Genomic DNA, 72,089 nt, shown 5'->3' on the forward strand with positions numbered 1-72,089 from the left:
CAGTAACTCTAACGGTTATGTAATATACAAGATGGATAAAAAAGTTTATTGGAAAGTATATGTATTCTCTGTTTACTGCAGTAGATATACACCTTCCTAAAGGCAAAATATTTTTTTAAATGCAGTTCTGTACATTCTGTCTTGTGAAATGCACATCTAAAATAGAAGTGCTTAACAGTATGTGATACAATTCACAAAGCAATTTATTTTGAATATGAAATGCCATGTGCAATTATCCAAAGACTGTGCTTCTAATTAATTCATTTTTTTATCGTGATCATAGCAAAATCAGGTGAAGAGTAAAGGTAGGAGAAGGGAATATTCACTTTGTCAATTTTAGACACTTAGAAGCATAGGAAATTAGGAACCTGCCTTCCGTAAACAGTCAATGGGGAGTGACAGGACGTCTGACGTTAGGCAGCGTTGGACAGTTGGACTGTTCATGCCCTGGAGACTCTCAATGTCCTTTGTGAACTTCTAAGGAGCAGTTGTTCCCAAGTTTGTGAAACATTAAATGGAAGTGCTTATACAGCCTTACTTTGCTTATGCACTTTGGTGAAACATGAAGACTATATTTCAACTGTGCACTGCTTCCACAGACACTAGAAACAAAAAAGTAAATTAGTATTTTTCTTTAAGAATCTCTAGACCTTTTTGATCAAGATAGACAGCATAATGGCTGAGTGATCTTTAATTTGTCCCTTCCCAGCACCCCGAGAGCTTGATTCACGTTGTCATATAGAATTACTTGGTGTTCCGTATGAAACACAATTTCTTGCTTGTTTTTTTTTTTTTTTTTCCACACAACCATACACTGGGAAATTATTGTCAGAGTCTTAAAATCATTTCTTAATGATTGCTTGTTAGGAAAATGAAATTTCTTTCTTGGTCTGTTTCTTCTTCTTCTCTCTTTTTTGGGGATGGATGAATCCTTATATTCATAACATCAGCTATGCATGCCATAACATAGTGAGCATATATTGTATAGATGATTTTCTCTCTCTCAGGACCAGTAGTGGCATCATCTAGTAGGGAATAACTGAGTTTATTTCAGGAATGGAGTGGGGTAGAATAAGAGCTTTGTAACCAAAATAGTCACTTGAGGAAACGAGTATGTGGAAGAAAGATCTGGCTGCACAAATGGGCAGTGGAGGAGACAAATAAAATGAAGGGAGGAGAAAGATAAAAGATAAAAGAGAGAATGGAAATAAAGAAGAATCAGGACAGAAAATTAAGACTAAAAGGACTGTTAAAGATATAATGTGAAATAATTTGGAAGAAGGTACTGAGGTTTTATTGTTTCCCCTCCCATATTACTTTCTTTTTTTAGTATTAAGAGACACGAAATATTCTGTTTAGTGATAATTTCTAAGGTCTCCTTTCATTGGGGATGAGCCAAAGTCAAGATACCACATTAAAATAAAAGCCCTGATTGCAAAAATGTTCAGTGTAATTCATCTGGCCTACCCACACGAATCAGTATATTGGATACTGTAATTTCATAACCCGATGGAATTTTCAAATTTGCTTTAGGCTTTGGCAATCTCATCAAGTTTTCATTATATCTTTAAGTACCGAAGTATTACAGAAAAAGTAATCACTACTTTTCCCTTTGCCAGCTACATGTTTCCAACCAAGTTTCTTGTTCTGTTGGTGTAACTGTTGCTGAGTCAATTCTCCTTTTCAAACTAAATTGACACCACCAATGTTTCTCGCAGACAACAGATCGCTCTTCAGCCTCTTGAGAGTAAGCTATTCCATTTACCAGTAATTGACACAATGACTTAACAAATAAAATGAAATAAATAAAAGTTCCACCATGATATTCCAGAGAATTGTCTTGATTTTAAATCCCTCACACCAGAACTTTAGCTGACAGAATCTGGCTGGGGACTCCAGTGGAGATGCACTGATTTCTGCTACCTCAGGAAGCAAGGAGGTGATGTTTAGATGTTTAAACCTACACAACGGCATTATTACAACAAAACCTAGCTTTGACTTGTCTGTAAGGTTCAGTGAATTACAAAAAATTATCAGTTTCAGCAGTTATTAAAGCATGTATGCAAAGTTATTTATATTAAACTAATATATCAAATATATCTATATTCAAACATAAAGGCATGCTAGACAAACACACAGACACATGCAAACACACACATATATATATAAAAATCACAAAAATCTCTTCTGAAAATAATACATCTCCATATACTATATATACACATATAGTATTTTATCTCTGGATTAATTATTATTTAGAAAACTGATCTATTTGAGCTATTGCATAAAATTTCTCTTATTCCTGATGACATGGCCTGTTAAATGGCTTCTAGATAAGTGAGAGAGACATATGTCAAAAAGAAATGCTTTTGATCCATGTTTTTCACTCGTGTGTTGCGAGATTCACACTAAGTTAAGTATGTTTTAAATAGTTTGCCTTAAGCACTGGCATGTGAGCTAGCATGAAAGATTACTGTCCAAAAGGCAAATTCATTTATTACTAGCCCTGGTAGTATTTGTCACTTTATTCACTTGGGTAGAAAATATGTCACCCAGACTTTCATGGGGAATTAAACCATTTTGCAACCTGACAATAACAAGAATATTTTTAGCAACTCTGGCAGATATCAGGTATTTCTGTGTCTACACATCCTTAGTCACAATTCCCTTAACAGGTGCTTTCAAAATAATCCCTCGGTAACACCTCTATCAGACCTTCTTGCTGCTTGATGGACAAACAGTTCTACACAGTGAGAGTTACACACCTCTCCACTGTCCCTGTTATGCTACAGTAGCATTATAGCAAATTGCTACCACAAATTGTTGTAATAACTTGCCATAAAGAAGAGCACTCCACAGTAATCTACTCGTAGAGTCACAAACTCATGTGTGGTTCATCCATATCTGAAAGAAAATGTTGCAACTCTTGGTCATATGTAAGTGATGGAAAAGGTTCCTCTGTCATCATGATGACAGAGGACCTATAGATTCAATAACTGCTTAATTTTAGAATCAAGGAGTAGAAATGAAGGGAAGATTTGCAAGTGATATTTTCTTCTGCATTTCTTTTTCCCAGACTACTACTTTGTTTTTCTCAGGGTTAGCAGTCCAAACAAATGAACTTTCAGTGTTTGTGAGGTAAAAAAAAAAAAGCAAACAAAAGACAAAAACAAAACCAACAAAAACAAACCCAACCTCTTTTAACATTTTAAAAACTGGACCAAGTAAAGCTAGAAACATTATTTAAGTTAAAATTGAAAACTATTTTATTTTATTTTATTTCCATGGAAAAATACGTAAAAATTAATTTACACTGAAACATTTTTACAGATGCAACTTTCATCAAGGCAATTTCTCAACATTTTTTTTTCTTAAATATCTGATGAGATTTCCATAATTCATTCCTCACTATAAGCATTGATTTTACTGGCTGCTGTATAAGCCATCACCTTCAGATAATATGAGGTGAAATTTATCATTTACTTCTCCTATCCACCTGCTGGAGTATCCTCATGTTTTGAATGGGACTCTAAAGAGGGATACCCCTAGTTCACCTCGTGCTTTGGGACACACATGCATGCCACAGACACAGTATTCACAGCAGCTTCCACCTATTTCTTTGTCAATGTCATCTGACAAGTGATGAGAGGGCAGGACAGCCCAAAATACATCTTAGAATAGCTTCTACATATCCTGAATTAAGGGCAAAATGACTAGAATTCGAGACGCCTACAAAGAAAATGTGTAGTTTCAGGTCTTCTGAGAACTGAGGGTTCCCAGAATCCCAATGAACAATTCATTTGATAGTGCAGCAGCTTGAAACAGTCCCAAGTAAATGTGTAAGTATTGATAAAGACCCAAAATAATACATCAATCATAGACTAGAGACAGAGCTGCCATTGGAGAAAGGAAGGGGGCAAACATCTTTAGCAGTCTTTAGCAGTGGAACTAGCTGTTCCCTGGGCACCCAGCCTCATGAGCTAGGAGAGAGGGACGGGAAGCTGAACGAGGTCATCACAATGAAAGAGGAAGTGATCAGTGACCTGCTTGGATGCATACAAGTCTATGGGACCGGATGGGTTACATCCAAGAGTGCTGAAAGAGTTGGCAGACGTGCTCGCCAAGCCACTTTCCATTATCTACCTGAAGTCATGGCTAACTGGGGAGGCCCCTCTGGACTGGAGGGTCACAAATGTAGCACCCATCTACAAGAAAGGCAGAAAGGAGGATCCAGGAAACTATAGACCTGTCAGTCTGACCTCGGTACCAGGGAAGGTCATGGAGCAGATCATCTTGAGTGCCATTACAAGTCATATAATGGACAAGCAGGGGATCAGGCCTAGTCAGCATGGGTTTATGAAAGGCAGGTCCTGCCTGACAAACCTGATCTCCTTGTATGACAAGACAACTCGATTATTGGACAAGGGAAAGGCTGTGGATATTATCTACCTAGACTTTCAAAAAGCATTTGACACCGTTCCCCATAAAATTCTCATGGAAAAACTGGCTACTCATGGCCTGGATGAGCACACTATCTGCTGGATCAAGCACTGGCTGGATGGGCGGTCCCAAAGAGTGGTGGTCAATGGAGTTAAATCCAGCTGGCGGCCGGTCACAAGTGGTGTCCCTCAGGGCTCAGTGTTGGGACCATTTCTGTTTAACATCTTTATTGACGACCTTGATAAGGACATAGAGCCTATCATCAGCAAGTTTGCAGATGACACGAAGCTAAGCAGGAGTGTTGGTCTGCATGAGGATAGGGAAGCCCTACAGAGAGACTTGGATAGATTGGATCGATGGGCCACTGCTAATGGAATAATCTTCAACAAGGCCAAGTGCCGCGTCCTGCACTTGGGCCACAACAACCCCATGCATCGCTACAGGCCTGGGGAAGTGTGGCTGGAGAGCTGCCTGGCAGAAAAGGACCTGGGGCTTCTAATTGACAAGCGGCTGAACATGAGCCAGCAGTGTGCCCAGGTGGCCAAGAAAGCCAATGGCATCCTGGCTTGTATTAGAAACAGTGTGACCAGCAGAAGTAGGGAGGTGATTGTCCCCCTGTACTCAGCACTGGTGAGGCCACACCTTGAGTATTGTGTCCAGTTCTGGGCACCTCAATACGACAGAGATATGGAGGTGCTGGAGCGAGTGCAGAGGAGGGCAACGAAGCTGGTGAAGGGCCTGGAGAATAAATCTTATGAGGAGTGACTGAAGGAGCTGGGACTGTTTGGTTTGAGGAAGAGGAGTCTGAGGGGAGACCTCATCACTCTCTACAACTACTTGAAAGGACACTGTAGAGAGGTTGGTGCTGGTCTCTTCTCACAGGTAATTAGTGATAGAACAAGAGGGAATGGGTTCAAGCTGCAGCAGGGTAGGTTTAGGCTGGACATTAGGAAAAAATTCTTCACGGAAAGAGTGGTCAGACACTGGAATAGGCTGCCCAGGGGGGTGGTGGAGTCATCATCCCTGAATATGTTTAAGAGTCATTTAGATGTGGTGCTGGGGGATATGGCATAGGGGAGAACTTTGTAGAGTGGGGTTGATGGTTGGACTCGATGATCCCAAGGGTCTTTTCCAACATAAATGATTCTATGATTCTATGATCACAGGAACCTCCCAGCCGGGACTTACTGAAAAAATATCCCAGTGTCCTCAAGAGAAAAAAAGAACTGAGCTAGTGTTAAAGGTCTCTAATTTTAGTAATATCCTGAGGCTAGAAGTGTCAATGTCAGCTAATGATCCAGAAACATTGACATGGATACGTGAGTGTTATCTTTCACAGAGGATCAGAGCAATTAGTGCAGTGCCCACATCAAATTCAGAACAGTGGAAAATCAAAGATGCCTCTGGACTTCAGGCAATTTTAAAACTGCATTAAAGATCTCTTCTATATGACCTTCTATCCGAAGGAATACTACAGCCTTTGAGGTCTTTGAGACCCTGGGTGTCAATCGATGCACATAGATTTGCATACCCTACAAAGCTAGGCCTTTGAAAAAAATCAGTGCTTCTCTTCTGTCATGGTTCTGTAGCACTTTGCTTGAACTGATCTATTAAATAGCACAAAAATCATAAAAAAGAGTAGGGACACACTACCTTTGGTTTGTCTTCCCAGGATGGGAAAGTTTTTGCTAACATCTAATATTTACCCCTCCTTTGCGGGAGGTTTTTGGAGCCCACAGTAAGTTCTGGGCTGCTGCCAACACACTGCTGCTAGTAAAATGAGAAAGTTACACCAATATGATCTGTACCTGCACCTTTGTCTGTGCTGCAGGCATACCACTGGACTCTTAGACTGAAAACCTGTCCTCAGTAATGTCAGTAGACTTTTTTTCTTCGGATTTCAATTTTGATTTGGATTGAGATTGCACCATCAGCATCCAAATCTCACTGACTTCACGCAACTTAAGTTCCTATGGGTGGTTCTTAGCTTTTGATGTCTAGAAGTTCATCTTCATAACCTCAGCCAGTCACTTCAGTCAATAAGACACCTCCAGAGAGCAGCTTGTCCTATCTGTCTCCTAGAGTGAGAGTAATTTCCCTCTGCATATGTCTGGTTTTTGGCCAAAAAAGGGATCCTAGGGTTATCAGTCTAGGCTTACACAACTAAAAGGTCAATTTAAATAGTCAAGTTGAGTAAAATTAATTCTGACCTGCATGTATAGGTGCCTAAAATGGATGTAAGGCACATATGTCTGACACATAGGCACCAGTGGACTGCTTAAACCACTGACTCAACTGAGAAGTACCGACTGTAACAAAGGGATTACATGTCAACAAGTTTGTATGTTTCTGTTACTGGAAATGGCCATAGCTCTGCACACCACACACACAGGCATTTTTGGGACAAGAATGAGAGACACCTGAGAAGAAAGCAATGCCTGAGGGAAGTCAGGCTATTCAGCCTGCACTGATGAAGGAGAGGCAAAGGCCTCATGGTCTCATGTTACCTGGAATCCCCACCTTAACCTCAGCAGGTTTCACAAACTGGGCTGGCCAAGGCAATTCTCTCCAGAAGTTGCCTTTTCAGTGCACAAAAAGTTGTGAAAACCAGCTTAGGCACTTACGTCTTCCTGCACCTTATAGAGCACTATGGTTTGAATAAGAACGTACACATCAGCAAAGCTTTTCAATTCATAAAGTTTCTGTTGCATATTTTGATTTTCACACCTCAACCACTTTTGAACATGGATATTAACTCATGAGTAACATTGATGCTTTAGAAATCCAGATGTTTTTAAAGACTGTACTTAGAATGAGAAGGAAGTACAAATACTGTAGACTAGATACTGTGAGGAATTCAATATCTTCTGTACTCATGAGTATTATAAACTCTATTCTACCAAGAACTGATGAAGCATATAATGAAAAAACCCCATGCTTGCAAGATAAAGATGACTGCTAAAGAACTTCTAGATTTTCGGACATTTTCTAAACTAATCTACTGTAATAAACTAGTGTTTCCAGAACTTATAAAATTACTCCAAAATGGAGAAAATGGGCATCTCCTCTCAAGCTACTGGCCTTATTCAGAGGTTTATGTGCTCTGCTTGTGACTACACTGTGGTAAGCAGGTGTAAAGCCATCAGAAAATTAGAACTTGACATTCTCCTTCAAAGTCAACCTGACTGTTTCCTCTGATGGATTTGTATCTAAGTGCTCAGTATATTGCTGAATCGTGCCCAGCCTGGACTTTCATTTTGAGTGAGGGTATGAATAACTATTATTAATTCTCTCCTGCCCCATATAATAACTTTTTGGACATTGGGTTTTTTGGACATTGGATTTTTTTCTGGTATGCTGACAAAGTTGGCCCAGCAATCAAGCCATTTTCTAGTGTATGCAGTCTTTCTCCATTTTGTCTCACTTCCATTTGGCAAAGGTCAGAGGTGACAATGTTAAGATGCTTTTCTATCTACAACTGCTCTTAAACTATAGGCAGAGGCTTGATTTAATTTGCAGCTAGTGCTGCTTCGTAGATCCATAAATGTTAAAATCTGGTCGTATTTTTCATTGTAAACACAGGCAGTATATTGACACACAAACAGGCAGCTTTGAATGAACTTTTCACAATGTTTAGTTGCCTTTTAAAACTCTGAAGATATATTATCCTTTTGGAAAATATTAGAAAACTAACATAGCACAGGGCCTTTAGAAAGAAAACCAAACAAGCAACAACCTCAAAATGGAATTGACAAGCAAAAAATTCCTAATATACTTGCCTTTTTCAGGGACCACTTCCTTACTTCATGATTTAGCAGGGAACAGAAATGTGGCACAATGAGATAACAACAACAAAAAAAAATGAAAAAAAACCAAACCCAAACATAAGCCTGTAACAACAAAATTCAGATTGTCTTATTGAGAAAGCATTGCCAAAAGGCTATGGTGCACCTTTCCACTGTTTCTCAGTGTGTAATCACATGGCACACATTGAAAATTCCTTCACTAAATGAAAGATCTTCTCACAGGTGAGCGAAGACAGAGCTGTAATACAGAAACAAGAACACAGTGTTCACTAACATAATGCAAAGACCAGAAAATTATCAGTAAAAAAGAGTAATAAAATACCAGCAGCCAAATAAACTACAAATGCCAGCTCTATGAGAAACAGTCAGGTGCAATGCTTTCACTTTGCAAGTGTTAAAAGACGCAGCCTACATTTTTTCCCTAAGTGCTTCAAGAAAGGCAAAATACCTTTTTTTCTCTCACCCATCATCCCTTGAAATCAGAAGAGCCCTGACCTAAAACACAAAATAAAATGTTTTCAGACTAATTCGCCATTCCAACTAGGCATGTTTCACAACTCCTTAATTCGCTAGTACATTTCTGGAGTGATTTGGCACATCCTTTCATGTATCAGTCTTTTTAAAGCAGTCATTAAGGCTTAAAATTGGCACCTAGGGCCAGCTACAATGTGTTCAAGCAAGACTTGGTTAAAAGGAGTTTATTCAGAAAGTAAGAGGAAACAGCAATTGAACTGGTAGGTACTGAACAGTAGGCAGATTGCCAAACGTCAGGATATACTGGGGTCCTCCCCTTCTCCCCAGCTAAGGACAGACAAATGTAGTTAGATGGGCCATAGTGATTGGTTGGAAAAGACACTAAAAAATATTAATGTGCTACTTTTCCCACTGGTAATATGTTTGCCCAAAAGTCGGGACAGGCAGCTAAAGTCCGTTTGACTAATGACAAGGAGGAAAAGGGTTGTTTTGTTGCAAGTTTGAACAGTTTAGCCCAACCCTAGATGAGACAGAAGGCAATTTTCACCTCTCAAAGAAGGTCAATTGCAATTGCGAAGGCACAGCAGATCATAGATAGGACTTTAATTGTTGTGCAGTGTGACCTTCCCTCAGAACAGGAGAGAATCATGCTGTTTAAGGAAATCTACAAAGACCAGAGAAAAAATACATTGTCTTTCAAACAAATCTTTGGCTGAAAAACTGTATTTTCAAGATTAATATTTTGCTAAATGCCATAGCATAGAGTCACTCTAGAAACACGTCTGAAAAATTCCAGGCTTGTGCAGCCTAGGGACTACAGGAGATCCCTACCACATCCAGTAGTCCAAACCAGCAATCCCATGGTTTTCTTCATTCAACAGGTGCACTTTTTCTCATCATTCAGGTAGCAAAAAGGAGGAGTAAATTTAGTAGAAAACACTTTGGAGAAACACCTCTGCCTGAAAAAAACAGAGCTGCTGTATCAGGTTCACTTTACCCCTCATAATGCAAGGAGGAGGAATTTGCCAGGAAAAGAAAGAAGTTTGGCCAGAAGCCTCTGAACTATTTGGAGGCTCTAGCTATTGTTAGCTGTGCAATGAACCCCCAGCAGGGCTGTTGCAACTGTCTTAAAGGAAAGCAATTGATGTCTGGTGTACTAGTCTTTATCAGAACTGAAAATGTAGAAAATGAGGAAATAACTTTAAGGGATCCTCTTATTTTTACCCTGTAAATATTGCCATTTTCTATACCAAGATTGGGCACCGGAGGTGGAAAGTTGCTCTATATTTTAAACAACACATTTTAATTTCTTGCACTCAATTTTATTTGTGTATTTCTACTCATTTGTTTAAAACTCCACAACAAAGAAGAAAGTTTCTTTTACCGGGAGGAAGGCACTTTATAAAACAAAGTTAATAAAACTTTCCCTTATTCTTCAATAAAACCAGCTTGCTATAGGAGGGCATATATTCCCCATTGTACACAAGGAAAGACATAGCTGACTTAATCCATTGAGCTCTGTATCTCCTTAGTGCTATTTGTAGAGACATGCCCTCATTACACATGGAATTCTTCATTAAATGGAGCCACCACTTTATTATCAACCAGATTTAAAAGTGAGTTTGGGCTACTATGGCTACATTTTCCCTGAGGTGTTAGAAACTGTCAGTTTGTGATATTAATCCAATATCTGTTCACTTCACCCCAGATCCCCAAACTAATGTTTTGTTCAATAGAAACAAATTGAAGCCTTAGAGATGGGGATACTTCAGCTGAGAAATTGCAAAACTGTGACCTCAAAAACCTGCAGCTCCAAGGGACAGCCTAGAATCAATGGTAAATCTTATGTCAATAGCTGGGAACTGAAGGTCACCTAAGGACACAGACAACCAAGTCCTAATAAAAATTGAAACCCCTTCAGTACGAGGTACGAAAGGGGTTCAAGATATGAGGGGGGAGGCATAGAGGTCACAATACAGAAAAAAGCCCACCAGATCAAGGAGACACAAGGAAGTAAATAAATAAAAAACAGAACAAAACCACAGATGACTGTGGGAAGCCTGCTGATGGCACTGCTGACATTATGAGTAGGAAGCAGTGAAGGAAATGATGGTGGGTGATGAAAGGTTGGAAGAGAAAAGACGGAAACACAAAAAGGAGATTTCCTGACCTAAATTTTGAGGAAATATTTAGAGCTAGCAACGGGATGCTTTGTCACAAAGCAGGAGTATCGCTCAAAACGGGGGAACATGAAATATAAACTCTGTCTAGCACAGGTGCTCGTAACTAATGAGCTGCTCTTGCTTGTTAGCATCATGAAAATGTGCTGCAGTAAAAGTTCCTAACAGGACTTTTTAACGTTAAACTTTATCCATACACCACAGTTATTTTTGCACAGCTAGACTGTTACACTTCTTTTTCCTCCTCCTCTGTGCTGCCTCCCAGCTTCATTTTTTTCTCACAAGCATCTCACGGTCCTTTTATGCAATGAGGCTTATGACGCCTGCTATTCACAAAGCAGAGACATCAGTCCTGTCACGTACAATGCAGCTCAGCACTATCTTCAGCTTCTGCCTACTCCTCATGTCTTTCTGTTGCATCTTTGCTGCCTGTTATGTAAGTTATGCAGTCAGTTCTTTAAAACAACCGTTTTACTTATGGAGGGAAAAAGGTGAAAGAGTCCTATACTGGAAAAGAAGTATTTTGACCCAAGAGCCATTATAGACAAACAAGTAACTCGGTGCAGCACAGGCAACTTAAGTCAAGAAGTGCTTTTGGACCTTTGGTTCCTCACGCTGGAAACTACCTAATGGAAGTCAAATGTTGCTGAGGAGGAAAGTAGCCAGGTGTAGCTGCTGTCATGGACAGAGAGGTACAAGGTCAACAGAGGGCTTACAGAAACCTTAGGTGTCATCCTTTTACTGGGTCTGCCAGCCAAAGAGAAGGTGCCTAAGGAAAAGCCTTATTCTTGCTGATTTAAGTTTTCAGGTTTGTTCTAATTTAGTGGTAACCTACAGCACTAATAGTGCATGGTGTATCTATGTTAAAAAGATTTTCTCTGTGAGCCTTTGGCCATTGCTGTTTCCCTTTTTTCTCTATCAAGTGATAGTTTCCATTTCTTCAAGCTCACCCAAACGTAAAATTAAGCCAGTACATATAATTTTACATGTATGTGTAGCATGCCTGAACTCAGTAAAAGGACATGTAGGTCAGTTTTAGCTTTAGTATCAAATATATGCTAATTGATACAAATTTGAGGATGACAATCCATTTTTCAGTTTTTACTTCTGGCCTTCTTTTTCCTTCAGACCCACAGCCTGAGAGTCTCTAACCCAGGAGTGAAGATCGTGCAACACGCGACACAGTCATCATGATATTTATGCAAATAATAAAGGTATGAGGTGCCAGAAAGAAGTATGAGGAGACATGAAGAGACAAGGAAAGAGCGAAGGCTCACTCTGTTTCAGCTTATGCTCATTCCATATACCAGAAATCTTTTGTTTTCTGCTTTTGAGATTTCTCTCAATGTGAATATATACTGGTGAACAAGAAAGCAATTAATACTATTAAATATTAATAAACAATAGCAGGGCAGAAGATTATGAATATTAGCTATATTTTAGTTCTCTAAGAAACGACTTCAGAAATAGAACAGGGTAAGTCCATCACTTGTTTCCATGTGGGAAACTTGCCAGCCACCATGTCCATGACTAAAACTTATCTTTTTTAGTGCACCATAATGTTAGTGTGATGCGTTACCAGAGAGGCAGAAAAAATAAATCTACTTTTGGTTTATTTAGTTAAAGGCCATATTCAGTGTACCTGTCTCTCTAGTGATAACTTCCTTTGTCTAATACAGATACCTTATTTTTATTATCTTCTTCGAGTGCTAGGATAAGCACCAGAATGTCCGCTGACTAAAACTGACCACATGAACTGTCAACTTCTGTATTTCTCAATTAATTTTGCTGCTGGTAAAATGTACTGTAATCCCTCTCTTTCCTCAGCCAGCAGTTCCTCATTTTCTCCATACCCATTGGTGGTTCTTCTGTGGTTTCTTTTTTCATGGGAAGTAAACAAAAAGTCATTGATTTCTGGAGGAGAGGATACAATAGTTTTTGTATGCACTAGTGGCAGCTACTTAACACGTACAGCTCCTGCTTTTTTAATACCTAAATTATCTCTTTTAACATCTTAGATGTCAGAAAAAACATGAGCTATTATTTTATTTCTGAATATTTGTGAGGCACTCACACGCTACAGCGCTGAGATCTATTAAACTTCTACCAAGGCATAGAGATGATCCCATCAGCCTCTTCAGCAATTCAAGCCTCTCCCCCACTGGCGAATAATGACACCAGTACAGTACAGTACATGAAAATAAGATTTATTCCTTTTTCTATGTTCATGATTAAAGTAGTAGGATTTTTTTCCTAAGACCATTAGTTGTATCCTTTTGCCTGCAAGCCACTTCTCTAAGGCAATTACTTATTGACATATAAGCCTAAATCCTAAATATACCTTCTGTTCACAGCCTCTGTGACCCTCCACATAGCCTGCAGACTGCTGCTGTGTATTAAGAGACTCTGAGTCTGAACAGAGGAAATAAGTAAGTTCCTCTATCCTTTATCCGCGGTACAACTATGTTTTTCTCTCTGTTGAAAAGCTTCTGTTACAGCTCAAAGGTGCATGCCTCATCCATCTCAAAAGGATTCCTTTTTCTTTAAGAAGGTTGATCAAATACCTAGGTGACTTTATTTTTCAAAATTTTTTGCAATTTATTTTTAAATAAAACGCTTATGTACAGGTATGTTATTTATTTTTCAGGAAAATAAATTACAAAGGACCACAAAGTATATGGAAGAAAGAAAGGTACAAACCAAAGAGGTTTCAAAGATATGACCTAGCATCCCACTTAAGTGAAAAAAATGTCTCAAGGGAACTGCTGATGTTTTCATGACCAGATAAAAACTGAGGTTGTTTAAGAAAGAAAGGCTCTGAAATACTGCAGAAACTACTCATCTTCTCTAGATCTTCTCTTGATCTTCTGTATGGTAACCGCTGGTATTTTGTCACAGTTTGGAACAGGATCCAAAGGGTGGTATTCATCTGAGGGAGATGGCACAGCACCATTTCTACAGAAAAACTGGAATTAGTGGCTCAAAAGTTGCTAACTCTCACATGAATTAAAAAAAAACAAACAAACAAAAAAACCCAATAAAATGTTCCCAGTAGCATTTTAGACAAAATATTCAAGAGGAATGAATATACACAACGTTTTGGAGGAAAAGGCTGAGCAAGCAAACACTAGCATACACTGCCTCACAGTAAATGGGTTCCAGAGACTGACGTGTTTTTTGCATTCATTTAGTGACAGATCAGTCTAGGAGAATGGGAGCATCTGGATGAGGGCAGATGGCTAAACTGTCAAATAATGACATTTTACAAAATTTCAGCAGTCTAAGCGCAATATGGTTCCAATCCCAAAGGCAGACAGGTAAACAATGGTGCAGAAGTTATATCACTAGCATATAAGATTATTGATTATAATTATTCTAGGGGAAAGAATTCTTCTCAGAAGATTAGGCTGACAGGAAGATTGAGAGCTCTCTCAAAAAAAAAATTAGGTGACTGCTCTCTGGTTTTGTTTAGGCATATATTTTGCCACATTTTCACCTCAGAGAAGCTTGATGTGACAAGCTAAGATAAAATGAAATTTCTTAGGGTAAATATGTTCGAAGCCACCATTTCTCTGCAATTAATCTTTCACTGCAAAAATTTGCATTGGGTTCCAGAAATTCACCACTGAGTCAGGGATAGCTGCTAAGAGAAGTCCTTACAACACGAATGAACTTGGAAGCCAAGCAAATCTTACCACCTCCATAGATCGGAGGAGGAAATGCATTTGTGAAGAGATCAGAAAACAGTAGTTGATTCTGTGAACTTACGTGGAGACAAAATCTACAGTTTTGAATAGTCACTCCTAAATCTACATAAAGTCATGCTTCTGTAACGAATAAGGAGAAAGCTTTTTTTTGTGGTAACTGGCATGTGTTTTGGAAGAGAAGTCACAAAACAGACAAGTTAAGAGAGACTACTTCCTCTTTAACTAAGAATTTCTAGTCCTCTTGTAGAGCAGGCGCAGCAAGGTACCTTAGCGACCAAAAGTGAACCATGACCTACAGTTCATACTGTCATTCTTGAAGAGAAGGTGGAGAGTCTTAGCTGAAATTTTTTACACCTGTCAACAACCACCGATACCATCATCTATGTAGTTACTTGAGTGAATGTGGGGCCTTACAGAAGTGACTGAAGGATTCTTCTTTCTCTTTGGTCCCTGCCCCTGGTGTTAATGTGCAGTTTTTCCCCAACCCTGCATATACCGGTACACACAGCTTTGCAGATTGTCAGTCTGTCACTTGCCCTGTTAAACTTATAGCTACCATGCTTGTATAAGCACCTTCCCAGAGAATGGGCAGATAGATCTGTGAAAGGCAGATAGGCAGACAGGCAGACAGACAGACAGGCCTATCAAAGCAGAAAAGAAGAAAAAAAAAAAAAACACCAAGAGCTATTCTGCTGGAAATATTAATAATTATAAAAATATAAAGTTTTCATCTGCTTTTCATTAAACTCAAAGATATAAAATTCTGTGCTTTACAGTGCCTGACAAATGTGATAAAATTACATGGACAGTGTGAATTAGCTGAAGTTCATTCTAAATAAAACCAAAGTAATACTGATTGGCAAGGGGAAGACTTTAAAAGAGTAAGTGAAGGAGTACGGGAACCTGTTTTTTAAAATTGTATATTATTGCTGGTATAGCTCTTAATGTGCATTTCATATCAGATTCACATTTTTTTCTGAGTTCATACTTGGCAACAGTAACTCAGAAGCTATTACTATTCCTCTCAGATACTTCTTTTACCATTTTTATTGACACAGTGATAATATTGAGGATATCTTTAAGACAGATCATTCTGCTTGTATATTTCACAGCAATATCCACAGCTTCACCACCTGCAGAAAAGAATAATCTAACCTTGGTGTGTGTTGACCACTACAGCTGAATGATGTCAATGCATGTATCAATGCATATGCTATTAATTATGTAATGGTTTAGAGCCAGAGTGCTAGCTGTGAATTAAGTGACATTAAACAGTGCAGAATCTTTTTTTTTCTCCACACTTGTATTCTCACTCTTGACACATGGAATACATCTTTCAATGTTAGAGTCAAAGTTTTCTCCAGAAAACCTTATTCCTTTGGAATTTTGCTTTCCCAGTAGAATCATTATTGTCTAAAATGGGACTTGAACTTTCCGGTTCACTTTGATAGCAGGGATTACCAGAGGGCAGATGCTTAGGTGGTATAACTCTACCTCAGCTGTGTACAGTGGAGTGAATTCACAGATTGTCTCTTGCAAAAGAATCACCGCCAACTTCCAGGTACACAAATTCAGATTTAGCTATCTGTAAATGATTGAGTTGACTGTTTTTACAAAAGAAAGAGGGTGAGATTCTACAGAATATATCCAGCTAATTTTACTCATACTAACAAGAAGTCATTTGATGTACATAGTATTTATGGTATAGAGTACATGTGGGTCTTAACTGTAATAGTAAGGACAGCAGAATCTGGCTTATACAGTGTCACGGATTTTGAGAAGAGTTGTATTGGCTACTCATGGAAAAGGCATTGAATACTGTTGTTGGACATAGTGTGCTTGTTCTCACAAAGAATTTTGTTATTGATTACAGAATCTTCTTCTCTCTTGTAGTCAGTGCTAAAATTTTAAAACCATCATCCCAAGCCCAAGTTCAGAAGTAATATTGGTCATGTTTTATATGCTCTGGGTGTAATCACACTCATAAGGTAAAGTTACAGCTTGTTACACCTTGTACTGATCTTCTTAGTTGAAAATCTCTATATTTTGTTTCTTATTTCTAAATTAATTGGCAACCTCCACTTAGGGAATAAATTAGCTATTTCTTCCACATAGGCTGAAAGAAAATAAGACTGGAAAAGATACTGAAGAGTGATTTAATCCATCTTCTTGCCAAAAAGAGAGTAAACTGTAGCTGAAGTACTCCACACAAACATTTGTCTAACCTTTTGTTAAAGCCTTGCATGATAGAAATTCCACAACCTGCCTTAGGTAATATATTTCTACAATCAACTACCTTTACTGCTTTTACCTGTCCTAAATGTCACTAGATGCAATTTAAGCCCTCATGGACCTCATACTTCAATTAGGAGTGGGATTCAACTATCTTTACAAGTAGACCTCAGTTTCCTAAACTTCTAGATTCAGGTTTAAAATCCCTTGCAGACTACAAAAAAATTAAAAATAAAAATGTACACATACAATGGCTTCATAGGGCAAGCATGGGACAAGCACTGTGGAAGGCAATAGCGAAGTAACTTAGTTTCTATGTTACTGTTCCTAAAATAGAAAAAGATTAAGATGGAAGTGTATAAGTATTTAGGTAAATAATCTGTCATCAACCCAGCAATCAAACTGAGAAAATGTGAGGGTGGGATGAATCCAAAACTACATAGGCATAAGCTACTTCATATTCATAATCTAAAACTTTTCACTTTCAAAGAGATTCTGAAGATATAAATACCCCAGAGGAAAGAAAAAGTAATATATCCTCAATACGGACAATAGTCTGCAACATCAGAGAAAGTAACTAGCTAACGGGAGCATATATTTTGGGGTATTTCAAGAAGTAACTAAGCAAAGTTAGTTATACATGGTAATAAATAATGATATGCCCACATTTGGATAATTTAATCATCAAAAAATACAGAAAACTTCTCATAAGATCTAGTTTCTGAGTATCATGCTGACTACACAAAGGATTCAAATCCAAGTAGTGGTTGCATCTTCAAATTTGAAAACTCTCCTAGCAAAAGAGAACTTGCTGCCGTGCCTCACTGTGTTAGCTCAGGGTGTGAACTTACAGCTTCTCCCTTCAAGTCTAGTAAAAGTCATGGTAGGGATTGTCAGGGAGATCTGATGCATTAAAATGGTATTAGAGATTTGTCTAGGTTAACAAATTTCACTTGAGGTGTCTACTTCAGAGCAAGCTGAATTGCACTCTGAGTTTCAGTGACCAAACTGGTTACCTCTCCATTGACTATAAAGATGGTTCAGGTATCTGTGATCACATGCAGACCACTGTGTATAAATACCTAACTGTAGGTGCCTTAATCTGAAGCTGAACATCTCCACAAAGTAGGACTCAGTTGCCTAAAAAGCCATATAGTGCCATTTCACATATCACGATGTACCTCACCCAGCTGCCAGATGCTACTCCAAAAGATCAAGAGTACTCTGTAAGTCATTTCTGACAGCTCCATAAAGGTGTCAGATACATAACAACATTTGAAAGGCCATTAGAAGCCTGTTTAGATTACTAAATCTTTCTAGAGATGTCCAAAGATTAGTAGTCTAAGACTAAGCTAGTCCTTCTTGACTCCTATATTCCATGAGGAAGAACAGTTAACAAACAACAGGTAATTTCTTTAAACAAGATAAAAACTGGCTTCTGGACATGCTTATATTTCTCTGGTGACTATAAAGGGAATTAAGACTGTGTCACTTAGAATAAAGAAAATTCATTTTTAGATGCCTAAACTATGACCTAAAGAGTCATCACAAAGAATCATGTAGTCAGTTCACTTTTTTGGTGAAGTTCAGTTACTTATGCATCAGTCCCTGGAGTCGTGTTAGAGAATGTAGTGTGTCATACCTCATTTCCAGGACACAAGTCTCCTGTTTCACAAGCCTCCCACCTATGCAGGTATCATCAATAGCAAGAGATGCCTCTGTTTAGGCACCTGAATCCTGCTTTATGGGTTTACGCATATGGATGTAGAGGTAGAGAGATATGTATGAATAGAGATGGTAAGAATCTGTCATGTTCATTTGAGCACCAAGAGGTTCTAACTGTCCTGACCTACCTGTCACCATTTTTCTCCATAGTCATGTTCTGGTCCAGATTTGTTGTACTCCAGCTTGCTGACCCACACCTGCTGGAAGGTGGAGAAGTAAGCCAGGATGACTCCTGCAATCCAGACAGAGTATCAGCACTCATGCCATTGATGATCTTGATTTTCGTTGTGCTTAGGGCTAGGACTGTGATCTGCTTCTGCACCCTGTCAGCAATGTCAGGGTACACTGTGCTGAGAACAGACCACATCACATCAGTGATATATAGATATATAGGTCCTTATAGATATCCACATTGTGCTTCAGACTGGAGATGAAGATATTTTTGTGGATAACACAGGAAGTCATAGGAGAAGAGACTTTGTAAAGAAAGATCCAAAACAAAAGCTGCTTACATGCTGGTCAGGACGATTCAGGCCTGGTGGTGCACTGAGGCCCCTGGGCAAGTCAGGGTGCTTTAGTTTGTTAAGGACTGTAACAGAGAGAGCTACCCAAGATGTGCAGGAGAATTATAGGTACAGTTCATCCTCACTTGTTTTTCTTACCCCGCAGCATATCAAGAAAAGGCTATCAATCATTTAAACTAATAGCCAGTAAATATGGAAGCAGTAAAGCAAACATAAAATAAAAATATTTCATATATTTCAGAATCAACTGCCGAAATCTACTGACACAGAAAATCATCACCAAATACAGTCTTTGGAGTCTTAAAAGGGCTGAATAATTTTACAAGCAGTTGTAGCATTTGTTGTTATAAAAAGCTAAGATAAGAGTGCATCTAGACCTCATGCCTCAGGGCACAGGAGTGGATTACCTGCCATCAGGATAGGCTTTTTCCCACAATGTATATCACTATGAGCTTAGTGGAGTACGACATGGTAAATTTTACTTTCTCCTAATGCATCACTTAATAGACAATTACCAGAGGCATGAGGCTGGTTTGGAAGGAACAATGGTCCATTCTAAAACAGCTCTAATGAAAAAAGGGGGAAAAGTCCATTAAAAAAATCAAGTAAAGAACTATTTGTTTATCAACTATATTGTATGAGACAAAACAAATAGAACTTATGTTCATGATCAGAAAACCCTAACAGCAAACCTAATTCCTTCAATTAACTTACTGAATGAGTACTACTAAAGCCTGGATCACTAAAGAAGTCTGAATTGTTAAGGAAGGAGACAAGAAGTTACTAATTTAACCTAAGCACTGTGTAGAACCTATATGAAGACGTAAATCAAGCACCATTCTTCAATAGTAAACATTGTTTACATCTTTGTAAGAATGAGAAGCAAAAGAACTTATGCATTTCAGTAGTATCTGCCTTGACACATGGTGAGTTTATAAAAATAATTAAGCATGTTAAAAGAATTTAAAGGGAAGTAAAAATGTTAAATACTTCACGTGGGTGGGGATTGGCTAAAGCCAATAGGTTGATGTTTAGAGTATGTGTATACTGCTTATTAAAAAAAAATATTTTTAGAAGAGGATAAAAACCCTGATATAAAAAAGATCATCAAAGGAGATAGTAGAATTATAAAGATGACTTTAAAAAAAAAAAAAAAGAGACACGTCTAAATGAGGAAAATAGAAAAAAAGGAGCATAAAATTTGGCAAGTTAGATGTAAAACCATCACATAAGAGTCAAGAAAAAATCACGGGAAACTCCTGGTAGAGGCATAAAACTAATAACAAATGTTTTTTTTAAACACATTTAAATCAGAAAGCCTGTCAGCAAGAAGACAGATGTGGTCAAGGTGCAAAATGAATCCCCAAGGAAGATAAAGCTATAGCAGAAATACTAAATAAAATCTTAGTACTCGTCTTCATCTTGGAAGTAACCTATATTTTGGGGGGATACTATATTAAACTAAAATGTCAATAGGAGAAATTTTAGATAAGAGTAGTAAAACAAACAGTAACAAATCTTCCAGGCCTAGCAGTATTAACTTAAGTTCTAAAAGAATACTATATTGGTGAATATAAACCATGCTTTCAATTTAAAATTAAAACTGACTTGCTACCAAAGGAATAAAAAATACTGTAAGGGTGAATGTGGGAATCTTCATACCAGTTTTAATCCTTTAGTTAACAAATTTGTTGAAATTAATGTGAAGAGTAAAAGGAGTAGCCGTATGGATAAATGTGATATAGTTGGGAATTGGGAGCACATCTCCTGTAGCAGGAAGCCATGCCTCACAAATCTATCAGACAACATGAACAATCACATGGAGAAAGATGTCCCAATAGTTCAGGAGCGCGTTGCCAAAGTTCTAACCCTAAGCCAGACAAACCTGAGTAAATAACTCAGCTCAGCAGTGGGCAGAGATATGAAGTTGCCTTTCAGAAGTACAAACTAGCCCAAGTGCAGAGCCGTGCTGACGCACCCATAGGGCCTCATAATCTGGCAAGAGGCTACTCAGCAAAAGCTTGAGGTGCTCAGCACCGGATTTTATTGCCAATTGTAAACAAGATATCTGTGACATCAGAAAGACTGAAAGGATATACCTCTTGTTCGGGGACTTATGCACAGACAATCTAGTGTGCATACTTAGAGGGAACTGGGGTTGTTTAGCCTGGAGAAAAGGAGGCTGAGGGGAGACCTTGTCGCTCTCTACAACTGCCTGAAAGGAGGTTGTAGAGAGATGGGGGTCAGTCTCTTATCCCAAGTAACAAGTAATAGGACAAGAGGAAACGGCCTCAAGTTGTGCCAGGGGAGGTTTAGGATGGATATTGGGAAAGATTTCTTCACAGAAAGGGTTATCAAACATTGGAACAGGCTTTCCAGGGAAGCAGTTCAATCACCACCCCTGGAGGTATGACGTGGTGCTTAGGGACATGGTTTAGTGGTGGTTTTGGCAGTGTTAGCTTAATGGTTGGACTTGATAAACTTGGTGATGGCAAAATTTTCAAGAGATTCTTGCAAGAAACACACTAACATTATAGTCAAGTTTATTATGGGCTACACCTATAATACCCGGCTGAGCTAAAATAAGAAATCTAAGAAGTCAGAAGATTATCACAATACAAAGCCTTTAGAATAACAACAGAGAGCAAGGGGAAGCCCAGTGTCTCTGCTCCCCATCGATAATAAATCAGTTCATTTTTCCAATGGTCAAAATGATTTTCCACATCCATCATCAACAAAGACCTACCACACAGCCCCAAAATCTCCATGGACCACTCTTTAATCAGGTCTAGAGGAGGTTTTAGAAAGTCGCTTTGTCTGGTGAATAAACAGCTCAGAGCAAATGGAAAGATACCTGCCCCATCAAAAAAAGAGCTACTAGGCTTCAGTTATGTTTGTTTGCTGAGTTTCTGCCATCCTTCACCCATGTAGTGTTTGGTAAACCTCTGTCTATTAAGTTGGCAAAGCAGAGAAAAATTGTGATAATACACCAGTGGCCAACAAGCCAGCCTTTAAAGAAAAACACTGCTGATAAGATAAACAGCTTGGGATGTACTTAATTACAATATTTCATACTCATTTAGCCATCTCCACATCACAGCACTAACAAAGTGGATTTCAAACAGGAAATAAGACTCCTTCCCACAAGCCCAGAGGGCTAATTATAAAATAGCAACCTACTTTTTTTTTTTTTTTTTGGTACCGAGCATATTTTTTTTCCAGTAGAATTTATTGAGCTCATTACCAAGCTGCTTATGAAGTGATTTGAAATGAGGCAACATTAAAGCATTCTGAAAATCCCTTGTACTTAGTCATCTTGACACTTTGTTTGAACTTGAAGCATTAATATAAAATAACTGCAGCAGTCCCATATTTCTGATTCTATTGTTTGACAGCACATTTAAAAGCTAAAAGATGACATGATCAAGGATTTTTAATCAGCACAGTAATTTGTAGGAGTGTCTCAAGTATTCATAACTTTGAAAAGACCAAAGGGACATGCCTGTGAGACACAAGACAGGTACAGTACATGTCAGCCTAGAATAACACGGCAATGTGAAACAGGGAGTACAAGCACTGCTGGAACTGAGGGGGGTTTTATTGCTTTTTAGAGGCAAGACTGAAAATTGAAAGATACACATCAAAGCCACTAAAGAACTCCACGCACCATACCTTATTAGCCTGGTTTTACCTTCTGTAATCACATTATATAATATGCATCACCAGATTAACCTGCTTGGGGTCAGGAGAGAGGCCACCATAAATATATTTGAAGTGAAGCCTGTGAAGGTTTTCAAAGTGGAAAAAAAAAATCTATAGAGAAGGGTAGTAAAATCCATGGAAATCTATAGCGTATTAAAGTGAAATCTGTGAATAGCTTTGCTTTTCATCGTTCCTCCCACACACACCCGTGTGTTAGTGTTTGAACTAATAATTAGAGCCAATGGAAATGCTTCTGTTGAAAGAAAGGGTTTAACATCATCCTTCACTCTAACTGCATTCTAATGTTCTGCCTACCTTATTACAAAGCCTTTAAAGGAAAAGGGAAATCATTTGTAAGAGAACAAATGGGCACTAGTAGTGCAAACACTGAATGTATCACAAGGTGGCCTCTCCCTGAAAAGGGCAAGCATCCCCAAATGTGGTTTACAACAAAGACGGGGCAGATTCCAGCCAAATGTGTGCACTGAGGGTCCAAGAAGGTCCCTCCTCCCTCCAGTACTTTCAGGTGTTGGAGAGAGAGCAATTTGGACCCTTCATGGGGTGCGCTCTTAAACGAATCTCCATCAGAACAGCTTGGAACCTGTGGTCCTCTGCAGTCCTCTTAGTATGCTTGATGGCCTCTTATGCACAGACGTAAACTAATAAGGAAACATCGAGATAGATGTGTTGGGCTGTAATCTGGAAAGTATCCATTAGCTAAGCAGAATCTATCCAAGTCATTACTTAGGAGCGCCCCCCCAGGGAATTCCCGTGCAGTTTAGAGAAGCAGTATCAGGCTCCTGTTTTCCGAACCTGCACAGTTCTGTTAATAAAACCTGATTGATGCCTAAAAAAAAGCCAATATATTGCGACGAAGCAAGATGAACAAAGCAGAGGGGAAAGGAAAAGGGAACAACTAAATGCAATGGCTGGCCAGCTGCAGCATTTGCATCTCTCCACCTGTTTAGCTGCTACATGGCTGGAGAATTTAGCACTTGACTGGAAGGTGATTTGAGAAAGGATTTCAAGAATAATGAGGTGTTGCTTTTTCCATCATAATTCAGAGCTTCAAAGATGTTTTCACCATCTAGAAGAGCAGCTTCCCCCTCTAGATTTCTTGCAGTAATGGCACACTATAAAGTAGATCAATTTACAATGGCATTTGCTGTCTTAATGAGGATTTCAATGAAACTCTGAAACATTGAAGGGATGTCAGAGTGTGGTCTACATTTTTTGTTTCCTGCTTTCTTGAGAGAAGAAATGAGACATTTCCGTGTTGTGTTAAAGAACCAGGCATATAGAAAAAATATATAAACTAGAAGATTTCATGAATATGTGTGTTTTATATTGCGTGTTAATTCTTTGTAAGAGTGGACAGAATATTGATCATAAATCCATACCTTTTCACTACTTTTCCCTTAATTTGAATCCACGTGAACTGAAAGCGATTAAAAGATGTGACCATTTTTAGTTCAGTATCTGGAATGCAAAGAGGTTTGCCAGGCTTCTTCTCATATCAGTCACAAAATGGTGGGGCTTGTGTTGTCAATTCAGCTTTGTATATTCTTCTAAGCAGTATTTAAAGATACAGATTTTTATTTCATCATTCAGGAAAAAAGTTACCTTAACTTCGGGCAATATTATACTGCTTTTGCCCTCAAAGTAAATATTGAGGAGAGGGTGTCACCCTCTATGTCAACAACCAGCTGGAGTGCATGGAGCTCCGTCTGGGGATGGATGAGGAGCTGACTGAGAGTTTATGGGTCAGGATTAAAGGGAGGGCAAGAACAGGTGACATTACAGTGGGGGCCTGCTACAGGCCACCTGACCAGGAAGACTGAGCGGATGAGGCCCTCTATAGACAGATGGAAGCAGCCTCACGTTCACAAGCCCTGGTCCTCATGGGGGATTTCAACCACCCCGATATCTGTTGGAGGAACAACACAGCAGAACATAAGCAATCCAGGAGGTTCCTGGAATGCATTGATGACAACTTCCTTCTCCAAGTGATAGAGTAGACAACAAAGAGAGGTGCTATGCTGGACCTCGCTCTCACCAATAAGGAAGGGCTGGTGAGGAATATGAAACTCAAGGGCAGCCTTGGCTGCAGTGACCATGAAACGATGGAGTTCAAGATCCTTAGGGCAGCAAGGAGGGCGCACAGCAAGCTCACTGCCCTGGACTTCAGGAGAGCAGACTCTGGCCTCTTCAGGGATCTGGTTGGCAGAGTACCATGGGATAAAGCCATGGAGGGAAGAGGGGCCCAAGAAAACTGCCTAATATTCAAGGATCACCTCCTCCAAGCTCAGGAGCGATGCATCCCAACAAAGAGGAAGTCAGGCAAAAACACCAGGAGGCCTGCATGGATGAACAAGAAGCTCCTGGACAATCTCAAACACAAAAAGGAAGCCTACAGAGGGGGATAGCAAGGACAGGGAGCCTGGGAGCATTACAGAGAAATTGTCCGGCAGCCAGGGATGAGGTTAGGAAAGCTAAAGCCCTAATAGAATGAAGGTTAAAATAATTCTACAACTTACAAAGCAAAGAATTATTTTTATCCTATGGCATAATTTTAATTGGCTGTTTTCCATTGTGAAAGTAAAATTGATTTTACTTGTACTCCTTTGTGTGTTTTCCACACTTCAACATCATATTCAGGACAATTTTGGATATGCTCTTTCGTTCCTCTTATTAAGGGAAGAACTAGAGCAGTTCTCATCACTGACTGATCCCAGGGAGGTATTTGGCTCAATCTGTAAAATAGACACACACCCCCGCAAAGAAAAAGAAAGAAAAAAAATAATTACCCAATTGTGACATAAATGTCTATGTGGAACATGAATTCTACAAGAAAAAGGTTACCTTTTAGATAAGGGGTGTTGTGTCCCCTGATCTTACAAGGAAAGTTTCTCTTTTGATGGGTTATTCCATAGCTGTCTACAACACTGCTGGTGCTTTTCTTTGAAAAACCTTTTCTTTTTCCCAGATGAGATATTGCCCAAGTCTAATTCAGTGTGGTGATCCTTATGCTCCTTTTATTGCTTACTTGATATAGTACAAGCTTAAGTTTCCCATTGCTCTTGTTACTAAGTTTAACTTGTTGGACTGGTTGAAAACGTGACACTGGAGTTTATATATAGAAGCGAAATGGCAGTGAGTTCCATGTGAGGTTAGCAAGCAAATTCTCTGGAGTGCGAAGTACCAGTAGGAGCAAAGCTACAGACAGCATGGAGCAAGGGCTGTTCCCACTCCAATGTTCTTCTCACAGAAATGCCAGATGGGGGTAAAAGCACATTAACGCCAAGAACTACAGCTGCTGCCAGTCAAGATAAGGAACTGCCAGTGAGCAGCAGCATCGGAAAAGTTCATGCTTTCCCAACAAATTTAGGGGTTGTGGCAGTTGGAAAGATTGCAAAGGTGACCAGCCGGTGAGAGAGGAAGAAGGTCGAAGTTTCATTATGGCTGCAGATGGAAGTATGATCCTGAATAGCTAATGTCTCTGAATACGTAATAACCTGTACTATCTTTTCATTTTTCAGATCAATGAGACCCAGCATTTTTTCCTCAGCCTCATAATCATCTGTTTTCACTTCTGGCTTTTATGAACTACGGCTCAGACTTTTTAATGAAATTTAGTCATGGCTGTGCTCAGCCTACGACAACCGACTGACCTGGGAGCCAAGGCTCTTTTTTTAAGAGAGTCATCTCAAGCTGAGGCCAACAGTAAAACTGGGTCTCCTGCCTCCTAGGTAAATGCTCCAGCTGCATAGATACCACGTAAAAGACAGTCGGCAGCACCAGCACCAGCCTGCAAGCCTTGGGCAGAAGCGAATGCTGTCAGCGTGCATTCAGACTGCCCAACAGGCAGCTGTGAAGTGAGCCCCAGAGCACTCCTTTTCTAACCGGCATTATCCAGAGATGTGCACCCAAATGCACTGTTTAGTTAAGCAGCAGTACATCTCAATACGCACAGTAATAGGACTTCTGTCATTAAGGTAACTTTCTGGCAAAACCTTAGTTGCCGCTGCCTATAGCTTTGCAAGTGCATGAGTAGATTGAACAGTTTTCCTGGAGCATTTTCTCTGTTGTATGTGCCCATCTTCAACATTCAGGCAAGTACACTTTTCAGTATCTTAGCCAAGGTGTTTTGGACAGTCCCTAGATGAATGACTGTCTCTAAATACCATTTTAAACCTGAACCACAGCTCAGGGATGAGTCTGTGATCTTGAAGAGATTTAATCCCTACTCATTTACCTTTAAGAATCCAGACCTTAAAAACCTCAAGTCTCATTAAAAAATCATTGATACTAAAATTTCTAGTAATTTTGAGAGCTTTTTTAGATTAAAGGGATTTTACCAACAAAAGGGTACCAGCATATGACATCATTGATATGCTGACAATGAAGATCTGTCCAAATGGGAAAAGAATTTTGTAGCAAAATAGTTAAAGCGTTCATGGAGGGTAAAAGACATTATACTGGCACAATAGCTTTAAATATTTTGTTTGTTGGTTTTAAATTTTGAATCTGTATTGACACTGTATCCTCTTTCTTGCATATCTTCAGCCGTGTGTTACCACACATCTACCTATTCTAACATAAGATATTTACGCTGGTGATGCTGAGTCCTTGACAATAAGTCAACTAGGTGTTGCAACGTCTACAGGAACAACTTTTAAACATCCTTAACAACCTCAGCCTAGGCATCTGAGCATAGCAGTGACTATGACCACAGCAAGCTGTGTGGCAGCCATCACCAGGGTGCCAAAGCATTTCATTTCGGAATCAGCAGAGCTACACAGGAGAGTTTTGAAGGCGCAATGAAAGGCACCACAAGTCTGGTTCATTTAAAATCATCTGATCTTATTTCTAGTTAAACATTATATAAAACCTTTTTCAGCTCAGAAAAAAAGGCTCAAGAAAATAACCCGCCAGCTGGTTTTTGCTGATAACTAGAAGCACTAGGAGAAAGCTGTAACTGCATTCTCCAGGAATTCCTGACTACTAGCCAAAGCAGCACTCTATATTATATGACTGTAACAAGAGTCCTCTTAATAATATTGTAATTCATGCATGAAGATACTTTCACATATGTTTCATAGCTAAGCTTGCTTAAAATGCATGATATCTGTTTTGCAACTATTACAGATATTTGATATGAATCTAGAGAAGTACATAATCTTCAGTTTAAGCCATATAAAGGGCAGATATTCAAAACTGATGAAAGCAAGTAAAATTATATTATGTCCTCCTCAATCCCGCTTAATACAACAGATTGTAAAAATTAGAATGGGGCTAAAAGGACTGAAGTTTTTGTCTACAAGTGCCTCCACAAACTCCTGTATCTTGAAAGAAACTATCCTTGAAAGTAGAAGGTTTACACATAAGTTCAGTTGTCCTATATTCACCAAGTTGACCGTGCTTTTGGACTAGGGCCTACTGCTGCTTACTTCCACTAGAAGAACCATAGAATCATAAAATACTTTGGGTTGTAAGGGACCTTTAAAAGTCATCCAGTACAACCTCCCTGCAATGGGCAGGGACATCTTCAACTAGATTAGCTTGCTCAGCGGCCTCTTACAACCTGACCTTGAATGTTTCCAGGGATGGGACATCTACCACCTCCCTGGGCAACCTGTTCCAGCATTTCACCATGCTTACTGTAAAAAATGACTTCCTTCTATCTAGTCTAAATCTTCCCTCTTTTATTTTAAAGCCATTACCCCTTGTCCTGTCGCAACAGGGCGTGCTAAAAATTTGTCCATGTCTTTCCTTCCTGTCCACATCCTTTTTCCCATTAAATACTGAAAGGCCACAATAAGGTCTCCCCAGAGCCTTCTCTTCTTTAGGCCAAACAAGCCCAACTCCCTCAGCCTGTCTTCATAGGAGAGGTGCTCCAGCCCTCTCATCATCTTCATGGCCCTCCTCTGGACCCAATCCAACAGGTTCATGTCCTTCTTGTGCTGAGGGCTCCAGAGCTGGATGCAGTGCTCCAGGTGGGGTCTCAGAAGAGCAGAGTAGAGGAGCAGAATCATCTCCTGTGATTCTAAAAATCACATCCACTTTGTCACGAACCCCACAATCATTCTAAATGTTAAAGTTAATTTTTCTCTCTGCTGTGCAATGGCTCAGAACTTCTGCATTTGTGTAATCATTGTAATGAGTACAACTGTGCTTGTAGGTCACATAACACCTGATTATAATAAGGAGAAATATACCAGAGGATTGTGTCTTAACTCTTAACTACCCAGCCTTTCACTAATACTTTACAACTCACCTATTATGTTTTCCTTGTATCTTTTTGAACCAGCTTCTCTTTCAAAGCCATTTCTCCAACTGTTTAATCAGCAACTAGGTAGAGTTAATTAATTAGCTAGTTAAATATGAGCCATCAGGGGAAGGTGGAATGAAAAAAAGGGTCTACTGTTATTTTACTTTCAAAAGAACAAAACCTGCTTCCCAAAAAATCTTTCAAATACCTTTTTTCTTCCTTTGGAAATGTCTATGTGCACTGCTGAAGTTAAGGTTCTACCAACTTTTCCATTATAAAGCCATTTTGGAGCTCCTGTACCTTCTGAGTAGCTGAACCAATTCACCTCAAGTTGAAACAGCCTACAAGGTTTCAGCTCAAAGGATTTTTTTTTTTTTCCCCAGAGAACATAGAGCTCAGTAAAAAATTACTTCTGTAGGTATGGGTTTTTTTCTTTGTTTTTCTTACCGTTCTATAATCCAAAACCACTCTTACATTGTTTCTTTTCAAAGATGACATTTTACCACCCCATAACATAAAGGAATTTATCATTTTATGCCCTATTTGCAAAGAGAAAATGCAATAGCTGTGCAGCTAGTGATACACCTTGAAATTCAGTAATTCTTTGTGAGCAGTAACTGTTCCTTTACAGATTTGATCACACTGAAGGGCCATAGGGATCCATGGAGCACACACTGCATGTAGCAGCACAGGAATGGGTGACAATGAGGCAATTTTCTTTTTTCAATACAAATGAATACTGTAAGTATGCTAATTGTTCATCACGTAGCAGCTTCTACAATGGAAGATGGCTTTTTTCAAAACTACTAAAGAAAAACAAAATATTTCTGTGAAGAAGTATTTCTGTAATGAAAAAGCGATTCACGGAGTGTAAGTTATTCTGCTTACACAGTCTGAACTTCCTTCTATCAATTTATGGTTCCAGTTCAGACAAGCCTGGAATCCAGAGTACATTCGTTATTCTTTAAAGCTACTCACTCTATAAATACTGTTTCATGTCCCTGTGATTTTTTTTCTGGTTCAACAAAATTCTGTTGAATTTCAGTCTACTCTACTTTTGATTCTCTTCTGAATATTCACGACTTTCCTTACATCTGGCTTGTCCCATTTAATTCACCAAAAGAGGAAGAACAGGTCACATAGTCATTTTAGGAGTCCAACTCTAAGTATGTGTTTTCTGAGACAGTTTCCTTTTGTATCAATGCCAAATTGAGGCTTTCAAAAAAGGTAAGCACATATTTTTGCAGTTATCTCATGTGAAGATACATTCTATGCTTTATTTCCTCTTTTTCCCACAAAAGCAGCTACAAAGCTTGTTGACGTCTCAGAATGAGAAGAGGGAGCAGGGGTGCATCAACATATCCCAGGAAACAGTTTTTAATAGTATTTCTGTCTTACTGTTGCCTTGCATATGCTCCAGGGCAGATCATTTGCTCACTCAACAGTTTGGGTTGTTCTCTGTAGCCAAAAGACAATGTTCTCATTCCTGATAAATGACTCCAAGAGCTCCAAGGCAATATTCTGTGTTAATATCAAATGTTGCTATTTCTACTCAACTGGGTATATTTTTAAAGTGTTTTCTTGATGCGTCTGTGCATGATAAGGAAGTGTTAAGGATGCAAAACATTTGACTGCAGATGTGCTACTTCAGTGTTGCTTTTTCTGGATGCATTCCAGTTTCCTGTCCAATGTTTCATCCATGGGGATGAAACACAGTCCTAGAAAGGATATAATTGGAAAGAGGAATCACCCAGTTCATGGAATCAATCAGAGTCAATAGGTGTCACACAATAAGAGTATTTCAGAACTTTTCAGAGTTTTATCTCAATAAGAATAGTATGCATCCATTTATTTCACCAGAATCACACCAGGATTACACTTAAGAAAACCAGAATTTGGTGATAGAACTTGAACGCTCGATAGGTAAGAAGAGCGGGTTAGTGTGATAAAAGTATTATTCAGATATGTGAACTCCCACAAGAAAAGGAACTTACCTGCCTTCATGGGTGTGAGCCTTTGTAGATCTGACCCTATTCCACGTCCCAACAGTCTGATGTAGATGAGGCTGCTTGCATGGGGTTGCATTCTTCCACCGTGCTCATATAACATCTTCTGTAATAATCAAGCACATTTACGATTCATCTGTAGAGGACTAATAGAATTCTTCTTCCAGCAGGTGAGAAAGTTAGATAGGCAGGGAAGATGATAATTTGTGTCACTGCAACTGGCTATTCCCAGGTATTTCCAATCCTCTTAGCCTATCAGGCAACCAAAAACCTGATGTCATCCATGCAAAAGCTCATCTACATAATGTTCTAAGAAAGGAAGAGACGACAAAGATAACACTGTAGCCCCATATTTGCCCACTCATACTGGATGACTGGCATTGACTTGTAAAGTAGTGAAGTACATTGGAGACTAATGGAGAAGCTATTAGTCATTATATTAATCATGTTGAGAAGCTTTTTAAGAGAATTGCTCTAAACAAGAAGACCACACTAATTAGCAAGTGGGCTAGCCCAAAATAGATGACTCTCAGGTCTCTCTTTTGCTGCAAATCAAAGTCCTTTACTATTATCTGTTAAGTGCAAGTACTATGTGTTACAGTGCAAATCCATAGTTTAGCTTCCCTTCAACCCTCACCACCCCACAGCCTGTATTGTTATGTGCATGCTGTGATACAGTTGTGTGACTGTTCATCCCATGTTTGAATCAGAGTTCTGTCTTTGGTACGTAATACTAAATAAAAATATTAAAACATAAACCTAAATGCTATTCAACCTATTCAATGCTATTTTTTCTCGTAGATGTTGGACAGTTTTTCTATGAGTTTTTTAGATTACATACAGTGCAAAACTTTTATCTGGACTGGGGAGGAATAATCTTGAAGGTTACTCTAGCTAGTTTTCTACACTAGTTCTTGAAGGCATTTGGGACCACCTTCACAAGTAGATCCTCCTGGCATTTGAGGACTGTGGTGACTGAGTGGTTTACCTGTTACAGCTTCACAAATTCTGTTAAAGCAACTCAATATCGGTAAGTGCCCGCACTCTCAGCCTGCACCAAATGCAAGGTACTTTGGCTTACCTTAAGCCTCCATGGAAGAGATGACAGTAATTTGATTGCAAGACAGAAACCTTTGCCTCTGTCCAAGGTACAAAAAGATACAACCCACCAGGGCCCTCCACTTTTATGCTTGGATGTTTTTTTTCCCACAAGAACATCCTTTGAAACAACCCATTTTCTCTTCTCCTTTCTTCCCACCAAACTACATGCAGGGCGACTCACTTTCAGCTAAAACTGTATTTAATGCATAGTCCTGCGTCTAAGGTAACACAGCCAGGCAAGAAGAGGATCTCAGCTCTTCACACAAGGTGCTCTTGGGACCCCTCCCAGACTACAGTTGTGTGATTGTGTCCTTCCCACAAACATGAGCCCTAGGGAAGCAAGAGCAGAACTTTTTGTTAATTACAAAACAAATAAATAGAACTCATTGAAGTTTTACCATTGGAAATGAAGAGCTGATGCTGGGCGCAGAAGAGGGTTGGAATTGGAAACTCATCACAGATAAAAAAGTAGAATATGGTAATTTCCATGTTTCGTCTCTTGAGAGCTTGTCAAAATAAATATATTCAGAGACCACATGCAGATGCTCTCATCATTTTAGGCATTGTGCACAACCATATGAAAAAGGAATTAGCACAACAGAAATAAACAGGCATTTTCTTAGTTCTTTCAAAGACACAGTGGAAGGGAGGAGAAGAATCTCTCTCCTAATTAGAAGAAAAACAAATAAAAAAAAAATTACTAGACTGGAAAAAAATAAAAAAGTAAAAAGCAGAAAGCATACTTGAACTTTCTACTGAACTTTTAAAAAGGAATCACAATGAAGGCATGTATGTAGTAGATATTCTCAGACACGGGAAAAGTCCAATTTTTCTTCACTCAAGGGAGAATAATTTCTTTTCTACGTCTATGCTAGCATCAATGTTAAGACATAGGCTACATGTTCAATAAATAATTTATTTTTCAGTCTTAGATAAAGAACTTTCTTCTGTGCTTGGATAATGTTTGTATGTTACTTTGATGAAAGAGAATAATTTCTGAGGATATGTAAGATATCTCCCCCATATTACAACGTGCTGTAAACACAATAGCCAATTTTCTAGTATCTTGATACTTCCTGATTACCTTTCACTATTAAAAGGTAGGTTTATACTTTCAGAAATAATTCTTTGTGCTCTTTGTTCCTTTGCTTAGCTGAGAGAATTTGGGATCAATTATAACAGAGGTAGCCAAATGCTGGTCCCTGATCTTCACATTATTTGTAAGCAGAGAATGTAGCTGTCCTGTGCCAGGCAGTGGAAGAATGGGCACCAGCTCATTGCAACTTCAACATCTCTAGGTCAATTTGTGTGTGGCTGTACATCCACAGCCATCCCGCCTCTCCTGCAATAGAGCAATGAGAGTCCCCTGGGAACCACTGGATCTCCTGCTTGCAAACTACAGCAGAGCTGCTGAATTTTTTTGGCTTTCCAAGTTACGCAGTATATGTATCATATGCAGACTGAGAGAGGTGGTTCTCCCCCTCTGCTCTGCTCTCGTGAGACCCCACCTGGAGTACTGCATCCAGCTCTGGAACCTTCAACACAAGAAGGACATGGACCTATTAGAGCAGCTCCAGAGGATGGCCACGAAGATGACCAAAGGGTTGAAACACCTCTCCTATGAAGACAGGCTGAGAGAGTTGGAGTTGTTCAGCATGGAGAAGAGAAGGCCCCGGGGAGACCTTATAGCGGCCTTCCAGTTCCTGAAGGGGGCCTACAAGAATGCTGGGGAGGGACTGTTTGCAAGGACACGTAGCGATAGGACAAGGGGCAATGGTTTTAAACTAGAGCAGGGTAGGTTTAGATTAGACGTTAGGAAGAAGTTCTTTACAATGAGGGTGGTGAAACACTGGCCCAGGTTGCCCAGAGAGGTGGTAGATGCCCCACCCCTGGAAATATTCAAGGCCAGGCTTGATGAGGTTCTGAGCAACCTGATCTAGTTAAAGATGTCCCTGCTTACTGCAGGGATGTTGGATTAGATGACCTTTAAAGGTCCCTTCCAACCCAAGACATTCTATGATTCTATATATTTCTTTCTGTGGTATAAAGTTCTTGGCTTATGGCTCATGGAGTCAGAAAAAGGGACTACACTACAAGACTTCTGATATATACATTCCTTTAAAATAGTCTATAAGGGAGAACAGTTGTATAATGTTACAGCTCAGATTTTCCAAAATGTATAGGTGCCCCCATACCCCTGGTTTACATTCACAAACCTTTTAGGAGTTTGCATTCTTTTGAGAGTAGCAGAAGGAGGCTTCCTTAACACCTTTGTAAATTCAGGCCCTACCTCACATCAAATTTTAATTAACTGTAGGAACCTCTCTTTCCTAAGGACTTTTAAAAATACCTGCCATTTTTCCATAGCACCAAAGCAAGGTCCTGTTGCTAGAGTATGAAGCTTATTTGATAACCTTCATTCATGAAAGCCCATTGAAATCAACGGAATATCTCTGTAATCCATGATTCACCATTTATCATATATTTGTATATATATCTAAGCTAAAAAACAACCAGATATCTTGTAGATCATAGGTCACTAAATTTCAGCTAGCTACCCTTGCTTTCACCCTTACTGAGTTATGCTTGACTGAAACACACTTTCTGGAAAGACATCCATCCTTGAGATGAGGCCATGAAGAATCTAATATTTCCTTCAGCAGTATGTTGCAGTGCTTAATCAATATCAGTGTTATGAATATTTTTAAGTATTTGTTTTCTTTGTGTATTCGGCTTCAGCTTTCACATATTGATTTTGTCTTTTCCTATAGTACTCCCTTTTGATCTCAGGTTTAGTTCTTTTTCTTGGGATTTCTTTCGTATGTCTGTAAAAGTCATCAGTAAACATCGTAAGCAACTTGCCTCTCCAACACCTTTTTAATAAATCAAACTGATTGAATTCTTCAGGGTGTTCCTTGCAGACCATTTCTACCCACTAACCATTTTTGTTTTGTTTTTTTTTTCCTCCACACTGTTCAGTTTCCAGCTTCACCTGGAAGATCTGGAGACCGGAACACTCTGAAATACAGACTTTAATCCACACATTGGAATGTAGCCAATTGTTTTAATTCTATTTATTACTTAATCTGTTCTCACATGCAGGATCTCCCAAGGCCTTTTATGTCATAATATTAAGAAAACCCTGAGAAAACTCCTGCATGATGCGACAGTGTCCTTTACAGTAGTGATTTCAGAGGAGTTGTCACTTAACGTAACATGAAACTTAAATACTCCCAAACATTCTCGAACATATGTTAATGATGCTTGATTTATTATTAATGCAGACTCCAATGGGAAAAGCAGGATCAATGCATTAACTCTATTCTATTGATAAAAATGGACCAAAGGCAGGCAATCTCACTTCAGTGGTGTGGCCCTTTAAGCTTCCCAGGGTCCTGGATCACATGAAAACCCAAGTCTAAGCAGAGATATATGTCAGGAGATAGGTAATGGTCCTGGGGTCTAAATAGTGTTTTTAATAAGCTTGTATCCAAACTTTGTCTGTCTCTACTGAACTTTACAAGTTTTACAGTGTGAGAATGTCTCCACTTCTCAAGGAAACCTAGACAAACTCAAAGTTCTCTTTCTTGGTTGCAGTGAAGCCCCAGCTGGCCCCAGCCCCAAAGAGCCAGCTCAGAGAACTGTCAGCCTCCCTGGGCTTGCAGGACAGAGAGCTGGGCTTGCCTGCGTTGAGAAGCAGGCCAGACAAATCAGCCTACACACTCAAAAGAGAAATTGCCATGGAAGTTGTAGCTGAATGCCTTATCTCCCAAAAGAGGACCGAGGAACCAAATCCACACAGACAGAGGAGCTTGTGCAAGTACCGTGTTATGCAAGTAACTCACTGTAAAGTTCTAGCACCAAACAGGCAGTAGGGGTGTCCAGAGAGCCCCCTCACATTCCCAGGGTTGACTTCATAAGGCATACCTCACCAGTAAGAAGAGAGAGACATAAGTAATTGGTGTGGAGGGAAGAAAACATCCTGAAAATCCCCTGCCATTTGCCTCTTACATGTACAAAAAGTCCAGAGGCTGAACTTTGTTAGAACTAAACCAAAACTGAAACAAGGAAATAGTCTGACTTTATCCCCCTCATAAAGCTGGGCAGCAATGCCATGAAATGCTGGCTGTTTGCCCCGCTGCTCCCTCTGCCGGTGTTTTTCCAGGTTCCAGGATGAGTGTGCCATGAAATCACCTGCCATACCAGGGGCACAAGGCCACAAAGGGGTCAAAATGCTCCCTCACACAGAGTTACCCTTTAGCTCTAAGAGTATTTGTCTTATAGTTTGACCAGGCCTTGCTAGATCAATAGAATTCAGCTTTCCTCACAGGGAGATATGTATGCCTTTATCTGTGGCTGAAGGTTTTTTGAGTATTTCTAGGCTTATTTAGCTCTTCAGTTGGACACAAAGTACCATGTCAAAAAGATGACAAACATTTGAAAGTGAACTCTGTACTTTCATCACAGACTTTCTGCTCTAAGCTCCAATTTTAGTGAGAGACTTGTGGCTCCATAACTGTATACACATCAGGAAAAGCTTTTGACCTCTGTCCTTCCTCATAACTATATTAAAAGGCAAAAAGCTTTTACTTTTTTACCCATGAGGAAGATTTCCTTCCCTTTGAAGATACTCCATCAAGATAAAATTTTCTTACATCAATGGTTCAATATACTTTCACATAAACATACTTAATTTTGTTTCCATGTCAATCTAAAGGGAGTAAGGATGGAACACTCAGAATCTGATTTTAATAAATTAATAATAATGATTCTATCCTGTTTAAGCTTCTACATGTGCTACTTGGTATAGAATAACCTTAGGCTAGGAGAGTCTTCAATGAAACCCTTCAAAAAGGAACATGAATTTGAATTTAACAATGAGAAACTTTATATTTACACCACAGCAGATAAAAGAGATGCTATCTGTAACATGAAAGCTTTAAAAAACATTAAGCCTAAAGTCAACAAAGAAAAGTACAAGGAAGCGTTCAGTAACTACATTGGCATTTGCATCAAGATGACAGTAATCAAAGAAACATCCATTCAGACTGGTTGAGGACTGTAACATTAACTATTCCATCTGCATTTGAAAATGGGTTCGACCCTGAGACCTCAGGGTTCCTGTCCTGGTGAATTTCTCCTATGGGAAACCTAGGGACAGAGACTTCTCTTTTTTCAAGAATACACTTGATGAGTCAAATTCCACTTTCTCCCATCATCTGCTTCTGTGTAGAAAATTTAAGACGATGACACAAGAAAAAAAAACACAGAACTTGTAGGACCTAAGAGCTGTCACAATGATGAATATGGGAGAAATTTCCTTATCCTTAAAAATGAGAAATGACATCTCAAAATATACGATGCCTGGGTAGCATTAGCTAAGATTCCAGGGACAGAAAGGAAATCTGTCTGTAAAGATCAACGGTAGCAAAGTTACACCAAAATGTTCAGGATCTAACCCACAGCCTGGCTAGGGCTTCTAGCACTGCTGAGGTTGGATTGCAATACCCACTTCCTTTGTGTCCATCTTCAAAATTCTTCACTTCCTAAAACAGACAGTTTCAGAGTTCTTAGAAGGTCAGATCTATGTGTTTATTTGGATCAATAAGAATATCTCCATCCAGACTTCTGTGTACAAGCTACACATTGACCCTTTTTAATATGGTGTTAATGTTGAAGTTAGAATAAAGCAAGATGTCAGATATTTTTTACCCCTTGACCACTGTAACAAGGATAATTTGTTTATTGTGTTCTATGAGTGCTTTCAGCAGTAAGTGAAGTTGTTTCAGCCTTAATAGGCAGTTGGGTTGGAGACCATTTTCTACAGCTGCAAGAAAAAAGCTAAAATTAAAACCTCACAAGGGCAGCTCACTCAGCAAAGGGGACGCCTTTTACTGCTCAACAGTGACACCTCTTGATATTCAGCAGAATATTACTGATAACCTTCAAAGATAATTTAATGCAGTCTGCAGGACAGAGTACTGCAGGCAGTGCAGTGTCTCCCAAAGGAAATGTTTTTCTTTTTTAGCTTGTTCAGGAAAAAACAGCTCAGCATCTAACCTATTGTTCTAATATGAGAGACTGAGGAAATGAAAAAGTTTATAGGGGAGAAGCTCAGAACATTGAATCTGTATCCTCAGAAAATGCCGGTATTTTGATATAGGGTTTTGTCATGAAATTGGAAAGTTTTAAAATTGTCACAAAAGGAAAAGTACTGAAAAAGACATTTTATCAGCTTTGAGCTTTTCTTCTGAAATGTTAATATTTTGAACATGAATGTTGAAATCGATATCCCCTGAAAATTTTTTATTCATTCAAAACCTACTTTTTGTCAGAATTTTTTATTATCAAACTTTTCATATGCATAGCTTCTACAAAAAGCTATACACAAATGTCAAGCAAAGAAGGTGACTACTTGCATATTCAGTTAAATGGAATTTGTAACAGACACAATTCCATTTATTAATTCTTCAAAGTACTACTATATGGAAAATGAGAATTCAGGTTTAAAAAAATGCCAAAGAATTGAAAGATAGAACTAAAAGGAAACCAAGCCTTCCAGCAGGATATGGAATATGGCCTACCGTTCTGGTAGCTGGGTTAGCTGGCTCTGAGACTGTATTTGGGACCCAGCCATGAAAAGTTTAAATAATCATCCTTTCTGGGCCAAATACTGAGTGTTAGAACAAGAAATTTTGGCTCATATTTATCTCTATAACAGATGTTGATTGGCCAGCTGAAATTTGTTCATGCATTTTATGAGTAAGTGTACCCTTTTGCCAATTCAACAGAAGCATTTGTAAGAAATCCAAATACATACATTTCTGCTGGAGCTCTAGCTTTATTCTGCTTACGGTACAAGTTCATTAGTGAAATAGCTGTAGATCAACTGAAAATAGCTTGGCATTTAAGTATCCTCCACTGGCACCAATTAGCATTATGGAATAACAAGATCTATGAAGAAAATCTCTTGGGACTGTAGCATAGATAGCAAATGTGTGAACAAAGAGTTAACTCCTAGGTAATAAATTCTCAAGACACTGGAATGACTTAATTGTGAAGGGATTTAATAATTGAGTGCCAATAATAGACAGATTGTAAATTGGAAGGTTTATTTCAAAACCGGCAAAAACTGCACAGAGTATAACAGTAAAAGAAAAAGTGCAAACCTACAGGGAAGAAAATTTGAAAGCTGTAGGGAAGATTTTAGGAGCAGCAGTGGTTTTAAGGGCACACTTTTATGTCTGACATTATGTTTTAAGTGGAGCCTTAAACAGTGCCTACCAGTAAAATGTTGATACTTCATTGTTTGTAAGAAATCAGCTGTCACTTTTGTCTAGTAGTAGAGTAATTCTTGGTGCTAAAAATCTGGGATGCACACCATGCCTGCACACCATAACAAAATCCTGCTGCCCAGGCTTTGCAATATGTCTTGGAAGTAAGCAAATGTGAAAAAGCACATCAGACACGGAGAAAACAAAACCCCAGAGGTGAGACACATGACTGAAAATGCTTCTTATTTCTGGGCAGTGAGATTTACCATTTTAATGAGGAGGTTGTTTGCTGAAATGTTTAGAGGAAAAGTTTTTGATAGATCTTTTGGCCTCAGCCTCTAGATATATACACATAGGGACATCTAAATAGAGCCAGGAATATTTCAATGCTGATTTTTGGAATCACATTTTAGCACCCTGTCCATTTTCAGGGCCCTTTATGAGGAATTAAGAGGATAAAAGTATTTAATTTTGTGAGTTAAGTGCTTTATCTGGAAATGGATAAATTCCATTCCTCTGCTGAAATGGGAACACCTTCGTATAACAGACAGTTCCTTAATAAAGACTGAGACACTGGTCTTTCGGTTGTATTTTGAGAAGAGAAATATTTAAGTTTACACTTATCTGTTTTCAGCCCATATAGCTAGATTTATTTTTTTGAGCAGACTTCATCCCGTGAACATACACACATGAAAACACACACACAGAGGAGACACGCATACACAGAGGAAAGAAAAATAAATTAGCCCAGCAAATAGAGCACAACATAATACCTGGAATCAGATGGACACACAAGCAGAGACTAAATAATCCAATACTACTGGAAACTCAAGGCACCTAAAAGCCAAGGATGTGTCTTCACTATTAAGTATTTTCCTTCCTTCTTTGACATTTGTTGACCTACACATCTGATAGCAAGTTATTACTCTTATTAGTTATGTGCTTTTTAAAAAAAGTATTAGTTTCAAAAGCTCAACCTTATGGCTATAATACGATTTACCAACAGTCCATTAATCTAAATATCTCTTTAAAATTGTATGTACACACAGTGGTATACTGGCCTGTTTTTCTGGTGGATTTTATCTTCCCTAGCTATAGAGAACTAAATAAAAATTAAACATCTAGTCTAAGCTAGCCACCTGGGCTACATTTATAACCAAAAAAAGAGAGAAGCAGGCAGGCAGAGAGAAGAGCATGTCTAGAAAGTCTTTCCCCAACATCTCTTTTTGCTATGAGCCCTCGGATAAAAAAGCTCTGGATAATTCTGCCTGTCTCCCTCTTCTGACTATTACCGAAGCCAAAATAACTGAACTGCATCTCTCTCTCAGGTGGTTACAGTTAGATAAGAGAAATTTCCAGCCTAAAAGTTACACCTCCCCGATTACTTTTTGGCACCTTGTTTAATCATTCTTTGCTAAAGGCACAAATACACGATTACTTATATTTACATTGCATAAACGGAAGAGTCAAATATGTGCTGTACTACAACTTTTCTTTTACCCTAGGCAGCACATCTCTCTCTTACTCCTTCTAAATGAAAGCCATGAGAGCAGGCAAGGCAAAATGAGGCATGGGATTTCCTGCTTTCTGTGGTTTCCATTGCTCTGGATTTACCATAAGAATAGTGCCACTCATGGTGTTTTGGCTAACAGGCAAGACGTAATACCGGCTGTCCCTTCAAAACAAATAATATGCTTTTAAATATAATGCAGTAAAGTCAACCCCTCATTTGGAAACTTGAAAAGTGCATTTTTATCCTAGAAATATATAGCTGTCAAATAAACAGGTTTTTTTTTTTTTTAAAAAGAAATTCACCTTCCTCTTGATTTTAGAGAGGCCTTGAAGTTATATAAGTACAATCACCCTGTTTCTGATGAACAAGGGATAAAATAATAATATTAATACATTTTCTTGCCATCTTTAAAGTTTTATAAATTGCCCATGGAGGTTTGTGAACCAAGGTCACTCTGCCTCTTTTCATTCTTTTAATTATCTAGTTCCAGCCTGATACACTAGCCTTACTAATTGGACACAGAGAAATCCCTTATCAGTGAAGTTAGAAAAGGACCTATGAAAAGGATGTGGGAGACTTCTGTAAATCAAAGAAGAGGAACTGAACAGAAGGAAAGCCAATCAACTGTACCCCTCCGAGCTGTGAGTTTATAGGGAAAGCAGAGCCTCGTTGGATGGAGGAATAAGTGGCCAGCAGGTACTTACACATGTCATTGACCTCTCCCTGATAGGTACTGCTGTGAGGGGAGCCAAATGCAGACTCACACCTGCACTTAATTTCTTGGGGAAGGGGAGGTTTTAAGCACTAACTTGGGCTTTGGGGTGTGTTGGTATTGAATATAGTGCTATTTGCTTCCATTCCCACATCCTCCCAAAAGCTTGAGGGAATTAATTGTCCTGTCCGCAGTTTAGCATTTTTATGCGCCTGTGACAGGTGTGATGCACACAGTGAAGTCTGAAGCTCTGTCAATCTCTATTTAGTAGCATAAGAAATATGCATATCTGTACTAACCTTGACTTTGATTTCTCACCCTTCTCCTTTCCCAGCACTCTTGCACATTCTCCAAGGTTGACAGTGATTCTTCTCCTCTAAATTATGGCTTGTCATTTGAACAACAGCTTCCTTCCATCTCAGATCTTGCATTTTGACTTTGGATAGCCATGTTAAGCAGTTCACCTTCTCCTCTCCTTACTCATTTTCTGGTATGAAACCTGTTTGTTCATCATCTCTTTCATTTCATGTGTCTTAATGAGTCTCTACAGTTTATATACCAGCATCTATTTCTTGCTCTTCTGCCCCTACATGTTTTTCCCAGTGCTCAAATGCCAGCCATCCGCAGAGATACCCAAAATCACCTCTGATTTTCCCAAGCTGTATTTAATCCACTGTCATAAGATGTTTCCACCTAAAAAACTCATATGACCCAATATTGTCCTTCAAGTAGAAGGAACTTATACACAACCTATTTCAGAAATACTGGACTCTTTATTCATTAGGAAATATTACCAAAGCAAAGAAGTCCCACAATAACATCAACCAGAATTCAAAAATTATACAGAGAAAGAATAATTCAGGCTTCCTGAGAAAACACAGGGATGCTGTAGGAGAAAAGACATTATATTGCAATCCTCCTCCTATGTCAATAGAAAAATACAACTATTGTTTCATATGTATGAAAGTTATTTGGTTTTGTTTGTTTGTGAGACAGGAAACTGAAAATTCTGATCATTTTAACTGCTAAAATTTCCATGGCATTGTGCCCCAAAGGCGTGACATTGTCTTAGCGTATTGGAAAAGTGCTGGAAGGCAGACCATATTCCATTCACCCTCAATTGGTTTTACACTTCTGTTTAGCTTTCTTCCTGTGTCACACTATTGTGTGATTTCATAGCACACACTGTGATTTACATCAAATTATCCCTAGCTTCTCTCACAGCCATCATTTTGAAGAAAAAAAAAAAAAACCTTGAAATTCTGTGCACTTGGAACTATGAGGAAGACGACATGTATATTGTCCATTTAGGCACACAGCTGTCCATAGCTGTTTGAATGTTACTCTCTGTACAGGTATGAAAGAGTTAACGTTACTGCTGTTCACAAGATCTCCAAGTCCAGAGACCACCTCACGTGAAATTCTTCTTATGATAATAAAGTGTATTTTAAATACGCTAGGTAAAAAGTAACGAGCTCCATGCTGGATACTGGTACCCAGTTGGCTATACTGTTGAAACATGTTCCCTAACACAGTGTTGGCTCAAGTCAGCAAGCGCTGTACACACGGCTGAAGGCACAAATCCTGTGTTGGAGACCACATCCAACAGACAGTTTTTGTGCAGCCATTTTTTTTGGAGAGGAAGAGAGCCTCAATGTTAGAGAACAGTTCCAGCACATTCAGCGTCTTCTTTAACGGTTAGACTAGATGACCTGAAAGGTCTTTTCCAACCTAAACAATTCTATGATTCTGTGATTCTTATGGTAATAGCAAATGCTGACTGAAAAGATCAGAACTGACTCTATTTTCTTTATGTGGGACTTGGTGGATTTATAAATTTAAAAAAATTGAAATCCTGCCACCCCATAAATAAAATGCTACCATAATTAAATTACAACAACATTTGAAAACAAGAGACTAGCTCAGTATTAGGAGAGAAAATCAGAAAGCTTTCTGATTTTTTTTCCCAGAAACATAGGGCTATTTCACTTTTTTTCCCATCTTATACTCTTTCTTTTAAGAAGCAGCTAATAAATTGAATACTTTTCTGCAAAACTTTTCCAGAAGGATATTATTCCCTGTGCATTTCATTCACACTGCTTCCCAGACCTGTCAATATCTCTCATTTTGTTTTGTTTTCCTTCAGCAAAGAGGAATCAAACAACATTGGAGAGAATACTTTAAGGTGGTCAACTCCAGGACAAAACAACCGCAACAAACTACTTTTTAGAGAAAGCATTATTATCTCCCTCCTTAGCTCTTGTCTACGTTATAAGGGGCCTATCAATGAATTGGAAATTCGTCCTAGCAGAGATGCATCTCTTACCAGCATAAGTGATATATTGCCAATGCATTTTATGCTGACTACGTGCATCAGAGTTGAAGTTGTGAATATAATTGCTTATGTTGCTGGTTTTGTAAGTACAAAAATGTCACTAAACATCATATCCCCTAACTGGCATAGTCATAATGACAAAAATGCTAACAGAGACGTGGTTTTCGTCTCCACTGTAGTGATAATAAAATGGCTCCTCTTTCAGCTGCTGACAGAGTCCTGAGACATTGGAAGTTTGTTTGCAACAGGCACACGGCAAATAGGTACCACAAGAAAGATTAATCTCATCAAATGCAGATGTTTACAGTGAGGTCTCTCCCGTGTCTCAGCCACTCCCTGCAAGCCCTTTTTATCATGTAAAGGGCACATTTACACTTTAAGACTAATAACAGTCTTACACTTAAGTCTAGTAAAGCCTTACACTTTAAGACTAGTAAAAATGACAAGTAGATATCTAATATGCACCAGATGGAGAGCGTCAGCATCAAATTAGTCATCCACATTGTACAAGCCTAAAGGTAACAGAATGGAGTCCTACCCTACGTGGCTTAGATACAATTTAAGTTTTATGCAATAGATAACAATATATTTTTTCCAGAAAATTCTGTCTCTATTTAGCAGGTATTCTAGCAGTTATCTAGATAATTTACTGGTTTTCCAATTTCCTTTACCACCACCTTCAATAAAAACTTCTTAAAACTGAAATGCAAGATTTTATGTCTCATCCATCCTCTGTTCATCCAGTTCTGGCTAGTGTCAAAGGTCTGGTGAAACCATAAAAATTAAAGGAAAAAACATCAGATACTAGCAGACAAAGTTTGAGATGGCTGTTAAACTGTTTTTGATGGGAATTAGTGAAGAGTGAACATTAAAAAACTTGTTATAATTAAAATAAAAAGATAACATGGATGCTTATCTGAATTCTTCCACTTCTTTTTCTTCTAGGACTCAGGTTTAGACACCCCTTGATCTCCCTTAACACTGTTTGGCCTGAATTTCAGAGTGTTAAAAACTGCCTCTTTTATGGTATTTCAGTGCTTCTAATCCCTGCAAAGAGGGGGGAAATAGTTAGCAGGGTTATTTTTAGTTTTGGGCAAAGGTTCAGAATACTTTTCCCATTCTCTCTTAAAAACAGAAATTCAAACTCAATAGCAGAACAGTGACAATATCTTCCAGGCTGAGCCTCTCAGTTCCCAAGAGGGGACAATATCCCCCCTCTATTACAGTAGCCAGGAAGAATGAACAGAGGTTCCAGTAATAAATATAGACACAGAGACGTCTGGTTTCTTTTCTGCCTCAGAAGCTATCAAGAAAATTTAATCAGGCTTTTCTTTTCCAGTCAATCCTCAGATTATTTTAATACTTTCACATTCTGTATTGAAATTCTGTCATCCTCGTCAGTGTTTTTGCCTGATGGCTGCATGCAGTCATTGCTAAACAATTTGTTAAAGTGTTATATTTTTAGAGAGGTCTGTTTGCTTACCATCTAATGGTAATGCCATTTTGCAGGGGTCATAAGGATAGAACATATTCATGATGAGAAAAAAATCAAATGAATGGTAAGGCATAATCATGTTCCTATCTTATCCCCTCTGCCTCCCTATCCTCTTCTAGGCAGAGAAAAAATAACATACACCAACCAGATTTTTTCCGTATGTAGAGCCAGCCTGGTGTTTTCTTCCCTACACTAAATTATGTAGTGCTCTGCAGAAAGTGTGTACAAGAGCTGAATGTAAATCAGAAAAAAGATACAACGATTGTGGAACTAAAAGGCAGTCACTCCTCCCCAAAACCACAATGGTATACGACATACCTGTGTGCCCACCTTGTAAGATCATGGGGCTACTGTAGTACTTCAGGTATCTGTGCACGATAGCAATGAAAATGGGACTTGACCTTCATATGAAATAACTTACACAGACCTGAGTGAATGTGGCAAAAAAGGGGCAACTTTTTACTGCTAGAGAGATAAAGATGCTTTCTACATTAAAATTAATGATATATCATAAAAATAAACTCTTGGGTTTTCTGTGCAGCTATTAAACACAGAGCAACATAACAATCTGTATGTTCTGCTCTAGCCTGGGAGTGTGTGGGAGGGGGTGGAGAGGGGGGAGAGAGAAATCCCCTTTATTTCTGAATTGGGATATAAATAGCATCAGCAAGAGAAACACGCTACATAAAGTTTTGACAACTTGACTGATCTTTCATTTTAGCTCTTACCTTCTATCTCATGAACCTCTTTCATTGCACCCTTGTTTATCATTTGCTTGTTAAAAACAAAACAAAACAAAAATCACTTGTTGAACTAATTGCCAGTGTTTAAATACTGCAATGGCTTTTACTGCCAGTCTTTACTACCACTTAAATGGCACACAATACTTGCATTACAGTCTTTTATACAAAACAAAGTGCAAAGACTCAGAAAATTGTTTAGACTTCTCTGTACCCCTCATCACAAGCTTATTACAATTATTTTTAAAATTATGCTAAAATAGCCCATATATATGTAATTTACATCTTCACTCTTCCATGACCTTTTGAATCTATGGATATTTATGGAGCCTGGAAGAAACTCTTGAAGTTAAATTCCATTTAGCTGATTGATCTTTTTACACTACACACTCAGTAGAATTGGGTTCCCATTGGTACATAGGCGGGAAGGAGTATAACAAAAGGATAAATCAGAGTCTCAGCTAATATTTGTAATGCTGTTCTACACCTCTGGTAAGTAAAATCTAACACAAACTCACACAAGAGCCACATAACTTACTAATGAGTCAGTCACTGGTCTTTCAAAAAAAGTCATGAGTATTAATGATTTGACTACCTTCTGCTGCTTTGACTAAACGGCTATTGTAGAAAAGCACTCAGTCTCCTTTCTCACGTTACTTATAGACAAAAACCATTTCTTCCAGTTCATGGGAGAGTTGTGAAATGGAGTGAGCACCTTGCTATGACTTCTTGTCAAAACTAACCCCTTCTGCTTGTTCTGAGCTATTTCTTTTTCTATTTGCAGGCACGTGGAACCGTCTTTTCAACACCAGTTTCTAACAGACCTGAGATTTGCAAGAGCAAATTATAGTCAAGCATTCCCAATGCAAATCTTGAAACTTCAGAAGACCGAAGAGGCCTCTGTCAGCCCGGTGGTTCTGAGCATGCCCTGTAACATATAAGGTAATGGTTCTGGGGAAGGAAGGAAGGATTATTTGTCTATATTGTGCACTGATCATGAACACTTGAAAGTGTCATTCTCAGCTCCAGTTTTCTTTAGAAGTTAAAGCAGCATGTTCCCACATGCAAACCCAGATGCAATCCAGTGGGCTTGGGATGTCAGTTCATATTTACAGCCTTCACATTTAGCATCTAAGTTAAGAGGGACAAGTCTGGATTTATCCTTCTAATGTCAGTGCGTAGCCTGGTGCCTAAATCAGGGGGTTACTGGCAACAATGAAATTAAAAGAAAAGACAGTGATCTCCAAGGTCAATCTCACACACTCATAATGTTTCTCACCCTCTTTTTGTATTTACAATGTTTTCATTTTTTAGTATCCGTCATAACTATGGCCTGCATTGCTAAAGTTAACAGAATTGCAGAGATTTGATACGGTAACAGAGATAGCCAAATGTAGTCTAAAACGAAAGATTTTAATTCACGTGCTTTGAAGACATGACATTATTTATGAAACTGCCAGTGGATGGAGACAAATGTTCTCAGGGCTTTTTTTGCAGAAAAGCAATTGTTCTCCTAGTCACGCACACTCCAGGGATGTGTGCGTATGAGATTGATCCAGTGATTTCTGATACTTCACAGCAGGAGCAGTGATCCATATAACCAATTATTCCTGTACCTTTACTGACATGGTGAATCATGTAAGTTTTTCCTTCAGATGATAATTTCATCGCTGCTTTAGTTTGTGCATTTATTTTTTTATTGTTTCCCTTAGCTGAACCTTGTGTGGCATGAATTCATTAATGTTAGGTAATGAGGTGGAGATTCAGGCTTATAAAGAGGAATTAACACAGACAAAATTGCAACTATATTATAGTACCTCCATCTGTTTTACTCCTACAGAAAATTTACACATTCTCATTTCAATTAAGTGTGATGGTCAAAATAATTGTAAAATCTTTCATTCTCTCCCAGACATTACAATAAATAAAGATATCTTTACTTCTCTGAGACTCAATAACACTTAGTGTAAAACATGTAGTTCTATCCAAGTTTTATAACCTTGTCTTTATCACCTTTTTTGATAAATATCACAGTCTAGATAAAACAAAAGGAACAGTTTCATTTTGTCAGCTAGGATTAAGATAATATATATTTAGCACACAAATAGCCCACAAAGTGTTGTTTTAAGCAGGACTTAAAACATGGATTTTTTTTTCACTTCTCAGAGTCTTCAAAGCACTGCAAATTTTTTAGTCAGGCTTAGTCCGAAAACTCAAAACTGCATGTACATTTATGAGTCAAAAAAGGGGTTTGGGACCCAGCAAGAATTTTCCTTTCAACTACTTCGAAATTGTTCCATTTGAGTTTTGCTGTTTACATTTGCTTATATTTTGAATGACAAAAAAATTGGGAAGCCAGACACCTTGCAAAAGTGCCTAAAGGAAATTTGATATTTTGGTCTTTTAAATGTTTTTCCACTGATGTATCATTTGGATTTGACAGTTCTCTTCTTTAAAAATATACTTTCAGCAAATCATCATCTTCTCTTAAAAAAATTCAGAAAACAGTTCACTGACAGGCCAAATTTGAAGCTCAGAATTCCACTAACCATCCTCAGTAGTTATTTATTTTCCACCTCGCTTTTACAAATAAAAACAACGACCTTGCACTGCTTCTAGCTTCAATTTTAATACTCTACATTTTATGTTTCTTCCTTGTAATTCTCAGAAGCATTCCCAAATTTTTGCTTATTTAGTATTATAGTTTCCTTAAGCAGAACTTGCTCTGATGAAAAATGTGTTGCCAGCATGCCCACCAATTTCTGCAGACACTGGATTAGACCCATGTATTAACTGTGTATTTCATTTTCTCCGGCAATTCTAGAAGATTTGCAGGGCTACTTTAAAACATGTAAACCACTCCATTATGGCAATCTATTCCTGTACCATACAGTCATTTCATTATACTGGAGGTGAAGGGGAAGAAAATATCAGTAACTTAAAGCTAAAATTATTTGGTTTAATCTTTTAAACAAGACTGTATTTGTAATATCGTGTACTTTGGCATCTACAAGAAAGGAAGAAGGTCATAAACATCACACAAGCCCTGGTGTTTTAACCGAGATATAACTAGGAGAGAGGATATCAACATTTTGTTTCTGACTCTGCTGATCATGTTCAGATGCCTAAATGCAAATGCTGAAATATTAGCAACTCAAACTGAATGCTGCCTGGACATGCCCCAGAATATAAGTGGCATCCCTGAGGCACTGACCCTGAGGAATATATTTTCCCTGCCTCAAAGAAACATTAGGGCATCACTTATTCACGTTGACAGACAATTCTAAGACTCTTAAATGGAAAAGCTAAACACCTGATAACTATGGATGGCCTTGCAAACCCTCATGAGCTATATTTTGGAGATCCAAATCAAAAATAAGACTTCATTCTATCTAAAACTAACACAACTTCAAACCTCAGTCCTTTTTTGTAGCTACCAGGAAAAGCTTTTATTGATTTGATTGAGATCAAACATTTGAAGTCTTTCATGAGATATATTTGTTGAGTTTGACTGTAGATGAATGGTAGACAGCAACACTTAATCAGGAAGCATTTCTTACACTTGCTACAGAGTACTTTTCCACAGCATATCCAACCCTTGTGATGACAGATAATCCATAGAACATCCTTACTTTTCCAGATTATTCTGCATTTCTTCATGAAATATAAAACTAATAATCAATTGATAAGACCATCAATGAAAAACATTAACTGCAGCTTTGCTGATTCTTGCACTCTCTAGCAGATGGTCCCTCTAGAACTAATGAGAAAGCGCTGTTTCTATTGAATAAAAGATGTAAAGAGCCTGCATCTTGAACTAGACTTGAACTAAAATTTCAGGGTCTATGTAATAAAAGACCCATCTCCCCTTCTTGAAGATACTGTTTATAAATAAATAAATGAACAAACCACTCTTAATCTTACTTTGAAGACTTTACTTCAGGCTCTAGAGAGAAACCAGGCAGCTTTCCAAAAGAATTTTTACAGTCAGCACACTGAAAGCAGTCTATCAGTAACAAATGGGGAAAAAGCAAATTCAGCTGAATTAAAATTGTCCTAGAAAAAAAAAAAAAAAAAAAAGAGAAGACAACAATAATGATTAAGAAAAAAACTGGGCATATGGTCACCTTATTCTACTGCTAAAAAGTGCTAATCAATCACAAGGAATTAACCCTCTTAAACAAAAAAAAGAAATTCCACTGTAAATAAATGTTATAAGCTATATGCACCTGGGCTGCTGGGAGAGCAGTCAACAAGAAGTTTGGGTTTTTTTCCTAGAGGTCTATGCATTGTCACATTAGCACCTTTTCAAATGAAGGCATTGTTGGGGACTACACAAGAGAGGGGAAGAGCAAGGAATGGTCAATACAAAAATATTGTCATTTTCAAAGTATCTAAAGTTACCAAGAGGTGAGGGGAAAACTGACTTACCCGAGATCAGTGAAAACTTTCAGAGGCACAAAGAAGGTATGGATGTGTCCTGTTAGATGACACTACTCTGAAGTCCCTGAGAAGCTTTTTTAGAGAGCAATCCCCTTCTGAAGTATATATTTTTTTTGATAAATCACACTTCACTTAAATGAAGTTTCTCAAGAATTGTCCTCATGATGAGAAAACGTTATAGGCTTCATATCATAAATGGAAGAAACTGCAGAATTTCTACAAGTTCAGATTTTTTTGTTTAAAAGGGAGACTGCCTCTGAGTCTTCATTCTCCTGGTTATATACTCTCATTCTTTTCTCATCAGCCCCAGTACTGTCACATGCAAACACACACAAATTGAGGCTACAGTTGAAACAATAAGGAAATCAAAAGCAGAATCTGGTTTCCAGGACAGCTTCTATTCTTATTGAAAGCGGGCAGAATTTCAGCTAATTTAACTAAAAATAACTCAGAAATGTCCTAAAAAGCTTTATACATTTACACGCACTCCAGTTCTGCTATCTCTGTAACCCAGATAGGGGAATATGTTGGCAATCACCACTGGTTTTCTTTAGCCTGTCAGCTGGGTTTCTTTCTCATAAAAATGAGGGAATGGCATACACAGGGGTCTCCTCCTGCTCTTAGATGCTGTGGGGCAGACCTGGCCAAAGAGAAAAGCCTTGTATTTGGAGGGACAGGTATTTCACATTCAGCTTTTTTGATTGGGTTCATGGTAGAGATAACTCCTACCTACGTGCAAGTGCTCCCCATTCTTCAAGAAATAGTCAGTGAACATTCACTGGGCTTCCGTGGAAGGAAGAATGATCTCGCACCACAACCACCATGTGTTAAAAAAAATGGGAAAAATTGTCCTCCTGATCTTTGATAACCTTGTCACAATCACCTGGTTTTGCTTTCTTTTCAGCAGTTTGTCTTAATTTAATTGATTGCATAGAAATTAGTTTATAGGGTTTTTTTTTTCTTTCTGATGCTCTCAATCTTTTTGAAATGCTGCAGGATGTGTAGAGGAAGCATCTATACATTTAGTTAATATACCTGCTGCACAGATAAAAAGTATGAAATAAGAATATTTAAAGCACTCAGCATTCACCTAACTTTGGATTTATTTGATCAACATCATCAGTAAAAATCTTACTGGTTTCAGTGGCACTGGGGCAATGCTAAGTCCTTTTGAAAGCCTTGTTTTCCCTCTTAAAAAGTGCAAAAATGTAAGTATTGCCAAAACCTACTCTTAACGTGAACTGTGTGTATAACTTTACTTTTCAAAATAATGACATTTAATCTTCAGTTGCTATAAACCAATATAGCTCTGTTGAATGCATCTGAACTGTGTTGGTACACAGCTTTGTATGGTTGCTTAACCATGGGAAATTGCTGGATATATTTTTCATAGTATTTGATGAGGATGATCTAAGTACCTAGCTGATAGGTAAGTGGCAAAGGAAGTAACAAATAGGTCCCTGATTTCACTGAGAACACATTATTTTAAATAAGTTATACTGGAAACATGATCATCTTTATCTTTCACAGAGTAGAGATGCTAGTCTTTATCACCTCCTTATATATATTACATGGAAGTATTTTTTAAAAATTGCAGCACTGCCTCTACAAGAAATCTGTATTAGTGGAGAGAGGTACTTTTCATATTTACATTTATATATTGTAAAAAGTAAAATCAAAACCAAACACTTGGCCACTTACAACTGCATGATCTTAACCATCTATGGGCTTCTGCGGCGTTGCAAACTCAGTGTCCCAAAATTCTCCAATAGAAAAACAGTCCTATTATACACAGTTGCTGATCTGCTTCTGTGTTGTTTCTGGTATTATGGCAATGCAAAGAGGAAAACCACGCTCTACTCTTTAAATAACAAAATCAATTGAGATACAGAGTTATTCAATATTTTCCTACCTTATTTTACCTGATGCTGTTCTTCATTAAGCCATCTCTAACTGAAAAATAAACCTGTAAGAATGAAGGTCATATTTTTTCTGAATCCAAAGTTTTCATAACTTCATGTTAAGTCTAATCTTACTTAACAGCTCTGTTGATGGCCATTAACATGGCAACAACTGAATAGAATTCAGAGCTGATATTATTTTGGAAGGGCTGGAAAATATCAAATAAGACATAATATCCACATTTATTTGAGGCCCTTTTCCAAGAAAAATAAAGCTCCCACTACTAGAAAAAATACAGGTCAATAAAAAAAAATAAAAGGACTGACCTGTATCTGACAGAGAAAAATAATATTTGCTGATGCCTGCTAGAATAGATATCCATGTTCCACTGAATGCCTACACAAGTGGGAAGTGAAAGAATCAGAGAACAGAGTCTTGTTTTGTGGGTCCCCAAAGGGGGGCAGAAGGAGGACCAAACTGCCTTTGTATCGTACAGTCTATTCTTTGTTATACATAAAATGGACGTACACTGGAACCAGAAGCTTTTCCAGAAATGTAAAGCAATAAAGTTAATGATATAAAATCTCCTTGAAGAGATCACATTCTTATGGATAAATTAGTTTGTTACAGGGAATAGAAGAGGATCCCCTGACGTCATTTTTCATGTATTTGCCTCCAAGGGCACAAGGAAAACTTGTTATACCCTGTGACGGTTTAACAGCCAGAACGACCCTAGGTTGTACCAAAACATGCCCTCTTTTTCTTCAAGTCAGCCTCTAATACAAAATTCTCTAAAACAGAGAACCTGTGACTTTATCCATCTGCCGAGGAAAAACAAACAAACAAAAAAAAAAAAAAGAAAAGCAATCCTCAGTGTTTCTGCCTCATCCTTTATGATCAAGCTAAAATGTCACCCAGACCAACCAACAACCTGGTTGATTCCTTACCTGAATGTCTACATGCAACTCCCTTCTCCAGCACCCACCGCAAAGCAGCAGCCACTACCCTTAGTGCCTTTCCCAGGCAGAAGCACAAACAAAAGCTTACACATCTGTGTCATTTCCAGACATCTCTCATGCCAGCCTTTCACTGTGAATCTTACTGCAGTCATTACATGCTGCTTAAATCTATGGCAGCTGACAAAGCAGCTAAAAAAAGAAGTGCCTGCATAGTCATGCACACACAAGGATGTGTGTCAAAATTTAACCCTGCTTTCTGGGCCACTGGTGTGGAGAACTGGGCAATCAGTTCTTTTGTCTCTTTCAGAGGGGTCCAGCTGCCACACGTAGCACTGTATGTAATTTACCCAAGCACTGCTACAGGCAGTGCTTAATAGAGGGAGCAGATTCCAGGTCTTGCTTATTTTAGGTGAGTGCCTTAACCCATATGCTTCCTCTGAATTGAGCCTTAAAGTATTGTCTGCATCATTGCAACAGGGGAGATGGTGAGTGCCAACACAATTACTTTCTTCAGTCTTATTCTACTGGCAGATATTTTGAGGTGTGGGTCTGTGTGTTTAAGGAGTGGAAATGGAATTAAACTTGAACTCACGTCTCTAGCAGTGGCTTAGCTATCTGCTCATTACAAAAAGAGACACAATAACTCCTTTATGCTATTAAAAGAAAGTAGTGGCATTAGCTGGTTTTTTTGAGCATCCTCCCTCTAAGCATCATCTCAAGACGCTGAAGAATATCTTGTAGGCAGAGTCTCCCTGTATGTAAGCACTAAGGTGGGCATAGAATGATTTAGATCTGTCAAGCCAAGGAAGCTTCTGGAGATCTTCAGGGGGACATGGCTAGCCCTACCTTAGGATAAACGTAGAAAAAGCCTAGATAGACAGCACGTAGACAAACGTGTTTATTCCATCTAGGTTTTTTTCAGATCTTGCCCTCATCGTCTACTGCATTTGTCTCCCAAAGTCTTTAAGGCCATAGTCAATGTTTTTCCAGGATGTGATATCCACGTGAGCGGTGAGGCAGAGTGCTCAAACCTCCATGCTGTAGACTGGAGAATCTCGCAGGACCGGTGAAGGCAATTTGATTTTGTGAGATTAGACAAAACATATATTAACCCAAGCAAATATGCTGTGCTGCTGTTGTGACATCTACAGTGTTATTGGGTAAGAAATGCCTTGCATACATGGCATAGATTCTGCTTCACTCGCTTGAGCAGAGTGTGTCCCACAAATCAGAATTTTAAAATGTAAATATGCAGCTTGCTCAGTAATAAGCAAGTGTCCCAATCAATATACGCTCATGAATCATGTATATATGTTACCTTATCCAGGTCTTGCAGGGCATCAAGAGCCCTAGAATTCTGATGTGGGCAATTTTCAACTCAATCTGTGAAAAAAAACATAGCAAGAAAATTTTAATGCCCACCCCTATTACCTTAGTCAGAGGATCTGATGACTGGATATAATTTTTGTGGGAAGCCATGAATAATTGACTACGCAGTGCAGCATGAGACGGCCTTGAGCACCTTTAGATCATTCTGGTGATTTTTGCCACTCTGCATTACTTCCCTTCATAAGTAATACCAATAAAAAGAAAAAAGGAATTCTCAGATAGCAAAATGTATTTGCATATTCAGCCAGAGAACAGGTGACAGAATCTGGACTGCATTCCGACAGAACAAGCACAGCTTCTTTGTTCTTTTTCTGCTGCACACATTACAGACCTTTCACAGCTCTGCCTGTATACATGCCATGTAGTCTTTCTCAGTTGATACTGTGTAATCAAAGTTAAGGAAAGTAAGTAATATTGAGGTGTGAGTCCACAAGGTGCTTCGTTAAATTTTCTTCCACTAGCACTGACTTAAAAGCAACAAAAGGGAGAAAGAGGAAGGAAGAAGGGACTCTATTAGTTAATTATTATTTTTTTTAAATAAAGTTCATTAATCACTACCATCTAAGAAGGAGGAATAAATGAACCAATTAAAAATAATGCTTTTTCCTCTAAAGAAATTTTGTAGCAAAGCAATGGAGAATAACTTGGAGTAACGTATATTGAATTGCAAGTCAGAATTGTAACAGCAAGTATATATTAGAGCTGGGAAAAAAATCGAGTCCATTAATTTTCTACCAGAAACACCCAGAGGAAATTTCTTTGCAAAAATATCCAAAACCAGTGTTTCCATTTTTCAATCAACACTGCCCAGCAAACATACAACAATGGGAAGGACATGCAAAACTACTATTATACAGGGTTTTTTTCAAAAAATAAAATTTACTTATAAAATAGTCATGCTTCTCAGTACTTTTATTTAAGAAGCCTCCCAAGACCAGTTGTATTAATTTTACTGGCATAAATAGGCTTATAGACAGAAAAGGGTTCGTGTGATCTTGTCACAGTATTAAGCAATTGAAGGAGGTTGGGGATTTCTAGTACAGAGATCTAAACTGCTTAGTCATGTGTCAATCATCACCAAGCAAAATCTTTTTACTTTATATTAAATATACAAAAGAGGAAAAAAAGAAAAGCCATTTAAAATTATGGAAGGAGAAAGTGCTATTAGCAAGCCGCATCACTCATCGCAGAGGCAGAGGGGGGCTGTGCGCTGTAACCCCTTTCTGGCTGCAGAGCCAGCAGCAATGGACACCAAGGGAGACATTGACCCACACAGATGTGATACCTCTGATGCTTCCCAGGTGTGGTGAGGTCATTTCATCTGTGCCAGCCAGGACATCTTCATGGACACGTCACTTTCTTCTCCCCAGGAAAGAGGAGCTGCACCTGTGGTTAAAACTGGCCATGTCCCCTTCTTTAGTCAAGAGAACGACCGGCACGGTGCAGCTCACATTTGTCACCCTCAGAAACACATCGGACTTGTTCTCTTCACAGCTGGTGCGTAGCCTATGCTAACCTTGAACTGTAACCAGGCATTTTCTGTGAGAGTACTAGTTGGCCCAGGACAAAACTGACAAGAACGAGCAAGAAATTTAGCAGTTTAGAAAACTTTGTGGTACTGTTTGGGTCTAGTTAGCTAGTAGAGACATAGCTGGGGGGCTGAAAGAAAATTTGATGCCACAGGAAGGCTTCCTGCAGGCCCTTCTTGACAACCTTCTTTCCCAAATGCTGTTCAAGAGCCAGCAGAGTGTGAGGGTTGATAAGAGTTAATAGAACTGCTGCTGGGCACCAATGTCATCTTTCCTTGGTGTGATAGAGAATTACCTGAGTGTGTCGGCTAAACAGTGCATGTACCTCGAACCTCAGGGGATCATGGAGTCTGCTGGGAAACCTGGTAGCTGGAGGTCTGTCTGTCCCAACTCCAGCTGGTAGTGCAGTGCCAAGTGGGACACAGGAAAGAGGTCAACAAGAGCAGACTGCAAGCCAGGCAAATTGTCCCAAACATTTGTAGATAAACCATGATAAACCTTTCCTGCCTTTTCCCTCCTTCTGCCACATGTTCCTGCACTGCCCCTTCTGCCTGCTCTGACTCTCACTTAGCCACCCCATGGGCACTAAAGCCATGCAAGCCTACCTGCCAAGACTGCAAACAGTTTTTTTACCCATTTAGTTCTCTGAACCAAATTGCTTCTGTGTCAGGCAATTGTCAGCGAAGGTGAGAGGGAAGGGGAAGAGGAACAGACTGAGGGAAGAAGAGGCAAGGTGTGGAAAGAGCCACAACAGCCCCCACCGAGATTTGCTTGACAAGCTCTCCTAAAGGTTGTACCACTGTCCTGTGGCTCACTATTACTGTGTACCTTTTTTGCAAGTGTATTAAAGCCTTAATATAATGTAAATGTTTCCACAGTCAAAGGAACTGTATCATCATAAGCTGTTATGACCGCTGATAAGTGTCCCTTGTAAATTTTTGCTTAAAGAAAAGCATGGAAAATATAAATTTTAATGCTTCTTTTTACCCAGGTATGTTAGAAATGAGCAGGAAAACAGTCAGAAAGGGTTAACTTTGTCACTGAAAGTACACCTACTACAATACAAACCTGGATAAATTAGTGAGGACAATAGATTCCTCTGAGCTTGATAAACTGATAACAGGAGACATCTGAGCTCCTGTGTTTCTCAGGGGATGCTCAGTCCCTACTTGAATTACTGTTGTTTTTTCCAGAGCAGCCAGGACCCTGTAAGTTTGACTTTATGTGACAGCTCAAGCACATATTCTTAACAAAGGACAGACATGTGTTTCAGGTAGCAAAACAAAAAGACACACAGAGTCTTGAAAACACTGTAACAAAAGGTTTTTTTTAAGAAACAGCAAATTAATTACTGCGTAGTTCCAAACTTAAAAGGAGTTGCTTAATACAGGCTGATAGGTGCAAACCATGGCACAGCCTTAGAGGTTAAGCCATGTATATGTGACAATACAGTACTTTCATCTGTAAACAACACCAAAAATGTTCAGGTCAAGGATATTTAGGGTCTTTGAAGAGTAAATAAAGTAACTCAGGTTCTCACCCAGAAGCATGTCAAAACCAAATGTCCTTACTGGAGAGAACTCCCACACTCTTAGGCATCCCAATATTGTAATCAAACAAGGAAATCTTTATACGGAGAAAGGCAGAAGAGTAATAAACTCGGACAAATATAGCAACGAAGTGTTCAGAAATGTGTCAGAGCCAGGGAGTTGGACAAAAGTCTTCACTGATGCCATACCATTAGATGCACAACATCTCATAGGGGAAGCTTAGGAAGAGTGGTCTTGATGAATGGACAGTAAGGTGGATAGATAACTGGTTGAAAGGCAGAGCTCAGAGGGTTGTGATTAGGGACACAGAGTCTAGTTGGAGGTCAGTGAAGAGTGGTGTTCCCCAGGGGTCAGTACTGGGTCCAGTCCTCTTCAATATATTCATCAATGACCTGGATGAGGGGATAGAGTGCACCCTCAGCAAGTTTGCTGGTGACACAAAGCTGGGGGGGGTGGCTGACACACTGGAAGGCTGTGCTGCCATACAGAGAGACCTGGACAGGCTGGACAGTTGGGCAAAGAGGAACCTTATGAAATTCAATAAGGGCAAGTGTAGGGTGCTGCACCTGGGGAGGAATAACCCCATGCACCAGTACAGGTTGGGGGCTGACCTGCTGGAGAGCAGCTCAGCTGAAGGAGACCTGGGAGTCCTGGGGGACAACAGGATGACCATGAGCCAGCAACGTGCCCTTGTGGCCAAAAAGGCCAATGGCATCCTGGGGTGCATCAAGAAGAGTGTGGCCAGCAGGTCGAGGGAGGTCATCCTCCCCCTCTGCTCTACCTTGGTGAGGCCGCATCTGGAATACTGTGTCCAGTTCTGGGCTCCCCGGTTCAAGAAGGACAGGGAACTGCTGGAGAGGGTGCAGCAGAGAGCTACCAAGATGATTAGGGGACTGAACACCTCTCTTATGAAGAAAGGCTGAGGGATTTGGGTCTCTTCAGTCTGGAAAAAAGATGACTGAGGGGGGTTCTTATCAATACTTATAAGGGTGGGTGTCAGGAGGATGGGGCCAGGCTCTTTTCAGTGGTGCCCGGGGACAGGACAAGAGGTAATGGGCACAAACTTGAGCATAGGAAGTTCCACCTAAACATGAGGAGGAACTTCTTTGCTTTGAGGGTGGCAGAGCACTGGAACAGGCTGCCCAGAGAGGTGGTGGAGTCTCCGCCTCTGGAGACATTCAAAACCCTCCTGGATGCGTTCCTGTGCAGCCTGCTGTAGGTGACGCTGCTCTGGCAGGGGTGTCGGACTAGGTGATCTCCAGAGGTCCCTTCCAACCTATGATTCTATGATTCTATGCAGGTAAGGAAATAGTAGAATTTAATTTAGAAATACTTGTAGTAAATATTTTAAAGATGCCATTTTTCACTAGTGTGTTCTTTATGTCACTGAAAGTTGTCTATGCTAATGCATATTAAATAGTTATCCATTGTCAGATGTTAAAATGTCAGTTGCTAAAATGTTAGGTTTAAAAAATATACTTGTCTCTGTATATGTCCCCTTCAGGCTAATTCTGTCTTCCAGCAAGAGTATCTCAAAGTACTAAGAATGATCATTCAAGGTAAGAGTTTTCTTTATGGATCTTCTTCTCTTAGCCGTGCAGCAGACGAAGTAACAAGGAATCTGCCCAGCAGGTGAATTTCTATTAAAGGCTTTCTGTGTCTTGGCAGTGGCTCACAGCATTGATATTCTTTCAGAAAACACTTTGTATCAAGGAATCAGCATTTTTATACTGACAAGTCATTTAATAAGAAAATTCCTGATGTGGTCCAAGTACAATGCCTAAAGGACCATGATGCACTTTGGATGGTTTAAGAAGGGTGCCAGAATATATGTTGATTGCCATCTGTAAAAAAATGTGCAGCACGCAAAAATGATGGTGTCTCACTGGAGAAAACAAGAGGTTATTGTCTTTGCAGCGTCATGGGGTAGAACACCCGTCATGGGGTAGAACATTTTCTGCATGTTCCAGAATCGCTCTTCTGAAATGGCAGCCTCAGGCTTTCCGAGCTAAACAGCTACAGGTCTGGCTGACCCCAATGCCTGCTTTACCCAGTCATTAGTCAGTGCACTATCAGAACTACCCTGTAAAAGTATGGTCACATCAAACCACAGTTTCAAACCAGTGGACACGTCCAATATGAGCACGTGAAGAATGCATTTGTTTCACGTCCACCTCAACCTGCTTTTATAATCTATAGCGCTTAGCAAATAAAGTCCCATGTAACCCAAGGTACACTCCAGGCTGATGCTCAACACATTGACCTCTGTGGTGAAAAGACTTCTCAGACTGTCAAATAAATTCTTCTTAGGACACCATCCTAAGTTTCCATTAAGCTATAGGAAATAAAATATTTTATAATGTATTTCCAAACACACAGTCATTTGTCCTCTGAGTGCCCCAGGAATGTTTACAAACTGGATTCGAAGGGAATGCTGTTCAGACTGGATAGGAAAACAACTCCGGTTAAAAGGACAATTTAAGGGTTTTGGGCAATAACTGTCTTTATAGAAGTAAGGAGGCAGAGGCCATAGAAAGGTAAGGGCTGAAAATGAAGTGTAATAAAAACTACAGTTTCACTCAGTTGTGCTACAGAAATGAACAACTTCGTCCCCTCTTACCTTCCCCCATTCCCTAGAAGGTCCTTGTTAAAACTGCATTTTATAATGTTGATCACCTGAAGGTAGAAAATTTTCCTGGGAAATGGGCAAGTATTCAAACTACTCACATACATTGGGACCATAAATGAACTGTCCCAAATACTTCAGGAAAAAAATAAATGTTGGAAGGGGAGGAGCTTCAGTTCATAAAGGGAAGAAAGATGGATTTTTTTTTTTATTAAGGTAATAACAGAAAACTGAGATTTTCTGCTCCAGCTCTGTTACGGGCCTTTTTGTGGCTGCGACCTATGGTCTGGATTTGTTTCTCTTGAGGTCAATAGGAGTTTTGTCATTCTCTTTCCAGGAATCAGTGTGATTTGAGAAATTTCACCAGTGCTTGTTGACCTCATACCCATCACGCAGCAGCACAGTGCAGAGACCCCTGACGCTGTGCTCGTGGCATTCAGCCAGCACTGCATAGCCCCTTCCCATGCAGAGATCCTAGCTGGGGATGGAAGCAGGCGTCACCCAGTGCAACGCTGTGCCCATGCTAGTAATCTCTCCCTCTACTACGCAAGAGACCCTTTGACGTTATAACAAAGAGCCGCAATGAAAGACAGACGCTTGACAGCCAGACCAGGCAACTAGTCATTCCACAGGACTCACCTGGCTCAATAAGCAACGCTGCAAACTCACGCATAATCAAAGACATCGTTGCAGGAGTTTGTTTCAGTTTTCTTTCCTTCTGTAGGAATTGCCAACCATTTATTACTGTGGTGGGGCGACACTGTTGACCAGATTCAGCTTACAGCTGAACAGCTTTCCCACCTCACCACTGCCTCCCATTGTTTTACTTTAGAAGGGATATCTTCCAAACAAAAAAAGTTCTCTTTGTTGAATGAAAACATTTCGGGTTTATGTCTAGCACAGCCTAGCACACAGGTTTGAGCCCTGCGTCCATCGTTTTCACAATTCACCAAGTAGGAGGGGAGAAGCAGTGTGCCCATAGGATAGGTGGCACGCAAATTAACATAATAAATAGAGAGACGTGTGTAAGATCTTCATTCTCATGTAATGAGTCTTCCAGCTGAGTTAGTATATAATCCTTCTTAATTTCAATCAATCATCTTTTTATTTTAAGAAAATCATGCAGCAGAAAAACATCCAAGTGCTAAGCCATATCACTTTTCCAATCAAGCAGTTTTTATCTGAGGCTGTTTTAACACAAGTAGAAGAATAAAACTAAGGGGCCTTCAATATTATTTAGGTTGCTGAATTTGACTTTCCAGATTATCTAGAACAAGCTCCTTCACCAGCTTGCGTCTCAGTTTCCTCATCCATAAAATGGGTACCACGATATTCCTCTGCTCTCTCAAGTGCTTAAAATTTTGTGGCTGAAAAGTTCACAGTGGCAGTTGGGAAATGACACTGGAAATTTGCAGAAAATTTGTGCCAGAAAACATACTATATAGCATAGGGACCTCTGGTTTTGAGTGAGATGTGCAGCAAGTCTGAAGAATATATTGCACGTTACACCAAATGCAATTGAAGATTCATTAGACAATACCCGTGGGTATTTGTCTACTTGATTCATTCTGTTCAAATGACACTCCTGGCTTCAACAGCATTTTACACGGTCATATGGTAACAGAAACCTGGGTCACAGAAGCTTTACTGGAAACTAAAACTTTTAATAAAAATATGTCATGTTTATGAGTGTTTTCCAGGATTTCATACTTGCTCCTGCTCCAGCAATAATGCTATTTTCTGTTCTGCAGGCCAAATGCTAGGAAGCCTTTTCCCCAGCTTGTTTTTAATAATACTTCTTCTGTAAGAGTCATGTTGGGTTTGTGACCCTCTCAGCTTGTAGGAAGGGACTGAACTCTCAGCAGTCCTTCACCCACCACTCTGCAAGACTGACGTGTGTGAGAGCGTGGTTCGCTCCCCTCCTGCCTGGGAACCAGAGCGCGGGGCCCCGGCCGTCACCCCAGCTTGGCAGGGAGCTCCTCCTGCCCCTTTCCCTCCCTTTCAAGAGGGCCAGAGTCACTGTCTTCTTGCATTTCAGCTGGGAGGGAGGGAAGGGTGGAGCTTCAGCAGCAGATAAAGGCCCAGGGGACTTAAAAACGTGGGAAGTGCTGGTTCCCAAGGTCCCTCTGACTAACAGGGCTGGCTGGCCCTTCCGTGGGAAGGCGAAATGTCATATTAGAGCAAGGCCATGACAGTTACATGAGGGAGGGCAGAGCCTTCTCCTTGCCTGCATTCTCATGATGGAAACCCTCCTCTTTCTGCGTGCCCTCTGCAAACTCGCTCACAAACACCACAAGCGCAGTGACAGTTGGATCCTGGGAATTACTCATTTGCTCCCCATGAAAGACGTGCCCTTGATGACTGCCAGAAAATATGAGGAGAAATGTCTTTTTGAGTTAAGAGTCCTTCCCGACCTCCCCCATACAGCAGCAAGTGCCACTGTCAGGGAGCCATTTGTAGTTGTCACACTGCGTTCTGGCATTATTGCAACATTAAACTTGAATTATGGAGCTACGAAAGGATAGTGGGATTTAGAAAGCAGGAAGATAAACTTATGCTGCCATACATTTACATGCTTCCTCAGACTCTAGGTAAACAGTGAAATGTAACTTTAGGGGCACTGCATCATCCTAACAAAATGTTTAGGTAGGGAACCGTGAATTTATTTCATTTTTAAACTAGAAACCAGAGTTTCCCCATTCTGCTGCACAACATTTTTGTTCATTTGTTTCACAACTGCAGTCCTGAAGTGCTTTGTGCCAAATAGCAGAGCTACCAGGAAATCTTTTCTGAGAAATTTTTAAAAGCTTTCTAGAAGAACACAGCACTTCCCAGTTGTAGAGAGGGCATCTATAAAAGCAGCAAGAGTCCCTGCAAAAGGAGGACTTGAAATAAATCTATACTCCTTAAAGAAGCTTAATAGAAAAAAAAATAAATCTTTTCTTTCCCAGAGAAAACAATCCTTTCTTTTTCCTAGTTTTCACATTATTTTTTTAAGGAATATGGAAATCATATTTTCAAAATAAAAATCATTTTAGCTTATAGCTTTAATACTGCAATTTGGGACACCTTGTATTTCATGAACATATTTCACTTTCATCAGAAACAGACATTTTTCTTTAAAAAACACTTAGCGTTCTATTAAAAAAATAATTTCAAGGAAAAATTTGGATCGGACTGTTTGTAGGCTTAAATTTTTCTCTGGGATTTTGACTGCCATTTGAAAAGAGTTTCCATACTTCTACTTATGTACAGCCACAAGCATTTCTAATAGAAGAATTCAGTAAAGAGTCATTCTGCAGATAGAATATCTATCACAACTTACATTAAAGGTTTATAGCCCAACTTTGCAATTTATCCATCGGATTTTTTTCAAGAGAAACTCACAGGTAAATAATCCATGGTTCAGAGGATGGAAGTCATCTGGTTAGGCAATGGATCAGTGATAACAGATAATTGATCTGGCTGAACAATGGATTATAGATAATGTTAATGGCAATATACAAAAGTAAACCACAACAAAATAAAACCCTGAAGTATTAATGGTGGGTACTTAGCACATGGATCAAAGTTAATCATATTAATTTTTACAAATTAATTATCTGAAAAGTTTAGCAGCAAATTATCTGTAGATATGCTGTGCTATTTTTTTACTGTTTAATGAATGTATGACTACATTTTAGCCTGGGGTTTATTCACAAACTGGTGAATGAGCGCTCATTACTTACAACCGCTCCTGCGCTAAACGCAGGACACTTTCTGTTCCAGAACTGGATGACCTGCACTGTAGGAAAAGAAGAATCCCATTTTCCTACTCTGAAATGATTTGCAAAAACTCAGCCTATGTTCAGTGAACATTAACACCAACAAAATAGAAAGGGCTTTTAGAAGATTATCCTGAGAGAACATTTTTGTACAAACATTTCCGTAACAAGTTACTTGGTTTTCCTGATACCCCTGCTTTCAAATATACTCATGAATAAAATCTCGCTTTCCAAAGCTGTGCAGACACACAAATAAGATGCCGGAGGGCAGTAAGCTTTATTGACAGGAATATTTACAAACATTATTTGGCTAAAGTTACCCCCAGCTGAGCCATTGCAGCTGCCATGCACACAACAAGGAAGTGCATCAAAACCTTTTTAGAGGCGCTTGCAGCAGAAAGGAGAAGCGAGGAGAAAGGTGCATATTATATTATACCTATAGATTTAAAAAAAAAAAAAAAAAAGAAAAACAACAAAAAAATCCCCAGCCTATTTCAAGATGACTTTCATATTCTCTGGGAAGAAATTTCTCTCTACAGACTGCAAGTTCAGCATTTTGATGTTCCAAGGTGGTGGAAACTTAGGCCTGCAGGGAAATTCCTGGCACAAGCTTCCAGCGGTGGGGAATTGTTTTTCTGACAAGAAGCAAGAAGTGATGAAGGACATTCTTAGGCCATGAATTAGTTTCAGTTTCCTCACTACTATCAGATACTTAAAATAAAATACTCCCAAGGTTTAAGAAAGAGGCAAAGATTTCCTGTAATAAAACTAGATATAGGAATTACATCTGCATTTAACACTTGCCTATCATATGATTTCATACATCTAAACTAGCATGTGCTTATGTAAGCCCATGGTCTCATACCAACATGGTACTAACATGTACAAGATACAGTTTCTCTACACAGCTAGAGAGAAGTGCTGTTCTGTGACTCAAGGCCTTCTTTGCAGAAGTTGCAGCTCCATTTCCAAAAACCCTCAGCAGAATCCTTTCCTCCAAACTATTCAAACTTCATCTGAACCTACGGGAAGAGATGGTAAGAAATGAACTAGGTTTCCAGCAGTATATGGACAACTCCAATGCATATCTTCTTTACATCAGTAACAAACAGCATGATCTCCCAGCGTTCCCCTTGCCTGCACAAAACTGTTTGAGCCCTGTGGAAGAAGCAAGAGGATGGAAGTCCTCAAAGGATTTTTCTTCTTTTATGGCCCTAGGATCACTGGATCACGACAAGGGCATAGGAAAACTCAGGCTGGAAGAGACCTCGGGAGGTCTCTAATCCAGCTCAAAGCTGGGTACAGTGATCTCGACAGACCATAAACCAGCTCACAGCTGGGCCTACTTTTGGGCTCTTCCGTACTGCTGCCCTAAGAAATTGCCTGGTAGATTGTGTACGCCATCCTACCGGGTTCAGATCTGACCGTGGTGTCAGATCTGGGTCAATCTCAATCAGACACATCTGAGGATTTCAGTCAGTACCAAAGGCAATATTCTACCTCTTTCAAAACCCATCACAGGTATATCACCCTGGTCATTCTTTTTGTTTAACGTGGAAGACAGATAACAGAGAGCCTTCCTTCTCCTCTACATCTATGATTTTGCATTAAGGTACTTTCGTACTGCAGTGTTGAGACTATTTACAAATGAAGGGGGAGATAGCACAATTAGTTGTCGATAGATCTGCTCCTAGATTATAAGAATTATTCTCTCCTGAGACAAAACCAAGACTCTACCCCTCAGTAAATTCTTTATTCAAATAGATCATATCCAGTCATGTATACTCAGGCATAAGATAGGACAGAGAAAGCAAAAGCAAACTATAAAACTGTACGCTGATCATTCTGTGTCACCTGCAGACAGCAAAATAAATAAGAAAGTGGAAAATGTCTTTAATTCAACTCACAAAATTACAGAGGAGTTCATATAAAAAAACAAAAAAGAACATGGGAACATACAGAACACCACACCATCATTTTTACATTTTATTTCAAGAAAAAAATCATATCTGACGATTCACACTTGGCCTGCTGCGGCTCTTTTCCTGCATTCTCAACATCTTCTGAATTATGGACTGTGTTTCTCACCAGAAAATTGTATTTATCTTTCTCCCTTTGAAATCCTGTCACTGCTTTTAAACTGAGGACTAGTGGAAAATATCAGCACCCTCACTTACAAAAGGCTGCTGGTTTGCTGTCTCAGGCAAGGGTACCAAATTAGACATTCATGGATTTCAAACAACATAAGCAAATATGATCTTCTTTTCTAGTTATGTATAGTTTCTGCTGCTTCCTCTGCTTCTTGAAAGGAACTGTGATATTTTTCTCTAGTGAAGCAAATATTGTCTGGCTGTCTCTTTCATTTTCATCCTTTTTTGAGAGACTTTCCCACCTGCTAAAAGCTTCACAGAAAATTGAAGCAGGAGGTTACAGATAGAATCTGCAGTATGCAAGCCCCAAAAACACAGGATGGAAGTAAGGAGCAGGAAGACAGAAACAGAAGGATAAAAGGGATTTTTCTTACTGTTTTCTGTAAATAAATATAAACTCTTTCTCGGCAACCCAACAATCAACAGAGCATCCCATACAGCTCACCTACAGATGGTCTCTCTCTTACATTTCTTATGTATGGGACAAATGATCTGTCAGGTTATGCATACTCTCAAGTTTTGGATAGAGCAGATCAGGGTCATATAAGAGAAAAATAGCACTAGGTACCCCAACTGGCTTATGATTTTGGACAAGTGGAATGATTTTTTTTCTCCACTGCAAACTTGACTGTACGATCTTCGGTAAGGTGCCTCACCTTCCTGTGCTTCCATTTCTCATCTGTAAAGTCAGGACAATAGCATTTTCCAGGTATACTGTGAGGAAAAAATACATTAAAGACTGGGAGATTGCCCAGGTAGTACAGCGATAGGAACATAAAGGAGCCAAAATAGAGTTTTGTTATTGAAGGTTGTCATTAAAATACCGAGTAGTGCTCCTTATTAGAGCTAGCTGGAACACTTCCCATCAAATACACACCGATTTCATCATTTGGCTTTCATCAGAGCCAAAAGCTTTTAAAAAAATCTCAGTTTTGACAATGTTTTTGAAGGAAAGGTTCCTTTGATCTGGGCTGGACACTTCAGTTATTTCCAGAGACAGGGGTCAGACTTTTCAAAGCATCTAAGAGGTTTATCTTTGACCCTATGAAGAAGAAAAGGTTGAAAACTAAAAGGCTACTATGCTACACAATCATCATCGTCCAGCCGGTCCTGCTACTCCTGACTCAGAACACACTGGGGAGAAGAACTCTTGTGCTAAGCAAAGAAAGTGTCTCTTCCAGAAAGGCCATGGAAATGAAACTGCTGGGCAGGGTTTTCAGCAACTGCCAGCTAAACCATTCAGAGTCAGCCAAAGGGCTTGGTCTGACCTATCAACTTTGGTATGAGCTACAGCCTGATTATTTAAACCTACATTTGCAGGCCCATGCAGTTGCCTTCCATCTAGATTTTTTTTCTTTTTTTTCATCCCTATCCCACATCAAGGATATACAATTCCACTTACACAACATAGGGGCAGTTTAACCCCAGGAGAGATCTGCACCATTTTTCTTCAATTCCTTTACGCACACTTTGAAACTGTCCCTCTCATGCCCAGTAGTTCTACTAATGCCATTTACACTGTATTTTTTAATTTTTGTTTAGGAACTAGCAGTAATTTAAGTGTAACCTGATTTAAAAAACAATAGACTGGTATCAGCTGCATTAGGGAGCATGCTGATGGATGTGATCGTCCCATTGTCTGGCTTTATGCAAAATAAGCAGAGATTATTGTAAAATAAACAAAAATCAAAATAAACACCTCATGACCTTCCTATGCCACGTATTTCAGATGCCTCCAGATGTCTGTCTAGCTGCCTTCTGCTGCAGCGGTGTCCTGGTTTGAGCGACACAGGATTAATTTCTCTTTCAGTGATTTTACTTTTCAGTAAGATCTCTTCTAATGCTTGGGAAAACTGCACTTTTAGAAGACTCTAGTGTCTGAATTTGTGAAAATATTTACTTTATTACCAGCTATGGTATGTGGGTTTCAAGGTCTCAGTGTTTTTGAGCCTTGACAGGTGCAGGAATGAGGAGGAGCGAGACCCAGGCACTTGACCCAAGCTGCCAACAGGATTATTTCATACCACGAACATCACATTTGATATAAATGAGAAAGTTTTCTGAGGAGTGCTGTCTTCCATGATGGCTGCAATCCTGAGAACTTCTTGCCCCAATGTGGGAACCCTGAGCCCTTCCCTTCCTCCCGAAGCCTTAGTGCTCACGGTGTTCAACGTTTGCTGTCCCCTGCTGGGAGTGCACAGATTCCTAGTCATATAATCGGCTGACTATAATCATTGTATATTTTATATTGGTATTGGGATCAATACTGGTTCTTTAGTATTATTAAAGTTAATTATGTAGTATTATTCTGTTAAATCTGTTTATATTTCAACCCTTGGGTTTCCTTGTTTTTTCCCGATTCCCCTTCCCGGGTGGGGAGGGGTCATCGGGTGAGAGAATAATTGTCTAAACGACAATAAATTGTTGTGGGTTCTTCATAAAGGGCAAGCAAAAAGGGAAGCCCCCCTCCGACAGAGGCGGAGGAGGGAGCGCGGAGCGGGACCGCGGGGCTCAGGCTCCACCTAGCGGGAAAACGCTCCCCTTCCCTCGGGAAACGCGCTCCCGGGGGGAGGGTCAGTCCGCGCTCCCACCCGCTGAAAGGACACAGCCCCCCCGGGAAAGGACAGCTGGAAGCAGAGATCCCTTTTGAGAAGCTGTATTTATTGCTCATGGGCAGGCACAGCCCCTGCGCCCAGCGCCGCCTGCTTTTCCTGCATCCCGCCGGGTACGAGCCTTTCTGTCGCATCCCTCCCCTGCAATCCCCGGGCCGGTGGGTTGAAGGAAAAGGGCACGGTTTGATGCAAACTGTTTGCTGGGATCTGCACACCCCCAGGAAGATGGAGATGACTCTCTGCTTTCAGAGCATTTCAGGGCAGAGTGATGCCTTGCAAGCAAATGTGGACTTTCCCTCCAGTGTTTAATCTCTGCCTCCTATCTCCCTGAGGCAGCAACTCAAAGAAAATGACCCTCAAAGGGTATGATTTTCTGCTTCACACAAAGCTTGTTATCCTGGGGCTGCTTTTTCTGTTTCCTCTCTTCTATTCTCTTTCTCCCCTCCCCTCTCCAGAACAAAAATGATCATACATCTCATCAGGATCCGTCTTCACGGGAGATTCTTTTTTTTTTTCTCCTTTTGACAACTTTCTTTTCATAAGGAGGAAAAATATATTTCTTTTTTTCAATATAATTGTATTCTGCTTTGAGTACTTTGATGTAGTAACGACTGCCGTGAAGTAGATACGCTGCTTGCTGTTTTATGAAAAAGATATTTAATGTGAAGTAGCAATCATTTAGTCTTGTGACTTTTTCCATCTGTTACAAGGTTCCTATTTTTGGTGGGAGGGGGGTTAATTCTGGACATTTATTTTGTGGGACAAGTTACAGATTAATTATCTCTAGTGGAAAAAATCTGTGTCTAACATGTTAAAAATAGCCCTTCCTGAATTCATTTTACTTTTTTAAGGCATTTTAAAGTCCTTAATTTTCGCCTCTGTAGAAAGTAATTTTTTGTAATTATGATAGAAGAGAGTCAAAGATTTGAAGAGATCTAACATCTTTTATTAGACTGAAATAGAAAAAAGAGCCACGCTTTCAGGCATACATACCTAACACCTCAAGGATATCCTGCAGGCCCCGAAGCAAGTCTTTTAGCCGTGAAACAAATATGGATAATCTTTAACTCCCATTGCGTCTCTGCAAACAACTGCCATCAATGCGAGGAGTGTCATCATACGTTTTGTGTATTTCCAGCTAGCAGCAACCAGGAATAAGAAATCCAGATCTGAACATTGCAGATCTATTTTCCATAGACTGATATGTTAGACTCCATTTTTCAAATTTAAGTTATTCAGTGAAATTAAAATAAAGCTGGCTTCACATCCACATCCTGCCAAAATTAAAGGACAAGTATGATGTTGCAGAGGTTTAATGGCCGAATCTGTCAATAGCACTTCTGCTGTCTCCCTGCACTTGCTGCATGGCTTATCTATGCAAATGCATAGATGGGTCCCATTCTGGCTCTCTTGCAACCAGGAATAAATGCCCTCAGCCTCCAGCTGAATCAAGGTTTCCGTACAAATCCAGCAAAAGGGATCTGAAAAGGCAGGGAGCTCTGGGAGGTGCTTGGGCCTGGACACAAGCCTGTGCTATAGCTGCTGGTTGCAGGCTCGGGCACAAGAACCTTTTTTGGCTGCATGGACCAGCACTGGAGAGATGCTCTGACTCTGTAAGAGAAGAGGGACACAGGATCAGGCACCTCTACTGCCGGCATATGGGGATGGATCCACCACCACTTGGTTGATGACACTGTATGTGACACTACTTACTGGTAACAGAGTCTCACAGAAGCACTCCGAGAGGTTTGAGACCTTCTCATCTTGTCTTTGCAAGAGGATTTGAGTTATGCTTTCCACATTGTTTTGTTAGTGGCATTCCCTTATGTTCATATCACTGTGTTTGCCACTGCTGGACTATTTACATGCTGTGCCTGTTTTTGCTAAATATTTGGGAATTACTTAATTCTGTGGAATAGCCTTGTTGCTGCCTCAGGTAGCCTGTTTTTTCATCTCCCCAATGCTTAAATAACAAATTTGGGGCTGCCAGCCTAAGGATTTTTGAGGCCTTTAAAATTTCAGTTTCTCTCTGCTCTGCTATTGTGGCCCATTGCAGTTAGTTCCTGCCAAAGATAAGCATGGCCACAGTCCATTGTAAGCAACATTTCCAACAGAAGTTGCATCTCTTCCGCGTGAAGTGAGCTAGAAAGATGAATTTTGCAGGGGACAGAAAGCAACCAGCATTTAAGGCAGCACTGTGTCCGTCAAAGGGAAGCTTTGTTCAGGGAGTTAGTAGGTCTCCTTAGGCATAACTTGCCCAGAACTTGGAAAATCGACCTTTCCTTCTGTGACTGCTCACAGATTTTGAAGAAGGCAGTGAGAAAGAGGGGACAACCACAAGAGAAGGGATTTCTCTAACCTGAAGGGAGACAATAAGCTTGTTTCATGGGAAAGAAGCATGCTAGCTGCAGTCAGGGAAGGTGAAAGCATTCATGGCCATGAGGCAGAGCCATTAGCACAGGGAGTGTGCGTTCATCTGGCCCTCCAAACAGTTTTTCAATCCCAGAAGCCAGAAACTTCCAGTTCTGTCAAATAAAGCAAAGATGACCTGGAGATACAAGTCCTGGCATTTCAACATAGTTACAGAAAAGCTTTTCTTAAGCTTCGCAAAAGCTGGGGAGGGCAGAGCAGGCCACAATGCTGTGTGTGCCCCGCTTGTTTCGGAGGGTTTGCCATCTCTAGTCAAATGTGCCCTCAATCACTGCACGTGGGGCTTTAGCACCTGATGAAAACTGTCTCAATGACCCCGGCAGGAATGCATCCCTCAGGCATCAGCTAGGAGTCTCATAAGGCCGCTATCGTTCTTGGTCCCCAAGTCCGCTTGTATCCTGATGTGATTAGTGACGGCATTTTCAGTCCCTACCACCCTGCACAGTCAGATCTTCTCACCATTCATATACTCCTAAGGCTTTTGAAATGGGTGTTACA

The 72,089-nt window shown here is 39.5% G+C and overlaps 1 long non-coding RNA gene across 1 annotated transcript; it reads right to left on the minus strand.

The window, feature by feature from the left end:
* Window positions 1-32,413: 32,413 nt before the first annotated feature.
* LOC134513914 (uncharacterized) lies at window positions 32,414-53,664 on the minus strand. Its single transcript, XR_010070542.1, has 3 exons — window positions 53,530-53,664; window positions 52,593-52,646; window positions 32,414-32,498 (listed from the first exon to the last, which is right to left on the minus strand). It is a non-coding gene; the product is annotated as an uncharacterized LOC134513914 (long non-coding RNA).
* Between the last annotated feature and the right edge of the window lie 18,425 nt (window positions 53,665-72,089).

This window comes from Chroicocephalus ridibundus, chromosome 3 (genome assembly GCF_963924245.1).
Source record: "Chroicocephalus ridibundus chromosome 3, bChrRid1.1, whole genome shotgun sequence".
Classification (NCBI taxonomy): domain Eukaryota; kingdom Metazoa; phylum Chordata; class Aves; order Charadriiformes; family Laridae; genus Chroicocephalus; species Chroicocephalus ridibundus.